Here is a 72,089-nt window from a genome sequence, read left to right on the forward strand (position 1 = left end):
TTGATAAAAGAAGCCCAATTTTTTCCGTTATAATTTCGACCAACATCTGTGTCTGACTTAAGAAGTAAATACGTCTGCTTAACAAGTGATGCATCATTAAGTTTAAGTATTTTTGACCAATATCTTATCATGTTAAGTTTTCTGGTAATATGTAACGGGTAACGACCAAGCTCACCATAAAGTGCTGACAAGTTAGTAGATTTTTTAACCCCTAAGACTCTACGCAAAAATTTAGTATGAATAACTTCTATATCTTTAGCATCGTGCATTCCCCATATCTCCGAATTATAATTTAAAAATGGAACCGACTAGAGAATCAAACAATTTACATTTCTGATATGTTGGCAGTTCTATATTTTTTAAATACTTTAAACAGGTTATGTAGAGCAAATGAGGCATGTTGAGCTATTCTATTTGAGTTCTAAACCAATTGCCATTTTTAAAGAGGGTAATTCCAAGGTATTTAAATGATTCTACAAGTTCAATTGGTGTGTTTGTAAATATAAAAAATGTGCTGTGTATGTCTGCCTTTTTCAAAAATCATTGCTTTTGTTTTAGATGTATTTATTTTCAAACGCCCATGTATTACAATAAGTTTCAATATCCGTTAGCATTGCCTGTAGAGATTCAGGGGATTTAGCAAAAAGTACTTGGTCGTCTGCAAATAAAATGAGAAAAAGCTTAAGTTCGTTAATTGTAAAAATACCTTCTAAATCAGTGTTAATATTGTCTATAAGGTCATTTACGAAGAACATGAAGATCAGAGGTGAGCTCGGATCTCCCTGTTTCAAGCCTATATGAGAATTGAAAAAATCTGAATATGTAGAATTATACCTTACACATGATTTTACAGTAGTGTACATTGATTTCATTGCTTTAACAAATCGCGTGCTAATATTTTCTGCAATAAGCTTTTGCCACAAAAACGATCTATCTATTTTATCAAAACATTTTTCGTAATCAACAAAAAATACAATATAACTTATTACCCGAATTTAGAACATTTGATATAACTGCATGAAAAATAAAAAATACAATCAGACACTGATTTTCCTTTTTGGAAACCAAATTGTTCACTACAAATTGAATCATGTTTTATTGACCACTTACTAAGTCTATTTAACAATATCTGGGAATAAATTTTCGCAAGAATATTAATAAGTGTAATCCCCTCTGTAATTTTTTGCATCATTAACATCTCCTTTTTTTTGAAAACAGGCGTAATGATACCCTCTCCCCAAACTTTTAGGATATTCACTATTAATAAACAATCTATTGTAGAGTTTAAGCAACAATGGAGACATGATATCGTAGGCTGCTTTAAAAATTTCACATATTAATTTATCATAGCCTGGTGATTTATTATTTTTTTTGAGAAAATATAGCTTCCCGTAACTCGCACTCATTAATTTCTGCGTCTAGATCTTCATCAATTAAGTTATCATTAAATAAAAAGTTTTGATTTTCATTTTGGCTTTCCTCGCCGAATAGTGCCTTAAAATGGTCATATATAGTTGTTCAACATTTAATGTATCAGTCTTTTCTTTATCATCTTTATAAGTATTTTTTATGTTTTGCCAAAATTTCCGGGGTTGAGATTTAGCTAAGTTATTTATTCTTAAGCCTTCTTTTATTTTGAACTTATGTCTTGCAGATCGTTTAATTTTATTATAACGCGTTCGCGTATGTATAAAATGGAGGCGATTATCAACTGTATTGTGCCTATTAAAAACATTACGTGATTTCTTAAATTCCTTTTTTTGCCTCGAAGCAATCCTTATCAAACCATTTTTTTGCTTACTTTTCCATGTTTATGATTTAAAATTCGCTTTGTTCCGAACACATCGAATGCATTGTCAGATATGAATTGTGAAATATTTTGTACCACGTGGTCTATTGGTTGATCTATGACCTCTTGAGTAAGTTTTAAAATATCGTCATTTCTATCTAAAAGTTGTGATCTAAACAGGGGTATTTTTTCTTCGTCCCACGAAATCTTATCCTCGCTGGGATGAATACCGATTCTGCTATTCGAGATGTACATTCTTTCTTTTTTACAAAAGTAAATGAGAGAGGAGAATGGTCAGAGAATTCATTAAATCTTCAATTTTAAAATGTTGTAATAATTGAAAAATCAGTAAAAATTCAATAGCAAGTAATCAACGGTACTTAATCCTCTACCTGAACAAAATGTAAAGTTACCCCTGTTACTGTCGCTTAGCAGACGTCCGTTTGCTATTAATAGACCAGTTGTTTGACAGGTATCGAGTAAACGCCTACCATAACTATCAATCACGTGATCTTTATTTACGCGCGTTGTGATATCACGTGTGTTTACAAATGTCAAATTATGATCCAAATATTTATCAAATTCTATGAAATCAGGTTTGTCTGATGTTCTACTATTTAGATCACCACAGACAAAGACTTTACCTAGATCGCTATATTTCAAGATGTCTATTTCTAATTGTTCGAAAAAATCAAAGTTTACATACATTGATACTTTTGAGTCAACAGGCGGTATATAAACATGACATATATAAACATCGTCTTCAAAGTTAAACAAACCAGCGCTTATCTTAACCCAAATAATTCCATGATTATTTTTTTCTATTACTTTAATAAATTTCTTGATATTTGATTTATAATAAAATGAAATACCTCCGCTAAATCTCCCTTTTTTAGTGTTTGAGGACTTATTACCAAAGATATGTTCTACACAATAATCATTTATATTTAAATTTGAAGTGTCATTCATTGATATCCATGTTTCATTAAGAAAAATAATGTCATATCCAGATATATATTCCAAAAAGTCACAATCTATTAATTTACGCTTTAATCCGTTAATGTTCCATGATATGATGGTTAAATGTTTCTTCTTCTTGACCTTTCTAATGTTGAGAACTCACTTCCGGAATATATTCTTCTCCATCTATGAACAACTTCTCACCAACAAATCTTACGTGTTTTCCAGCACCTTTCGCTTTCTTCATTGCAGGATAAAGTGGTTTTCTGGCTTCTCGCAGCTGTTTTGGTAGTTGTGCGCCAATCCCCAATTTTACCGAATTAAGATCTCCAGCATATTCAAACGATCTTGCTCTTATCTTATCCTTTTCTTTAGGGTAGTGAAATTTGGCAACAATTGGTCTGGTGGATTTTGATGACGTCATTCTGCCCATCCGATACGCTCTATCGATTGTAATTCCTTCTACTTCTTCCGGGTCCATTTTCAATTTGTCTGTCATTATTGATTTTACAAGATTTATACAATTTTCATCACTTCCTCCTTCTTTAATGCCATAGAACATATGGAAACCTGTATTATCGACATACTTAATATTTACTATGTGTCTGTTTTAAATTTCAATGCGGAATTAAATAGATGTATTTTTTTGTGAGTAGCAGACGAATTTCACATAAACATTGCATATTTTGTTGGACTGGAACAAAAAATTGTAATCTCAATGTTTTCATCATTACAAGATATTTACAGTACGTCGATAATAGAGTTGTGTCGAAAATATAGAGATAGAGTATACAAGGTGTTTTATCAATTTTTATTCAAAAAATCTCATAAACAAAAATGATAAAAGTCTGTTCCATTTTAGTGATATACTGTGTGTGCAGTGACTCCCTTAAAAGTTGTAAACAAATTGGCATGAAATATCTGCCCAGTATACAGTATCTTTTTGGGGTAGTAGTTATGTAAAGAAAAAAAAAACACTGTTACATGTAACTGTTCAGCTGACAGCGTGTTAATATTATGTCAAGAAAGACATTTGTACATCTTCAAAATGATATACTAACATATTAAACGTAACTGTTAAAATAATAAAATGATAACTTTTATTACAATACGAGGAGCAGTTTTTTAAAGATTACTTATTATATTAAAAGAAATTGGAAGGAACATTTGGTAATATTTTCACTTCCACTGAAAAGGATTCAGTCTGAAATGCGTTTTAATAACAAAACCAATAATATGGACTAAAATTGCTTGACTTTGTGTTGTTTGATTCCATTGATTAAACCAGGTGTCACTGTTTAAGACTAGTAGTGTGTGTGTGTTTAGGTTTGTTTATACTCAGCATGGGTATAACCATATATCCAAGATTACACACCTCCTCTATTGTTTGTCACAGGTCTATATTTTTCGGATAGATCTGTTAAACAAAAGAAAGTCCGTTATGAGGTCTATTTTTTGCACGTGCACAGGTCTGCTCTAGTCAAACAGACCCGGTCATGAAAAACACGTGAAAAAATAGACCTGCCTATGCGCATACAAAGGCAACATGATATGCAATAGAAAAAGAAAATAAAATGTATATGATTGTCATAACATTCCTGTCTATGACTTACAAAATCTGGATGTTTAATGAATGCACTTAGCAATTATTCCAACATCCCTATATCAAATATTTGAATAAAATTATGGACAGGGTATCAAAGTTTTTCAAAGTAATATTAATGTAAGCGGATCTTCTGTCATTAAGTTCACAATGTAACAAAAATAGACGCTTCAAATTCATTTAAAACATCTTAAACGTTCTAGAAAATCCAAAGTACATAAAAATTGTACCGAAAATTCATATCGAAAAAATATAACGAGAATATGTCCGTTTCACACGAATTTGTGATTAAAATAACGCCCATTTGAATATACTTTGCATTGGAAACCGCAGCAACCCACTGTTAATAGCGAAGTCCCAACCGCGGGATCACTCAGATTGTTAAATCCCCGTTTATCCCCTCCCCCTCTATTTGCTCTATTTGAGTTGGCAGCATTGCCGTTCTATTCAACCGGCGAAAAATCAAAACAGATATGTCCTGAAAACCTTCGAAGCAAGGACTTAGTCTAAAAGAATGCTACACAACAACGTTAAAAGAATTTTGTATAAATATACTCCAAAACTTGCTATATAGTATCATGCATATACAAGTACTTAAAGTGGATTGGTCTATAATGGGCACATCTCCCATTATAATTTCAAATACCGATAGAAACGGTAAAACTGTATTATTAAAAAAATTCTTGATTAAAAGAAATGTTAATAAAGTTATAGGTGATTTAGTATACAAATTTATATGCTGACCGATCATGTTTTATTCGATAACAATTTATAATCTGCTATATAAAATATAATATCGGATCATGTATCTCAGACAACAATATTCATATGCAAGTCTTTCGTAGTCTCCTGGGTATCCGGACATTTGCCCCCTCGGAAGTTTGCTGTGGTGGACATTTGCCCCCTTCATATCCTTGGAAGGGGCGTACATTTGCCCCCCCCCCCCCGTTTTAAAAAAGTTGAAATATTCCATTGTTAAATTGTTACCAAACTTCATCTCCTATTGTCGAAATTCCGTTGTGCTTCAATACACAAACTTTCGCGCAAATTTGTGAAAACAAAATAACATCCATAAATAAATGAAATAGAACGTTTCCATTGTTAAATTACATACTTAAAATTTATACAAGAGATGCCCTCTGACATATGACAAGTCGCCATAGCAAAAAAAAACAGGAAGCAAACGTCCGAGGGGGCAACTGTCCGGCAGCAAATGTCCTAGAAACAACAATGTCTGATACGAAATACTATCAACATAATTATTCATTCTTTTACATACCTTCCATTACAGACCCATTGACTTTATTATTGACAAATTACACACTTAGCTTTTTTATTATTATTTTAAAGGGATAGCAGAGTTAAATGCAAATTATATATTTAAACAGAACGTTAATAAAAGCTTACTTGTATATGCGCTGTGTTAAAAGTAATCTTTGTGCATTTCATCAAATGCAGCTCAAGCCAATAGTTTAACGGTGTGTAAGTTGGATATCGGCCTCGTACATCGATCTTTCTGTTTAGGAAAGACCTCGTACTCGGTCGATATCCTATACTTAAAGCATCCTTGCCGGTCTACTGTATAAGTCTCATCGGGGACGTCTTTTTCATCCCGAATCTTCCTGGAGCTTGTTTTTTGTTGTGGTGAAGGAGTCGACAATACTGCCAAGGCATCAGCTTTCCAAATACGACCAAATGAGCTATATACCTTGATTGGGAATATTCCTAAGCCTTTTCATGTAAACCTGATGACCATATATGTTTCGCTTTCTTTATAATTCGGATTTCCTGAGAAAGCTATATTTAGCCATGATCAAACCGGTTTATACAGATATGTTGATTCATGTTAGAAAAAAAATTGAAATAAAATTAGCTACTCAGTATTGGTTTTCCCAGGGTTGAAATTAAAAACCGCATCACTTTCAAAATTATGAAAGCTTGCTGATGATTAGCTGTGTGAAAAGTCACCAGAAATAATTTCGTAATTTTTTGAGTTATTGTCTTTTGTTAATTTTCATATATCCTTCTTGTCCGGGCCATTTCTCCTATACTATAAAGCTATGGACTTGAAACTTCATAGGATGATAGCTCTCATTGAGAAGAAGTGCAGTGCCCAAGAACCGGTCCTCTGTTCTAAATGATTTTAGAGTTATTGCCCTTTGTTAATTATTATACTTTATTTTTGTCCGGACCAGTTTTCCTACACAGTAAAAGCTATTCAAGCTACATCAATCCTGATGTAACAGTGTTACAGTCAGTTCAAATGCCACTAAAGCCACATGTACATTGTAAGAGTGGTGTTTATAAATAACCTATATTTAAGAAGAAAATGCCTAAGTGACAGCTATACTGTTCACAAGGCAACACATCCAACTCGCAGAGTTCTAGTGAATTTATTTAGCGCAAATAAATATGGTATTCAGCAAATAAACAGGGTTGTGTCATTTTGCATTCCAGAGACTCACGAGTGTCTAAAAGAAAATCACAGTTGTGTAGAGAGTGAGACACAAGTGATGATAAGACTGGCTACTCATTACTTCTCAAAATTGTCAGTGTCAAAGAGTTTTATCATGGATAAAAATGCTTCCAAAAAAGATAGAGGATGCTCTTGTTTGAAGTCAGAGAAAGAGATCTTGGATTATTTTGGTGACACGTCATTTGGTAAGTCAGACTAAATACTAATTGCCGATTTATTCGCGGAATATAAAAGGATCATCTATCCCCAGATTGATTTTCATTATGAACATGTTAAATGTAAATGTTCTTGTTTTAAGGTACAAGGCTTAGAGTTATGATATTTAGTGTATGATATCATTTATATGTGCTTTAACAAATTTAGATATTTGGAATGAAACATTGCATATTATAAATGGACATCTGCCAAGATTGTTCAAATGATAGCCCTGGGATCAAAATTGGCCCGGCCCCAGGGGGTCATTGATTTTCATGTCACCTCTACATCTCCGTTGTCTGTCCATCTGTCCGTCCCAGCCAACATTTGGATACTTTTTGGCTAGAGGTACAATAAGTACCTGTAGTTTCTCTTTTTTGAAGTCAATCATGCCATAATTAAGGTTTATATTTTCCTTTATTTGGCTAAAAAGAACAATACTAGAGAGAACAATAAGAGGAGCCACATTATTACTGTCTTACTAGAACGTCTGTCAGACCGTCCATCACAAAACATGTCAAAAAAAAACTACTAGTGCAATTTTATCCAAACTTTACAAGAATGATCAGTACTAAGTCTAGTTGTGCATAGTGTCAGCATTTTCCGGTTCAATGATTTTTGTCAGAGTTATGGCCCTTTAATATTAATTTTTTATTTTTGAAGTTTGTTCGGATTACTCCTCTTAAACCACTGAAGCAATTTCAATTAAACTTTACAGGATTGGTTTGTAGGTCAAGTCCTTGCGCATATTGCATGGATTTTCTGGTTGAATGATTTTTGGCCGAGTTATGGCCCTTGAATGAAAAGTTTTTTTTTTGCTACACAAAACTTGTCCAGACTACTCCTCTTAATCTACTTGTGCAATTTCATTCAAACTTCACAAGAATCATCAGTTCCTCTACAAAGATTGTTTAAATTATGCCCCTTGGGTCAAAAGGGGCTTTGCCATGTAAATAGCAGCAACATATAGGGATCACTTCTTTGTTGTGTGTGTGTTTCTTTGTCTGTATGTCTCACTAATTTGTCAACCCCTTGAATAAATAACATGTTTTGCCCTGTTTATCTTCTTTATGTCTTTCAGCTACACAGTAGCTTCACCATGCAATTGGCCATCCATCACGAGGCGACATGTGATCACTGATCGCTCTTGTCCTTATGTACATACAGTGAAAAACTTTGAAAATCTTATCTAAAGGTACAAGGCTTAGAGCTCTGATATTTAGTGTATGACATCATCTATAGGTCCTCTACCTAAGATATTCAAATGTTGCCTCCAGTGTCAAAATTGGCCCTGTGACTCTGGGGGGGGATCATAGGTTTATATCTATGTTTATTGTTGTTTATTTCGGTGGCAAAGCTTTTGTTCACAAATGCAGTCTTGTTCTTTTGCCTTTGATTTCAGGTAAGAAGGATGTTTGGCATGGTACATTAGATATCATGTTAGGTAGCTGTGACATTGGAGTGAATATTACCTTTGAATCTGAAGATATAAATCCTGGAGAGCGCGCATCGGATGAAATAAAATGTAGTGACTTGGGGTCAGTTTCCACAAGAGACAAAGTATTAGCTCAGACAATAACTTTCTCATGTTTGCAAAAGGAGAGGCACTCATTGATTATGGACAATTGTTTAGTCCCTTGCATTTTGGCATCCAGCACAGAAGTTCAGTATTTTTTTATGATTGTGATAATGATATCTTATTGCAAAGTAGGAAATATCCTCTTTTTATTTATATTGCTGGCAAACTTGAGCTTAGCTACCAAACAATTTTAACTACTTGGCTTGTTTTGAATTACAAGTACTTATGCTCAGGACCAACAAAATATATTATTGATGCTCCTAAGGCAGGATTTTCAAAGTTTGCTGGTCCTGCTCTTAAAATCTACAAATCAAATTTAAAACTTCAGAATGTTTGTGTCAGTTTAAATGATGAATCTGACCAAGGTCTTTACGACCCAACACCTGCAATACTTACAGGATGTTTTGACTCCTGTCCATTTAAATGGCCAGATGAACCATTTCCAAGTTGCCCGATTGACATAGTGTAAAGATTATTATTATGATTCAGAAATGATGGCATTCCAGTCCTTGACATTGTCCCGTCGGGTAAAAACTTACTTGTCCTGACCCAAAGTAACTTCCCTAACGTAAACCGGCAAAGTAATGAGAACAACCATACATTAGTTTCAAGAAATAGGGTGTGCAATCTTTCAAAGGGCGTTAATTTATCCTCAAATCATGCAAGGGTTTCAAATAAGCGACCAGGCCTGTTCAAGAAATTTTGATATTTTTTTAACAAAAACATACTCCACTCATTACTTCACTAAAATTGGTTTTAAACAGAGGGAAAGAGAAAAGGGGCTTATTTTGATTTTAAAAATCAGCTAATTAAGTTTTTTGTGGGGGGAGGAAATGACAAAAAATTTCTTTCCAAGTTTTGTGCATTTGATATTCTAAATTCACATTTAGTGCTTTCTTCATAAATTTATGTAAATATAAATAAAGTTTCAAGTGAACAGAAACTTTGTGTTTTGTTTCATCCCTGTCTGTACCATGTCTTAAATATTCCTTGAACTTCTACAAAACATCTCTTGATGCATTAAAGGTAGGTGGCGAAAATATGTGACAATTTCATTTACGGCTGTTAGTTTTAGGTTTTTATGTTCTTTTTATTCTCCCGAATGGTTGGATATTAAAATCAAAACGTCGGTCTGTCTGTCTGTCAGTCCGTCCGTCCCGCTTTATACATATAGACAGTGATGGTCGTGTCCGCTCTGAAACTTCAAATTATAGTATATAGTAAAAACTTTAAAAAATCATCTTTTTTAAATTGACAAATGCTAGAGGTTAGATATTTTGCATGAAACATTGTGAAACGAACCTCTAGCAAGGTTGTTCAAATTATAGCCCAGGGGTCAAAATTGGCCCGCCCCATGGGTCATTGATTTTCAAGCACTATGTACATATAGTAAAAAATTAAAAATCTTATTGTCTGAAGGTACAAGGCTTAGAGCTTTGATGTTTGCTTTATAATAACAAACATAGGTCCTCTACCAAAGTTGTTAAAATTTTGCCCCTGGTGTTAAAATTGGCACTGCCCCGGGGCATTGATTTTATTATGTTCACATAGTAAAAACAGAAACTAAAACAAATGTTTTCTGAATTGGAGAACGCTACAGCTTAGATATTTGACATAAAATGTTGTTTGGGGACCTGTATCAAGATTGTTTGAATTCAACCCATGGGTCAAAATTTTGCATTGCCCAAGGGGACAGTGACCTACTTTCTTGACCTTTGATGTACAGCCATGAAATTTGGACTATGTGCACAGTTTTAGTTGTAAAATCAGGTGACCTAGATTTTGATGATGTGACCTACATGTACTTTCTTGTCCTTTGATGTGCAGCTATGAAATTTGAACCATATGCACAGATTAAGATGTAAAGTTAACTTTGATATCAGCTGGCCTAGATTTTGATAAAGTGTCTTACTGTGTTGTCCTTTGATGTACAGACATGGAATTTTGGCCATGTAAAATATGACCTTCACCACTAAATTCACTAGACTCAACCGCATTGATAGATTCCTACTCTGATCTTTTATTTGAATAGCAATATATTTAACCACTAATCTGATAAGAAGAATTAGAAAGGTCAGTGATCTATGCATTATGGCAATCTTCAAAAGAAACAAAAAAATTCTGTTCCTACATTACTATTAATTATACCCCCACACAACAAAGTTGTAAGGGGGTATACTGGAATCAGCTTGTCCGTCCGGGCGTCCGTCCGTCGGTTTTTCCTTGTCCGCCAAATAACTTGAGATTCCTTTGGCCCACAGTCTTCATATTTGGCATGGAGGTTATTCATGATTGGGAGATGACCCCTATTGATTTTGGGGTCAAAGGTCAAGGTCACAGGGGCCTTGACTTTAAAAGCTTGTCCACCCAATAACTTGAGATTCCCTTGGCCCACAGTCTTCATGTTTGGCATGGAGGTTAGTCATAATTAGTAGATGACCCCTATTGATTTTGAGGTCACTGGGTCAAAGGTCAAGGTTACAGGGACCTTGACTTAAAAAAACTTGTCCGCCAAATAACTTGAGATTCCTTTGAACCACAGTCTTCATATTTGGCATTGAGGTTAGTCATAATTAGTAGATGACCCCTATTGATTTTGAGGTCACTGGGTCAAAGGTCAAGGTCACAGGGACCTTGACTAAAAAAAAGCTTGTCCGCCCAATAATTTGAGATTCTTTTGACCCACAGTCTTCGTATTTGGCATGGAGGTTAGTCATGATTAGTAGATTACCCCTATTGATTTTGAGGTCACTGGGTCAAAGGTCAAGGTCACAGGGACCTTGACTAAAAAAGCTTGTCCGCCCAATAACTTGAGATTCCTTTGAAGTCTTCATATTTGAAGTCTTCATATTTGGCATGGAGGTTAGTCATGATTAGTAGATGACCCCTTTTGATTTTCAGATCACCGGTCAAAGGTCACAGGGATTTTACTATTAATAATAAGCGTGTCTGCTCAAATGCTTAAGAATACCTGTCCGCAGTGTATTGATTTTGACATTTTCACATTTGAAGCATGAAGAATACATAACTTAGCAATGCACTGGCTTAGTAAAGGGAGGTTGTCCTTGATCTCTAAATGGCCACTGTTGATTCTGACAAAGTGGTATGCGGGGGGTATTCACGCCATGACAGTGGCAGTTCTACTTTTCATAGCCAGATTCAACACGGTAATCATTCAATTTTAGTATTTTGATAACTGAAAACCCTGTAAATATTGATAGACACAACATACAATGTCCATCATTTATAAGCTAAAAATAAAGAAAACAACGCAAATTACGTTTGATTATAATATTTTAATCATAATGTAAAAAGATTTAAATTCCAAAAATTCTTCTATCTCTGTTCATCTATTTGCCTTCATCTGTGGAATCATCTGAAACAAAAAATAAATTAATTAATCCTAAGAAGTCTGTGATTGTTGTTCACACATAAATAAAATAAGTCATAAGGTTTCCAGTAAGAAATAGTTCATCAAATAGCAAATAATTATATACATTATCTCTCATAAAGAATAAAGTTTTGTTTTAAGGTAATATTTAGTAGTTACCTTGAATGAATGAATTCCACTTCTGCAATAAACAGACAGTATTCCAAATGACGATTCATCGTCATCGTCGTCAATGATTTCTTCAAGTTCATCAGGTTTAACCTCATCTTGTTTACTTTCGTTCTTCTCCATTGTCTCAAAATTATCAAAGAAGACTTTTTCGGATGTATCATCATGTTTGGCTGGCTTCATTTTGTGACTGTCCAAATCTTTTACGGCAGGATACTCGGTGTTCAAATGCGATGATGTGATCGCCACATTATCAAAGAAGACGTTTTCGACTGAATCAATGTGTTTGACTGGCTTTAATTTATAACTGTCCAAATCTGTTACGGCAGGATGTTTTGTATTCAAATACGATGATGTTGTAATTTTGTCCATTTCCATTGTTAAAAATTCATAGTTCAATGAAGTCGTAGCTGTCAGGGTTAGCAACGTGCTTATATGGTAATAACTTTTAGATTTGCGTTCATCTGTAAAGTTTGCTAGAGAGTGAGGTAAACGTGGCATTTCAGCTTCTCTGCCAAGATAAGAGTATAGGTGTAAAATATAAACCAAATATAGACAGTGTTCTTGGGCATGGAACTCTATTGTAACGCAAGGCAAGACTGAATATTCTTTTAAAGTCAGAAGCCTTGGATTTTCCGATGTCTGGTGTTACCGATTTATTTTTATTTTCTGTTTGAAGCTGCTGATTATTTATGAAGCCATCAGGTATATCGGACTTTTGTGTAGTTGGTTTAAACATATTTATTTAAGCTCGATTGCGAAACAAGTTCTTGCAACTTATATTAATCACTTTCGAGTCCGCTTCCTGGAACCAACCAGTACTGGTGTCATATGGAGAAACAAGGTCGTGACCCGAGTAGGGCTCGAACCCATGATCTCTGGGTTGAGAGGCAGACACCTTAACCACTAGGCCACCGCTCCCCTTCAGGAAATATAAAAAATAAAGTACTAGTGATAAGCCCTAGTAATAACAAAGATGACTGCAGCTTTATCTGTTATTTCTACCTGCATAAATTGTCATCTAACTTATCAAAAGATGAATATGAAATGAAACACCATCATTTAAGACTGGTATTAAATAATGTTTACCTTTATGCATTAATAAAGATGATATATCTCTCTTTTCTCACTGTATGATTAAGCTTGCTTGTCTCTCTTTAATGTCGCTTCTTGTGTCTATAGCGATAACGTTAATTTTTGACGTCATAATCTGTGACGTCGCTAACGTTAGGCAGCTTAGTAGATTGAGAAAAATAAAATAAATCAACCATGTTTTATAAAGAATCCCTTATTTAACGTCTTCATTGCTTTCAATTGAAGTATGCATTTCTGAAGTTGATTATCATTTTGAGCTACATTACCGAATAGTAATAGATGCTGTCAATGTCAGTTGAGGTTAAATATTTCTATAAGTTTCCGTCTTTGAAGGACAATGAAACCGGGGAAATTTGAGACATGCTATATTATGTGCAGTATTTTATGGAATGGTTATTGAAAGTTGGATACCATGATGTCCCTGGATCCTTCACCCGGCGAAATATTGTTAAAGCGATCACAAATCTTCAATACAGTAGTAATTGTCTTTTTTGGCTCATGCTACATAATTTATTGAAATATTTTGAAAATGTTCGCTAAAAATGCTACTTGCGAATATGTAAGTTTGAAAAACAAGAAAACTTAATGGTATTTTACACAAGAAGACTAAAAATAGTTGACATAAACTGGACCCATTTTGATGCATTTGTATAATTTATACCACTTTTGTAGAGGACAATAAGGTAATTCTACATTCGATAACATCGAAGCCCTGGGATTTCAGGATTTTAGAAGAATTTTAAGACATGTTTTTATATACAAGATAATTTTAATGTCTACTGTATTTGGCCCACTAATGCATCAGACTGGAGCAATTCATAATAAAAAAAAATGTTGCAGATGGCCACCAAGACTATTCCTGTAAAGTTTGGTCAAAATCAACCTTACAGTTCAGTTTAAAGAAATTGCGGCGATGACAAATAACAGACACAATGCCATCACAAAAGCTCATCTCCCAGTGCAGTGTTCTTCAGCAAGGCAAAAGTGAAATATAGCACAACTGGAAATAACAACTCAAAACTATTCTACTTTTTGTGTCACTCGGATATTTTCATAGAACATTAAAAAGTTTAAATTGATCAGTAAATTGCACCAGTACTTACTCATTATAGAAATTAAACATTTACCTTTGTCAAGTTGTTTCTATTTTAAATGGGATGGTTTCAGCCACATGGCCATTTCTCAGTGCTCAACAGTAAGAAAAGGAGCACAACTCTGTTAAAAGGTACCTCAAGAGCTATGGGACCTGTGCCCATGATCTTTCATGTCATATAATTACAGAGAACAAAGATGTGAAACTTCAACCAATTCCTTCCTCTAGATTTGTAGAGCATGTGCCCCCAAAATTTTGGAGGAAGTGTGATGCGGAAACCAAGTTTGGTCCAGTGAATAAATAAATATGATACAAGCAAAAAGAACTGGTAACAAACAAATATAACTATTTATTTCGATAGAAATTTATTTTCTTTTTACGTAGTTTTTTTTGACAATATAGATCTTTCCATTTTCAGCAACTAGTCATTTACATAAATTACTTTCATAGATTATGTTACGAGAACATACTATAGAATGGTATTTCATAACTTAATAAAAATACTTTATTAACTTTAAGTCAACTTTTCAATTTGAAAAACCTATATCTATTTCAATAATGGTATAAAAATGGCAAAATTTTCTGAAAAACCATCAAATATTCTTTAAAGCTTTTGAGCAAAACCTGGCTTAACAGTGATTAGACTATAGTGTGATAAACAGGATTTTTATATGATAAACAGGATTTTTATATGATAAACATGAGATTTTGTATGATATAAAAGACTTTAGCATGATGAACAAGAATATAATACAAGTGTCTAACAAAAGATGTTCAAAAACATTTTAATCTAGTAAAGGTAAGAATATTTCAGGCACAAAACGATTTTGACATTAACAGGAACCCTCGGGGGAATTTTTTAAGGTGGTACTTTTCTCTCTAAAACTAAGTAAAATCAAGATAACAGAAAAGATCCAAAATCAATGGAAACTTTTTTTATTTCTCACTATGAACTATCAATTTGAAGTTTAAAACTTTAAAATAAGATCCTCTACATGTACCACTATCAACAGCATTATGAAAACGATTTTAACATCAAACGCTTTAAAGAATATTTGACTGAAACAACACATACGGACTGTCATAGTTCTGGAGCAAAACTTAAAAAGAGGGTGTGAGCACAGTTCACAAGACAAAAACCACTACATCTAGGAATGTGAAATGAGAGTAGCTTTAACACAGGCTGTAAATTAATTAATACCTCTCCTAATTGAGAGCACAGAAAATAAGTTTTAAACAAGACGGCCTGGTGGTAGTGAATTTTAAAATCAGCAGCTGGACTAAAAACTTTCTTAGAATATTTTCCCTACCACTTATTTATAAGAATTTGCAAAATTTGTTAAAATGCGGAGGGAAAAATGCTACAGAAATTGTTAGGTCAAATAGAAATTCGATTACTGATCATGAACTTAACACTTACCCTGCTGTAAACTAGTGATTAGTCTTCGCCACAAGTATAGAGTCAGGTCCAGTCTGCATATCCGTGCAGTCTGATCAAGATCTGTACTGGCTGACTAACTTAAAAGTTTTTTGTATCTTGATATCCCCCAAAAGGGACAGGAACCTGGGCAAGTCCATTCAAGATATTTGCCAGGGTTTAAGTTCATAATCTTTTATTCACCTCTAAAGGGAAAGAACTATCTATACTTTTTTGGTAGCATTTCTAGAATTGTCCGTTTGAAGTATTTTATTTCTTTTCTTTTTTTTTTGTTTAAAAAAAATATGAGGGTATGGTGAACGGACGAAAAAATAAAAAGATCAACAAAAAAAGTTCAACATTTCATGATATAAAAAGCAGAGATGTCTAGCAATCCTTTCAAACAAACGTTTTCACAAAATAGAAAATGATTTGTTACATAAATAATTATTTACATGATATTTGTGATGGAGCAATGAGACCTTTCATCACCAAAAAGCACATACCAAACACAAACGATACACCGTGACAAAGAGAACGAAACAAACAAACAAAATAAACACATGTATAAAATTCAAAATTAAAAAAAAATATTAATATATATTGACAATGCCATTGAAAAAACAGCAAAGAAAAATACGACAAGATGTTTCAAGTACATATAGTCTTTGATCTATGACCCTCAAGCAAGCTGTAAACTGTTTATGGTAACTATGGTAACATAAAATGAGCACAAAAATGGAGCAACTACATTCCGTCCTGAGAATCAAGGAATTTCACTTATGTGTAAAATGAAACAATGTGATACACACTAGGCCGTATATATTACTGATTATCTGTTCATTCAAGCATAGTTTACCATTCAACCTCTCCATGGTGAAAGAGTCCTTCTTTTTTAAATAAACTTCCGAAACATGTATATAAAAGCTTCTTTGGCAATATGATTCTAGGCTCTTGGAATGAAAAACAGACATCCAAAAATTTGTATTATGAATGGACTTACATGCAAGAAGCTTTGAACCTATTACTAAGGAACAAATAAATACATGGCAGCAATTTTCTTACAACAATTCATAACTGTCAATCGGAATCAATTTTCAAAAATTTATTATCAGAATGGTTCATTATTATCATACAACTATCTAAATTCAATAAAGAAAAGAATATATTTGTTGAAGTGAAATGATAATCCTGCAGAACTGAAAAGAGCCTTTAAAAAGCACCGAAAGGGACAAATTAAATACAACTTGCTATGAAGTAACAGATAATCAATAAATCTTTACAACCGATAAGAAAAATACTAAGGAAATGCCATTTTTATAAACATGTCTCTTTCATCGGACGATATATATATTCCAAATAAATCTTTATTAGTATCTCAAAAACGCTCAGAACACCTTTTAGTTTTTACAATTATCAATTGCACCTGGTTCATTCTTATACTTAAAACATATTTTTTAATATTCACAATTTTTTTTCCTATATTTTCATTCATTTCAATGTTGCAATAAACTTGTAAAATTTGAAAGAAAGCGACCATTCTGTACACTTTTAAGACAACAAACAAGAAAAAAAACTGTTCAATATGTAATATTAAGTATAACAAAATATTCATTTTATCACATCTCTTCAAACAAATAATCCATCACATAAGCTCCAAGTTTGCTCGGAAATTCAAATGTTCAACTTTTCCCAAAGTACAACACTGAAATACCCTTTTTCTCCACAAATCGTATTCTATACATGGGCTAAAAACGAGACTTTCGAAGTCTCCAAAGATGAAGAATTATAATTATGGTGGAAATCGTCATTTACTCATTCAGCCGATTATTTTTTTCTTCCTTGCACCATTATATTCACTTTAGCTAGTTATACAACAACATACAAGTCAATCTGTGTTTTAAACACATATCCATTTCAAACAGAATTATATAAACTGACATGGCATTAGTGACATCAACAAATCGGGGTAGAGATTTGTGAATGTAATAACAAGATCGTCTTTCGGAAAACTATTGATCAACATGATAACTGACACAAAAAAAATAGATAAAATGTCACCCTAACCCTTTACCTGCTGAATTTGTGCGATGGATTTGTCCTGCTTTGAATTTGGAACAGTCCATTCAAAGTTTTAGGGATTTCAATTATCAAAATACAATAATTGAGCTACCAATGCTATAGAGCTTGGTCAGACGACACAGAAGGGCAGGCGGACCGGACTCTATACTGGTAGCAAAGGCTTAAGTTCCAGCAAGTTAAAGAGTTAAGGTGATGCATCACAAAACATTAATCATTTTAATCACATATTTTCTGTGCAAAAATTGGCACATCTTTCATTTGAAAATGACAGTAAGTTTCACACAAATAATAACAAAACAGAGAAAGAAAACAGTTTGTTGTTGTTTCTTTTAAGTTCAAAACTGAAACTGTCTGAATTAAGATAGAAGGCCCTGCGCTTGCACTTTTACCTAAATTATGTCACTCAAAATATACATTTGCTACAAAAGTTGGCAGTTACGGAATTAAATCAAGATAGTCCCAAATAACGGTTAAAATAAAGACCTTGGTTCTGCTGATCACATATGCATTGAAGATATCACCTTGACAAGGCAAGATTGACTGCTTTTTTTATTAGTTTCAAATTTTTACAAGAAATAATAGCCAACTGGCTCGCAACTAGCAATGACTCTGCATATCACATTTTAATATGCAACGTACTTTGAACAACAATATTCATCTTCACATTTGATAAAGGACCTTTTAATAAGAGAACAACTAACAATGGACACATAAATATTTTTGAAATCAATAAAGACATAGCAGTTGGCAGCGAACACTTTAATGAAAATAAGAATTTGGTATGTTTTTTTTCTTTTCAGAGTTTCACATTAAAATTACAGCACGACCATATGCAACTGAAAATATTCACACAAGTGATCGAGACAGTATTTGCATATTCCAGATAATACTATTGCCACATTTTAATAATACAAACGGGGGGAGAGAAAAAAAATAGGATCTAAATGCAAAATGTATAAAAACACGAGTATTAAGCATGTTTCAAAAAAATAATCTTTAATAATGAAGAATGAATTACAAAACATTGGTCACAATCTTTTCATAAAAAAAAAATAAACAAACCTATTATTATAACATTTTGATTCAAACGCTTCCAGCTTACGATCGAAAAAAAATAACGGGACACTTCATTTAAGTCATGATAACTATATTATATAACGTTTTTTTTTTCGCAACAAAATAAATTAAAACTGTTTAATATGATCACATTCTACATACAGAGTTAGCAGTAATCCCCTGATTCATATTAAAACATTCCTTTATGTAAACAAATCACTTAAAAACCTTCATTCTCATGTTCTGAACAAAATAATAAATTAAAAACTTTGGCAGAGTAGTGTCATTTCTTTCTCACTCTTTTTCTTGTTGTTGTTGTTTTTTGTATATATAACATGTATATGAACTGAAAATATGCAATTCTGCTTTCAAAAAGCATCTCATTCAAAATTAGAAATACTTATAAAATCTCACTCACAACTATGTTTATCGAACGACGCGAGTGTTATGAATAAATACCACTCGAGCAGGTACGCAAGTTTTTTTCTCAATACAAGGATGACGACAGAACGAGGAAAATGAGACAAGGTATAACCAGAATGCTTGTGTAATGATCAAGTTATATGTACAATGTTCATGATAAACTGTAAAGTATAAATTATTACTCCAACATTTCGTATATATAAAATAGCACATTAAATTATTAAGCTCCCTTTTGTGAATCGAGAATTCACTGATCATGGTAACTCCTAGTCCTGATTTCACAACATGGTATACCCAGTTGTCAACTTTTATATAAAATAAATAAGGGTCTACATAAATATTGTTTGAATCCTCACAGAACCACCAGCTTTAACAAACATTTCTATCACACAAAATGCAGCAAGACATTGCGGCTAGGTTGTTACTTTTTTTTTTATATATTTCTATTTGTACGTTTAGCAGTCATGTTGGACACTAGATGACAATAATGAAATGTCCTCACATTTCTCAGAATTGCATACTTTCTACACTGAACTAAGCACCATCACTAAACTTCCTTTCAACGACGAGGGCCCGACATCCCTCCTCTTTGACCCATTCCTCCGCCCCCGCCTCTACCGCCATCCCTCATTCCTGGTGGGCCGCCTCCACCTCGTGGACCCATTCCTCGTCCTGCACTGCCTCCTCGGTTACCATATCCCCCACCACCACCGCCGGCACTTCCAGATCGTGGTGGGGGACCCCTTCCCATAGGACGACCCTCGCTTCCTCGTGGCTTCTTCTCCTCAACATTCAAACGATGATCATGGAACTTAATGGGCTAAAAAAAGAGAATCAGAAATGTATTTTTCATTAAAACACTGCAAAATTTTCTCACCTACCTAAAATAGTCATTCTCGAAATTTCCACATCATGAAGGAGAACAAAGAAAATTCTTAATGCCCTATATGATTTTACATATTTATTTTGGTAATTAATGATAAATTGTATTATATTACTCATACCTTGCTCTGTAGAATATTCTGTACAGGGTCTGGATTGTCAAATACCACAAAACCGAAGTTCTGAAAAAGAAGATAAACTGTAAAAATTCTAAGATGGCAACTTCAAGTGTCATATATATATATTACCAGAATACCAGTACATGCATTTTTATCTTCTTGTTAACCTTTCTGAATGTTAAACAGTTCAAAGCACAGATACACACTTAAAAAGAACTTTATATCTAAAGGAAAGAACCTGTTTATTTGCCTTCTGTAGAAAAAGTTGTTTTTGTTTTTCTTAACAGAATTGTTGTTTATGCCTCCAGTATTATACAAGATCCTGTAGACTTGAATATGCAGTCTAACCAAGCCCTATACCCTTGGTGACTCAATTTCTATACATTGAAATCCCTTATTCAAACAGACTGTTCAAAATTCAATGCAGGGCAATTCCATTACATAAATTGTACCTTAATACTTGCTTAAAAAGCGTTAAACAATTCATTAAAAAATATTTCTCAGATTAAAATTAGCTACAGAGACCATAGCTGTTGTAACTATCTTGAACCAAGAGGTTTCTTAGGCAATTAAGAAAATGTTCTAGCCCAACTGTACTTTTTACACAGACTTCTAGCCCAACAGTACTTACAGGTATTTTACTACCACTGCCTCCTTTTGTGTTTATACGAAGTTCCATTACATTACCATAGCCTGAAATACAATCAACATTTTCTTACATGATTCATACAGAAATCTATCTATAAATCAAAATGATATTTCCATGAAATGCAAAATTATATTTTTATTCAAATGAATTCTAGAGAATTTTCTCTATTTTGCCCTCAAAGTAAAAATAATCTCTTAAAATAATTGGCATCGAACAAATTGATATCCATTCAATTAAGCATGACAGAGATTTTTAAATTCAATGGAAAATTTGGAAATTCAACCATATTTCAATTACAATCTTGATTTTTTTATTAATTCTGTCATATTTCCAGGTCTGTGTGACACTGTTCTTTAAAGGGATTTTTATCGTACTTTCAAAGAATTTGCGCAACTCCTGTTCTGCAACATTGTGTGGTAAATTTCCAACAAACAGCTGATGGCTATCTGGATATCTGGCCCCTCTTCTGTCCGACATATTCTCGCCATCTTCACGTGTAACACTCACACGGTCCCTATCACGACCTCTGTCTGGACGGTCACGTCCACCTCTGATAAATACATAAAAACATTCTGCACATGAAATATTCTTATAAATGTATTATTACAAAATGATAAATTATAATATGATAACCATTTGCAAAGCTATGCAACAGATGTAATGCTTTACAAGAAATGATATGCTCAGTAAAAGTTGTCTTCAGTAGTGGTGAGTAGGTGTCTGACAGCAGGCTACTGTCACCTACGCACCCGTCCGACGCAAATTACAGAATCACTGCATATTTCCCGCAACAAAGTGTTGTCATTGCCAAAAAAGAGACTTTATTCAAACCCAAAGTTAAACTTATGTGTGTCTAGATCAAGTACAAAGTACAGCTGCATGAGTATTGATTAAATTTTTAGAAAGAAAACTAAATATCAAAAAGACAACAGAGATGTATAGTATCCAGTGTTTTTATCACTTAACTGGTATGCTGCGAAAAATAATCACTAACATTGCTAATTTTGGAAGTAAAAAACTAGTGTTAAGTTCATGTTTTCGGAAAATCGGCACGATTTAAAGAAAATTTAAATTGGGAAGAAGCCTTTGTTGTATAAGAAGAAAATCACTTGTATGAATAATATAATTTACTCAGTTAACAATGTCTTCAGTTTTAGTTAATGGGCGTAAAACAGTAGGCAACTGTCACCTATTAACCAATCTGACGCAAATTACACACATTGTTGCAAAACTTTGTAAAATTTTTATGTGAACTTCAACATGAAATATACTTTGTGCTTAATTAATTTCCTAGTATGCTCAGTAAATATTATCATCAAGTCTAGTAATTATGGCTTCTGACAGTAGGCAACTGTCGCCTAATTACCAATCTGACGCAAATTACACACATTGTTGCAAAACTTCGTACAATTTGTGAAGTATAGAAAAAACAGAAGTTGATAAAATCTTAGCATAAATATTTAGTATGCTCAGTAAATATTATCATCAAGTCTAGTAATTATGGCTTCTGACAGTAGGCAACTGTCGCCCAATTACCAATCTGACGCAAATTACACGCATCATTGCAAAACTCCATACAATTTGTGAAGTACAGAAAAAACAGAAGTTTATAAAATCTTAACATAAATATTTAGTATGCTCAGTAAATATTATCATCAAGTCTAGTAATTACAGCTTTTGACAGTAGGCAACTGTCGCCCAATTACCAATCTGACGCAAATAACGCGCATCATTGCAAAACTCCGTACAATTTGTGAAGTACAGAAAAAACAGAAGTTTATAAAATCTTAACATAAATATTTAGTATGCTCAGTAAATATTATCATCAAGTCTAGTAATTATGGCTTCTGACAGTAGGCAACTGTCGCCCAATTACCAATCTGACGCAAATTACACGCATCATTGCAAAACTCCATACAATTTGTGAAGTACAGAAAAAACAAAAGTTGATAAAATCTTAACATAAATATTTAGTATGCTCAGTAAATATTATCATCAAGTCTAGTAATTACGGCTTCTGACAGTAGGCAACTGTCGCCCAATTACCAATCTGACGCAAATTACACGCATCATTGCAAAACTTCGTACAATTCGTAAAGTACAGAAAAAACAGAAGTTGATAAAATCTTTACATAAATATTCAGTATGCTCAGTAAATATTATCATCAAGTCTAGTAATTACGGCTTCTGACAGTAGGCAACTGTCGCCCAATTACCAATCTGACGCAAATTACACGCATCATTGCAATTACTACGGACAGTTAAGCATTTCAGGTCTATCAGCAAGTAAAAAGTATCTTCAGGATTACTCAGCCTCTAAAATCAAAATTCAACATTAAAGTAATGGTATCTATTTCAAGACATGCTCAGCAGGTATTGTCATCATATAAAGCTAGCAGGTATATAACAGCAGGCTACTGTCAACCTGCTAACTATCTGACGCAAATTACAACCATCATTGCATTCATAGTATGATAAAACATACCAATGTTCATACTTTCTAACTTTTCTTTAGAATGTAGACTTAAATGGCCATATTCTTTTGGAAGCAGCCTTACTGGCCATAACCTTTGAGAATTAGTTAAAATATTACAGTAACCTTCAGATGTAAAAAATTAAATTGCACGTTCTAATTATGACAATGCTAACCTTGGGGCTCTTTGTTCTTTAGGTGCTGTCGGGCTAGTGTCTTGTTTCACCTCTTGTCTTGTGCCAAATCCCGATGATTTCATACTCTGTTGCTGGGGCTGTGATGGAATCTGTTGAGAGACAGGTCTGCTTGTGCCCTTGCTTGCCAAATCAGCCCATGAAAATGGTTTTCTTGGCTCGTCAACTGAATCAAAACCAAAGAAGTCATATAATTTCTTTAAAAGCAGTGTACTTTAACTTACAACCTAAACATGTATCTATTCACATGACACTATTCAAATATAATTCTTTTCATAAGTTAATATCCATTCCTGCTTAAGCTTTGTTTTATTTGAATGAGATAATCTTCAATTCCTACAACGTACAAGTATTTAAACCATTTTATCTTAAAACTTTTACATTCTTTATAAAGGCTTGGCAACAAAATTTTAAAATTTTTGGGAATGGGAAGATATATCTGTGGATAAATGACCCATAAATGGGGATATTTAAGTACACTTAAATCATCTTAAACAACAAGAAACTTACATATATAGATAGAAGAACACATGCTTCTATAATATACATTCTGTTTTCTTGAAATGAACTAAATAAGGGTTATAAACTTTGATAAGATTATTTTTTTTATAAAAATTTTAACAATACCTTGAGGAGGTTCCTCTGGCTGTGCAGGCTCTACCTTGGGTTCTTCCTTCACTGGTTCATATGTCTCAATCTGTGCTGGAATCTGTTCCTCAGGTTCGAGGGGCTCTTCAGGCTCAGACTTTGGAGAGGTTGGAGTTTCAATTTGCTCTTCCTCCAACATCCCAGTACCATTGCTGTTAAATGCACATTATCAAACATTATTATGTATGACTCATATTCAGAAATAGTAACTACCAAGAAAAACTTCAGTTTGATAGAAGAGGAAGTCCACTACCTATAGGAAATCCTAAAGATTAGAATTTTTTCCCTAATACGAATTACAGTTCTAATACTGCTAAATTGAATTGAAATTGAAAGTTTATAAAACCTGTGGGTAAATTCCATTCAAGTTGTTGGAATTTTACTTCAGATTTCCCCCTTTTCTGATTTACCGCACTATATTTTGCCTTCAGAAAGCACAAATTGTTTTGAAAATTGAAAATAAAATCATTAACATTCTGGAAAAACTGTTGACCTCAGTCTTTTTTTTAATGCAGTCTTTTTTTAGTTTGCATTCTTACAATCATTGCTTGCTCAGTCTATCAAAAATCGTATCATGGAAAGATAAAATTAATATAACTTTAATTAAGTTTAAAATCTAAAGAAAGACAAAAAAACCTGAATCAAAGTCTGAGACATAAGCACATAAACATTCATTTAGTTTAGTTGGACTGCATATGTTCTAAAAGTGGATTATTCAGTATTAAGACCAGTTCACTATTAAGACCACTTTGGGTCAGTCACGCTAGTGGTCTTAATAGAGGAGATTTACTGTATCTAAATCTCAACAGCCTTTTTCTAAAGTATGCATCAAGTATTTACCTGAGTGATGGGGCATGAGCATCAAAAAACTGTTGTGTATCTGCCAACAGATCCTGTTGTACACCAACAGGCTCAACGATCTCACCTTCGGAGTCTAAAATAAAACAAATCCGTTTTATTCACATCTAAATGATGACACTTTTAAATCAGTCATCTTCAATGTTTCCAACTACAATATAAGTATATATTAGTATAAAATACAACATTTTCCCCACCCATAGATCAATTTTGTTTCCCTAAGTTACATTCACAATTTTACTTTTTTTCCTATCCACTTTACCCACAAAAGATTTTACAGTTAAAATACTTCCTTACTGGACAGACCAGAACACATTCTATTTGTCAAGAGGTAGAGAAATATCAAGATAAATTACCTTGTGCATCTTCTTGGTTTTCAGTGTCCGTATCATTATCATGGAAAACCTCGTCCTGGTATCGGAAAATATCATTGTGCACATAGTACTTCTTTGGAGACTGTGGTGCCAACACAAAAGTCTGCATAAATCTACGCATTTGCATACCATTGTTTGACAACTCTCCTGTAACCTATAAAATTAATACCATTTGTTTTATCCATATATATTGTTAAAAATTTAAACGAACAAGCAAACAACCCTTTCAACAAGCAGGGAAGCATTTTAATGCTGCACACAAAAAAATTTGATAAAAACATGGAAAACCTAGGAAGGAAAGTAGAAATATCTTTTTATCTCATGTAACCTTGATCCATCACGTTCAAGGACTTCATGGTGACCCTGACCTTTGACCTCTCAATGTCTGCGTGCACATGTTAAGTATGGAGGCTGCAGGCGAAAGGATTTCCGTGTTACGGTCTAGGATAAAGCTTTGACACAAACAGGAAGACCAAAACAATATGCCCTCTATCCAAGGACATCTTAAATATTTGTCACTGAAATAATTAAGCGCTTTTTTTGTGATGATATGAATTTTGTATCAAATAGATAGGAGTACATACCTGCACAACAACTGCATTTCCAACTGTGGCTTGACTGTCAACCTGACGGATCTTAGCATGGCAATCACAAAAGTTTAGGGACATAATTTTCTTGTGAATGTCCTAAAAATAGAATACATATAGGTACGTAAGTTTTCTGCCAACATAATGATTACTTTTTTATAAAGTCACACAACACTGTTATGGTCAAAGTATTTTTCCAACTTTTCTGCTTGTTGCTCCTCCATGTGTTATTTACAGCACAATCTTACACAAAATAAAAGCACCAACATATCTCATGGCAACTGGGTGCAAAAATCCAAATTACCATAAGGTTTCTAACTTGGTTAACAAGCAATTATCATAGTATTGCAAGCAATCCATAAGTCCCCTACCGGTAAGAGCCCAAGCAACATTCTGAAGGGCCATTGGCCATTCACTTATGTTCCTATTTAAATAAATTTGTTAAAAAAGTTCTTTAAAAGTTATCACAGGAAACAGTTTTTATGTACAGACAGACAGACGGACTGAAGGACACTCTAAAGTTATTTTTTAAACATCCCTGTTATCAAAATATAACATTTTTAAAATCCTATCATGATTGAAGAAGTTGGAGTAAAAATTACCAATTTCTCAAAAAAAAGTCTAAGTTCAAAAGGGGCATACTTCTGGATATAATCTTGCTAGAGTATTGAACACTCACAAATGTTGAGTGATAATAAGAAACATTTATATGAAGTTTGAAGTAGATACATTCAGAAAAAGAAGTTATTAAAAAAAACAATGTTTTTTTCATAAAAAATTTATGTTCAAGGGAGGTAATTCTGATAAATTTTGTGCTAGAGTTGTAAACCTTGTCACATATGATGTGGTTGATGACAAGCAACTTATATTTAAAGTTTGAAGAAAATACCTTAAGAAATAAAGTATTTATTTCCATACTGCCATCTACCCATATGTCAAGTTTCATAAAAATATTTTCAGTACTTTTTGCGTTATCACGGGATCCAGGTTATGTGTAAAATTTGCCATATTTTCAGTCTATTTGTTGCCATAGCAACCAGAATTTTCAACATAGGAAGAAAAGAAAAAGACGTGCATAATCTCCATACTGCAATCTATCCATATATCAAGTTTCATAAAAATATTTTCAGTACTTTTTGCATTATCACGGGATCCAGGTTATGTGTAAAATTTGCCATATTTTCAGTCTATTTGTTGCCATAGCAACCAGAATTTTCAACATAGGAAGAAAAGAAAAAGACGTGCATAATCTCCATACTGCCATCTATCCATATATCAAGTTTCACTAAAATATTTTCAGTACTTTTTGCGTTATCGCGGGATCCAGTTTTGTGGACGGACTGATGGACATACCAAAATTAGATGTTTATGAGGCAAATGAGCTCATAAACACCACCTGGACCAACGTCCATAAGCAAAATAAGCTCATAAAAACAAAAAAATAGCTCTTAATTTGAATTTTATGAGTTTATGTTCTTTATTTAACTACGGAATGAAGCTCATAATAATTAAATGTTGGCTCGGACGGACAGACGGACGGACGGAGGGTAAACCTAAAGTCCCCTCCAGTAAACCGGTAGGGGACTAACAAGAGGCAAGCTATCCTAAGTAAGCAACCATAATCCCTGACCGCCAATTTTTTTATTTCCTGTTCTCATTCTTGTGTCTTAGGAATTTCAATATAACACAAGAGATAGAACCATGACTTTACAACTAGTAACAAATAATAATCAGGCCCTCTCCTTTCAAAACCATTAACACAATAAATGTCCATGTGTATATATAAAATAAAATGCATTTTTTGAATTGAGTGCAAATCAAACATGAAATTTTTGAATAAGTAGCATAATCTTTTGTTAAAAAAATTGACAAGTAACAAACTTTATTGAAAATTTTTGTAAACATTATTTATATTGTTTTTTTTATTTAACAGCAAAAATATAAATTCCACTTACTGCTTGGCCCATCACAGGGGGTTGTTCTTCACCAGGTTTCTCTACACCTCCATGAACAAAACTTGAATTATGACTGTAAAATCTGAAATGGTATATACATCTCAATATTAAAAATATATCACTTCATATTCTTAAACAAAACATATCATCACAATTTTGCACTTGACTGCTTACTGACAATAACTTCCAGTTTAAGAAAAATTACTTCCTGGTCATTTTCATGGTCATTTTTAATTACTGAGCACAAAAAACAATTATTCAGTGTGCATTATTCAGATTATTATGTATATTATATTCATTAAGAGTTGAGGAATAAAATTCACGTTAAAAATAGCTATCTCAAAACTTCACCTGATCATCATCAAAATAACATATTTACCTGTGAAGATGCAGTGGGGCCTCATGAAGCAAGGTGTAGTACTGCCTCACAAATTCACGGCCAACACACTGAGGACTAGGAGTTTCCATGACCATGACTTAGAGTTTAAAGGGAGCAAATAATCTGAAACAATAATGTCATAATATTACAGTAACACATATGTATTTTTATATTATATATCGTTTTATAATATTGCTCAAAATCTCCAGTCTATATCACTTTATAATCATCAGAATTTTGTAGACAATAAGACATTAGAACCGCTGGAGTTGCAACTTCAAACATAACAATACAACACTGAACCTTCCTGATTTCAAAATTAAAAAACATGAATTGAGAAGAATGACAATGACCTTTTAACTAAATGCCCTAAGGCAACATGTCGAGCCCGCTGTCACATCTGACCTTGAGCTTTGACACAGCAAAATGGTTATTAAGTGACACGCCGTCTTATGATGTTAAACATTTGTGCCAGGTTATATGAAATTTCACCAGCTAGTGATAGAATTGTAGTGTGGCCAAGCTTTTGAGACCATTTTTGGCATTTGACCTTGAAGTAAAACCTTGACCTTTGACCTAGCCACACGGTTCTTGCACTTTTGTACAATGTTATTTCAAATTCTGCCTACCAATGACAGTTACATCCTGGACAAGCATAATCCAGACAGACGCACGCACATACACTGAACTGCTATTGTGACAACTATATCGAGCTCTTCACAGGAGGCCTCATAAAAAATGGATTTTAAATGAGTGACTCAACAAAAATTCTTGTTTTGTACCTTAAAAAAATTGAACGATTTTTACCTGTTTCTTATGATCATACACATGATAAAAACTTAAACTGATAAATTTTTGTTAATGAAGTAATTGAAAACTAATGAACTTGTTAGATACTGCATTTATTTAACAAATGAACTTGTTAGATACTGCATTTATTTAACAAATGCACAAATTAAGTTTGTATGTTTGTTATTTGTTTGCTCATGTGCTATATTTCAAAATATTATCACAAATCAACAAGATGAAAAGCATTCTGCTACACTCCTGTATGTATTTTGTGCAACTGCATGTAGGTACAAGAAACACAAACCTTAAAATAGAAACTTGACTCATATGAGGATATGCATGATAACTATCATTCAAATCTACTTCAAACATTAACATCAGAGACTTATATAATTACCGAAGGAGAAGCAGCTCCAAAAATAAGAAAGATTTCCCATCGAGACGCACAATCCCTAGCAGGAGATTTAATCGTGATTGGCGATGATTGATTTCTAACATCTTTGTTTTAATATTGGAAAGTTATCAGATATTTAAGGTTACAAAACGTATTACCGATAATTTATAATTGTTCATATTCTTTATTTTACATTTATTTAAGTTATATTTTGTCCCTTTTTATATTCTCTTTAGACTTAATGAGTTTAAAATAACCTGGTGGCATGAATATCTGTAATTTTTCTTAGCCAATAAAATGTGGGATTATGAGATAAAAAAAAGACAAACACGTAACATATACTGGGCAGGAACCAGTTTCCTGACAATACCAGTTTCCGGACAAGTATTATAACGGCTTAATTTTGGCTTTATCAATGACGATCGGTATTATATGTCATGAAGATGCTTGTTTTGTTTCAGAAAATAAACTTCCTTCCAAGTTGATACATCATTAAAATTTCGTGAGGATATCTTACCTCTGTTTTAAAAACAGCCTTATATCCCTTTGGGGCATGTAATTTGTTCTGCGCATGCGCAATATTTTGTTTATTTCGGGATATAATTTGGGGTAGCAATTAATGCTCAATTTACTTCATTCGAAGTTTATTGTGTGTAAGCCCAGAGCTTAATCTGTAACGTATCGGAAAACGGTGTTTAGCTAGGTTTACTCCACTTTCGCACTTCGTTGCTGCCATACACACAAAAATATCCGTTTCAGTTTTCAGTCATTCCGAGACCCAGCACGTGATCGTTATTTTTCCTATCATAAACATTTTTCAGTAAATCAGCTTAATTATATAAGAAAGCTAATATGTAAAATGAAATTTTTTGTTATATTAGAATATTTATCAGTTAAAAACAGATATGAATAGCAGCTTAATATATGTTCGGAAACTGGTTCTGCAAGAGTGAACAATTTACAATTTTGAAGACCTAACTTAACCCTTCAGTTTGTACATTGCTTTCCTCACCAGGCAGTATTAATTGTGTTATCGGACGTAGTTAGAGCTCAGGTTTTTGGTATGTTAGTTTTATTAAATTAATGCATGTTTATTATTAAAAAATAGACAATTAAAAAAACTCGAATTCTGTCCGGAAACTGGTTCCTGCCCAGTATATTTACAGTTACCATTTCATTTGTAAATCATTAAATTTTGGCGTATTTGCAAATACAGTATCACGAGTCATATATCTTATAAATTTGCAAATTCAAGTTGGCAGAACACGATGACTCTCACGAAAACTTATACATGTGCAACTGTGTTATCACTGATTCTGGTCTTTCAGTGCATGACATCATAATAACCTCTCTATCAACATACAGATCCATGACGACATCAGATTATTTTCACTTTGAATTGTTAGTTTTTACAACAAAATATATTCCCCTTTTATTATTTTATTCACAACAATATTTAACATATCAAGTTAGTAACCAAAACTTTTTTAAAAAATACTCAAAGCCAATTACTATTTCTGTAGAAAGAAGACTTTAGTTGAAATTAGTACTGACTACACTACTGTACAATAAAAGGAAAAATATTAAAATTTTATTTAGATCGAGGTCATTTCGTGATAAATTCTTTTTCGATTTTGAATCAAGGACGGACGTCCAAAAGAAACATTTGAGTTTACTTTTTAATATCATAATTAATAACCCATTAATAAAGCGAATAATAACGATCAACAATACACAAAACGAAACAGACTTTTTTTCTTCGCGGTCTATCCAATTTTGGCGAGGGGAAACCGGCAATTTTACAAACAAAAAATTTACAGCTGAATTTCCTCGTTTACTTACCTTAGATGATCGAATCAATACACAACGAATTATTTTTTAAAAATACATGAGAAAATGGTTCAAAGTAAGTCTATATTTTACATAAATAAGTTATTATTTCAGTTTCTTTTCTTTCCAGCACATGCACGTTTTGTAGAAAATTTTTCTTACCCTAGTGCGCAGGCCCGAAATCTTTTGCTACAAGTTTTGGCCCTTCAAGAGTATAACGCTTAACTGAAATATTCACAATTTGATATATATATTATGTTTTAAAATAAAGGCTAGCATTATAATTATCTTAGGGATCAATACAACAAGCGGTGAATTGAACGTTAAAGGGCATGAAAGTGACAAAAAAGCAGTAATACCGGTTAAATTTGCCGTTAGTTTTACTTATGCATACACAATAAATCTGGCCCTTTATGCATTTTAGTTTCGAAATCTTGGAAATAGGTTACATCCCAATTCCGTTTCATATGATAAATCAATTAACATATTAACTTTAGAATGATGAAAAATTACTTTTATTCCACACTTAACCAGTTATATATTTTTGAAAAATACGAAAATAATAATAAAGTATTTTACCCCTTGTGAGCATGCGCGTTGCTATCGGAGACGGCTTACACAATTGCAGACTTTTACTTTGTTGTTCACTGTCATCAACACAAATCAAGTTGTTATCGAGATTATAACAAGGTGACAACATTTGACCATCGGCATGGCTGGCACATACTATCACCAGGAAGCTCTTCGTAAGGCGAGATTGATTGAAAGAAAAACTGAAGCAATGAGACGATTACAAGACAGTCTTGGAGATGTAAGTTAACCATGTCTGATGTCTTTGAATTCCTTATTTTTGCTATCAAATATGTATATGTTTTCAAATCCAACACTCCTATGAGGGTTGACCATCACTATCTGATACCCACCAGAAACTTGAACTCCCTGATACCATACTCAAGGACACATGCAGTATCTGACTCCTAGTCCTATACATTTTCCCCAGAAGTATATATTCATCCCAGGTGTAGTGATTACAGGTGTAGGCAATTTCCAACAGCCTTGCTGTTGGATTAACCCTTTAGCGACGTGGTTAAGTGTCCGCCTTGTAATTGAGAGGTCAGGAGTTCAAATCCCGGTCCCAACCTGAGGTTTTATCAGGTTTACCATAATGAAATGTTCTACCGGTGTCCTGAAGTTACAAGCTTGTTCCAGCTTAGACCTTTTTACTGGGCAGCTGCATCCTGTCTGCCAGTTTTAAGTCAGTATTGTATTTATATTTGTATCTCGGTCTTGTAGTTATTTTGTTTTCATTTACCTTGCTTTTATCTATTACATAAAGTACATATATATATATATAATTGTTTTAACAGCTTTTTCCAGACAACCTACCTGCTTCAGTGTGATCGTTTAATGATTTTATAAGCAATAAAATGCAGATCATAGTCCATTTACTTACATTGATGCTCATTTTTGGGCATGCACAGATTTTGCAAAATTATTTCCAATTTTGTACATAGATTTATTTTCACATTCCTGCATTATACATCATCAGTGTGGTGACAGCAGAAATGATACAAAGTTCCATCAAAACTGATACCTAATTCAATATAATACTTTGACATGTAACTATATTGACAGCTGATTTAACTAATACTATTTTTTATAGCGATATGACACTAATATGAGGAAGACTTATAGGTTTGAATTAAAATTATATAACTGTATTGGTTCACTGTCACTTTTTAATATATTTTTTATATTTTATAGAGTCAGGAAGGACCTGGTATTGTTGAAAGTAAGCCATCCAACTTGGTTTTTTCAGAAGCTGGTCATTATGCACAAAACAGGTACATTGTTCTGTTTATTTTTGTTGTTGTTTTTGTTGTTGTCTGTTACTTTAACTCTCTGTGTGAATAAAATGTTCCAATTGATCAAATTATTTGTCAGATAAAGGTAATTTTAAATGTCACTAAAATTAATCTCTTTGATTTGTAACATTAAAATCAGCAATCCAAACACATGTCTTAGTTTTTTCTTTCAAAATTTATTATAATCAATTAAAACAATATTATTTTCTACACAATACAATGTTGGCAAGGGAAAGCTGAGTGTGTCCAAAGAAAACATGAGCAGTAGGCATTTAGTACATATATAATATTCTAAGGATGTTTCGACAGTTTTTTTAGATGTATGTGGTTTGATAATATTTAAATAAATGTATTTCTCATTTTGTAGAATTTTTAAACTTTTAGTATCTACTTGAAAAACTGTGATATTTACATGTATTTTGTGGATCAAATATGACACAAAAACTATTTCAATAAATCTATATTTATAAAAGATAAAGAAATCATAGTCAATGATTAACCTGTAAGTAAAGGGACTCTATTGGATCCCATTAGGTTTCTTGACAATTGACAGGACTGGAAATATTTTTTTCCAATTTATTTTGATTACACTGGTCTAATACCAATAGTTATTTTAGATCATCCATTCTCTCATATTTTTTTCCAGAATTTCATAATGAAAAGATATAAAGGCTTTTAATCCATATTGGACACTTAAAATAATAAATATATTTATACCCCCGAAACAAAGTTTTGGGGGTATGTAGGAGTCACCCGGTGGTCGGTCAGTTCAGCGGTCCGTTGCATTTTCCTTGTCCGGAGCATAACTTTAAGACTAATGGTTGGAATTCAAAACAACTTCATACAATGGTCAAGCACAATAAGAGGAAGTGCTGTGCTCAAGAACCATAACTCCATCTTGACTAATTACAGAGTTATTGCCCTTTGATACTTTTCCTTGTCCAGAGCATAACTTGAAAATTCAAAACAACTTCATACAATGGTCAAGCACAATAAGAGGAAGTGCAGTGCACAAGACCCATAACTTATCTAAAGTAATAACAGAGTTATTTCCCTTTGTTACTTTTCCATTGTTTTTTTCTTGTCCAGAGCATAACTTGAAAACCACTAGATGGAATTCAATACAACTTCATACAATGGTCAAGCACACACAATGAGAGGAATAATAAGGAACTCTTTCTTGACTCATTTTAGAGTTATTGCCCATTGTTACCTTTTATTGTCAAGTGCATAATTTGAAAACTAATGGTTAGAATTTAATGCAACTTCATACAATGGTCTAGCACATGAGAGGAAGTGCAGTGCACAAGAACCATAACTCTATCCAGAGTAATTGTAGAGAGGTTGCCCTTTGTTACTTTTCCTTGTTGCAGACCATAACATGAAATCTACTGGTTGGAATTCAATACAAGTTCATACAATGGTTAAGTATATTGAGAAGAAGCACAGTGCACAGGAACCATAACTCTTTCTTGAGTCATTTAAGAGTTACTGCCCATTGTTACTTTTTATTGTCCAGCGCATAACTTGAAAATTAATGGTTGGAATTCAGTACAACTTCATACAATGGTCAAGCGCAGTGAAGTGAAGTGCTCAAGAACCATAACTCTATTTTGAGGAATTACATAGTTATTGCCCTTTGTTACTTTTTTTGTCAAATGCATTACTTGAAAACTAATTGTTGGAATTCAATGCAACTTTATACAATGGTCAAGCCCAGTAAGATGAAGTGCAATGCACAAGATCCATAACTCTATTTGGACTAATTACATAGTTATTGCCCTTTGTTACTTTTTTGTCCAGTGCATAACTTGAAAACTAGTGGTTTGAATTCAATACAACTTCATACAGTGGTCAAGCGCAGTGAGAGGAAGTGCATTGTGTAGTAACCGTTACTACATCTTCAGTTTTTGCAGAGTTATTGTCCTTTGTTCCTTTTCCTTGTCCGGTGCATAACTTTAAAACTAATGTTTGGAATTCAATACAACTTTATAAAATGGTCAAGCGCAATGAGAGGAAGTGTAGTGCTCAAGAAATGTAACTCTATCTGGACTTACTACAGAGTAATTCAATGAAACTTTATCAATGGTCAACCACAGTGAAAGGAAATGCAAGGTACAAGGACCACAACTATCTTTAATTGCCCTGGAACAACCATAACTCTATTTCAACTCTATACAAAGTATTCTGTGACTAGTTACTTCCTCATTTCCGAAAAAGTCTTGTGGGGGTATTAATCACATTTAGTGATAGTTCTAGTTTCAATTTATTAATTCTGAGTATATTTCTTAATTTGATCTTTTTCATATTTTTTTGTTTTATGTGCCCCATTAATAGTATCTCTGTAAGATTAACCTATTAGTAATTTAGTCAGGAGCTCCTGTAAGACGTAAAATGTAGATTGTCCTTTTAGTTACTGAAATTTCTAGCCTAGACATGTTGTAGATTAAAATTCAAACAAAGAATTTGAATCATATAAAAATGTGTATTTGACATCTCCATTTATCAGTCGTTTTCTTCTTGATAATTTTTCATAACATAATTTATAATTATATTTATAATTTATATAATGTACTTTCAGATTTCTTTACTCACAGTATTCAATTTACATTAATACATTAATAATTATCTTATATCAGAATGGTACTAAAATTAATAAATTAGTTTTAATATTGATTTCATCAAATTCATAATAATATACATGTATTGTATGTACAAGACGCAGTCTTTAGTTAAAGTATATTCTATGCTTTCATAATTAATATTCTGTTCTTGGAGTTAAATTGCATTGATTCAGGGAGATGTTAATCAATGGCAGAAATAATGTTTTATTAATTTCATATCTAAATTTTTTTGTTGAACAAGCAATTTACAAACAGAGTAATTATATAGCAATCAGTTATCCAAAGAATCTTTGTACACACTAATTACTAGTAATTAGAGTGTTTTTTACTGGTTATATACATAATTTCAAACATTTCCATTCATAAAGAATGTTTATTATGTAACTTAAAAATTCAAATGAGTTCCAGCAATAGACAGTTTTTATAATTTTCGTTTTTATATGCAATGTGTTGTACAAATGTGCAGTAATTATATGTTAATATAAATACACACACACATTCAGCATTTATTTGCATTTCAATCTCCTTTCTACGTCTTATACTAACCGAACAACAAATTTCTATTTACATTTCTTTCTAGATCCGATAATGTAAGAGGCTGGGAAAAGAATGAGGTGGTTTTTGAGGAGGTCGTGCATGATCCAAATTTTAAATATAGAATTTCAAAGGATTCCGGAAATAGACCCGTACACGTAGATCCCATTTATAAAATCTTGTATCCTGGCGGAGTTACGAGAAAGTAGACATTTTGTATTAATGTACGTGACAGTGTATTTTTTTTAAGCTTTCATACTTTATATCGGTCACACTTCCAGTCATGTAACAGCACCTTGACTAAAAAAAATATCTGTCCCTTTAACTTCTTGCCTAAAATCTCTCTAAATTACTCTCCAGCAAACATTGGCTTCGCATTTTCTGGACAAGCCATTATTTCTCCCAAAAATCTACAGATATACCGATATGATTACTGAGCAAACATTTATTTGAAATCAAGAAATTTCATTGTCAGAGATAGGTTAAAAATTATTTGATACATTATTGTTTATTTCATGCAACTTTTACAAGACCAGTATTTAATATGATTATAGGTTGACAGAACCCTTGTTGCTTATATAATTATAGCTTTAAGCAGATGTTTTAACAATTATTTCACATAAAATGTAACTTCTGTTTTGTACGAAATTGGCAGCCTCAGCTATGTTGCATGTTTGTTGATTATATATATTAATTAAACCACTGAAGATAACTTTCTTGGTTTTAGGTATAACCATATGAAAGTCTCCAATAAAAATTGTTCTGCTAGCTTAACTTTCTATTTTGGCATATCTAGAAAATATATTAAGATTTGGATATCAGATTAAATTTTGTTACAATACATTATACCATATCATGTGAGCTTACAGTCATGCATTTTTCAATTTATATTGTAAGTTCAAGATAAAAAAAATTCTAAAACTGCTAGCTGTCTCAGCAGTTTCTTTGATGGTCAAATTGCTCAAAAATCAGATCTTTGTGGTTTTGTGTGCTTTGTTGGTCACATTCTAGATTGAATTACCATGGGTGTCAATTTTATTCTCTCATACTTAAAACAAATGCAGTGAGTTTTTAATTAAACTTTTAGTCTTTGAATCAACATACCAAAATGTCTGTAAATTTTTGTCATATTTATTATTTAGCTGATACTTAAGGGCTTGCATGAATAAATTATATTAGAAATACAAATGGATGTAGTTTAAATGCACACCTCCTCAAATAATTAGCTCAGTCTGAAATTTCACCAACTTATTTTTTTGTTTTAATGGCAAATGAGAATTGATTTTCAAACTATATATTCTACAAAAATGTAAGCTCACATGACTCAATTCGTTATTTTAATTTCAATTTTAGAAAATTTGTAAAATTCACTGTCCATGGAAAGAAAGCCTGTCTTTATAGACTTTAAATAATTGTCTTTAAGGAAGAAAAAAGAAGTTTTTGCGCTTTTACTTTGTCAATGTCAGGCTTTGAAAGTGTACAAGTCTTTGTTGCTCATTTAAATAACTCTCCCCCAACCCTTTCTTACATTAAATCCGTATAACATGTCCCTGGCTTTATTGAATGCAAATTTGCAAACTAATACGCAGTTACGCCCCTTTAAAATCTATGCCTTCATTAAATTTTGTAAACCTCAAGTTTCTTGATGAATTCTCACATTTGCCTTCACTTTTAACACTTCCTGTTAAAGGAACTCGTTTAATAGTCTTTGTGTTTTGTTGCTGTTTTAATTGTAGTGCTAGTGTTCTTATTTCATGCCCTCTCTTTCCGATTTTCAGGAGTAAATTGGAAAAATTCCGTGTGAATTCAGCCGGTTTTGACAACAGATATCGTCATAGAGACAACTTAAACCCTCACTGTGATCTTGCCTATGCTGTTGTTTACCCAGGAAAAGATAACTCTGATTATACCAATGATGAAAATAGAAACAATAGAATCATGAATAGAAATATTGAAAGTTATGAGATTTCTAGGAAAATTAACGGGCCTACTCATGAAAGCGATATTGATTCTTTCTTTGAGGTTTCTTCTGAATTGTAAAATATGTTCCTTCGCCCCCACCCATCCCTTTTTCGTATATTGAAGTGCTAATTCTACACAGTCACTGTTTGTCAGCAGGGTTTTCAATCCTGAACCTTTCGCTCATTTTACACATTTTATGTTGTTGTTGTTGATTTTTTATATGATTTGCATTATTTTTGCATAATTATGCAGTATTATTATATATACTATATAAGTGCTATGTACATACAAATGCTTGCTTTTCTTGACCAGTGCTTTGCTTTTGAAGCTAATTGTTGTATGTTTTGGACATTGTTTTGCAGGGAATTTTCGAAATATCCTCCTGAGCAAACCAATCGTAAGAAATTTGTCCGTCGCAAGAAGGAGGACGTCATTAGAAAACCTACTCCAGAATCTGTGAAAAAAATCCCTCGAGATCAGATTTATGGCATTCTCCATCCAAATCGATAAATAACATATCATGGCTAAATAACGTATCATGGACTTTCGGGAATTGTTGCTTTGCATACACCGCATCAGTATTACCTAATTATGATCTTCATAAATGTTGTTTTTGTGAAAAAAAATTGTAGTTTCTCAGTCGATGTGTATTTTTGTATTTTATCCAATTTGCTGGTGCTTCAGCATTTTTTGTGTGCAATGTTTTTTTTTGTTTGTGTATACCCCACCTCCATACTTAATAATTTAATGCTACTAAATGAATATCTCCCCCGAATATACAACACTTGCTCATGTTTTCTTTGGCTGCATTTTTCGCAAGGCTTTTGGGTTCAAACTCTTAAAGGTGTTTGCAATAGGGATTAATTGTATTTTTGTATTCTGTCTTAAATTTCACAAATGAATTTAAATTTGGTATTGGGACACTTTTTGCGCTAACATATATTTTTCGTTCTTTCTCTTTTCATCATGCAGTTATACATTTGTTGACCTTTAATGACCTTATTAGAATCATTTAAATAAAAACAACAATGTTTTCTATTATCAATTTCAGTCTTAATGAAAGAATTCACCATAGACGTTGCCGAGCCCAAAATGAAGGGGATGATCATGTTTTGCCCCTTATGAACCCTCCCGAGTACAATTTTACCGTGCCCGTTCATGAGCTACCTCCTCGAAAACCACACTTCAAAGTTTAACTGAGATTATAGTAGAAAATATGTAGAATTTTATCATTTATGTATATTTCTAAAAATAGACAATGTCATCATTGATCATATCATTTGTATATTAATAAATAACACTAATAATCTTAACTAATTTGGTAATAAAACATCTCATTGTAAATTATAAACAATTTTTCTTTTTGCACTTTCTGGAACACAATGAAAAAATTGTCACAATTTGTTTTCCCTCGTGAGCATTTTGCACGTATGCACAGTAAGTGTAAAATTAGAAAATAAACGTAAGTTAGTTTATAAAATAATATGTACATTTTTCAAATTATTTGATTTTTTCCCGGAATAAATATTGACAATTTTTTAAAGTGTACTAATTTACATCAGGCTAACCTACTACAAAATTGGACCAATGAGGGATCAGCGTCAGTACGACCACAGTAGAGATGGACCAATCGTTGACCGATCGAAATACAACTTAAGGCAGGAGTTTAACTTCCTTGGAAATAGCCTATCCATGTTGAAGAGCGATATTGTACCAGCTCACAAACCAACACCAATGTGTCGAAGATTTTAAATCTTTCAAAGCATGTCCCTCCTAAGACGATCTTTCGAGTAAAGTTTTATTAATAGTTTTTGTAAATCAAGATGAAGTAAATTCAACACGTCTTAAGAGCCTACTTAATGTTTGTTATGTATTAAAACCTTAAAATGGTATAATTATTGTTTACTTTACCATACAAGAAGATATGGTGATTGAGGGACTTTAAAATAAGTGTTTTACATTTTATCTAAATTTTCACTGTGATAATGTTGATAGGTGATATTTTTTTTTATACATTTTAATAATTTTATAGATTATGAAGATTTGACATTTGTTATTTTTATTTAAAGACAGTATAACTGTTGCATTTATTGTTAATTTGTTAGAATTTCTACAAACTTTGTTCCTTGTTCACATTCTATTTTACTACACGCTCTTACATTTGTTTTGTTGTTATCCCCCACTCTTTTACATTAGCCAGATCATTTGGTGACGGTTCAACTTTGTTGTTCATTTAATGTGTTTATGTTAGTCAAATAAACTTATCATTAACTAATTTTGCTTAGTTATATATATTTTTGTTGTTTCAAACAAATAACATAATAATTGAACTGATATTTGCAGTTTCAAAAATTATCAGTACAGAAAAATCGAAAGCTAAAAAAAAATTAAAAAATTATTTAAGAAGTGTGGTTTTCAAAGCAGATTGCGATTTAAACATTTTCAGAACTGATTTTACCCCCTTCACCTACACATGCCGAAAATGCAGCCAAAAATCTCTAAGCATTTGTTGTTTGTTGTAATTTCTTTTCTTGCACCACATTCAAGTCTTGTTGAATTTTACTTCGTTACTTTAGTTAAATATTTTAAAATAGTCATTGTTTTTATTTTTATAGAGATGATATAGTTTTGTATATTCATGGGATTTTGTTAGATGTTTCTGTTAAAGAGAAAGTACAAGAAATTTTGAAAATTTTCCATGTTGTTTTATACCTAGAAATGCACGTAGCTGTTGTCTAGTTGTTAAGATTAAGTTGATATGAAAATAACTGCCATTATTTATTAAATCAGTGAAGGCTTTTTATTTTGCGCAGCTTATTAATTTATTTTTTCTTCTCTTTTTTTCTTTATTAGCTAGGCTAAGAATAAAATGTAATAAAATCTGTGATAATAAAAATTTCTGCTGATTTACTGATTTGTTAAATAGTTAAATTATACATATTGTTTTACTTTTGGCAGAATTGTAATTTTTTATTTGAAATTAATTTTCAACTTAAGTTTTCTAAAGAGTAAAATTAATGCTTTGATAAGGTTACTAAAAGAATTGTTGAAGTAAAGAGGTTTCCTTTTAAACATCATGATGTAACCACTTAAAATATTACTTTTACGGTTTTACCAAATCCTAAATGCAAAATTATTGTACATTCATTATTCTAAATGAATTACAATCATTTTGCACCAATCTCTTAATAATTTTTCTGTTTTTTCTTCTTAATTTATAACAAAATAACTGTTCATAACATAAACTAATGATTAATTTTAGAATAACAAGTTTTGTTTTTGTAATATTTTGTATGTTTATGTTTCATGTAAAGAGATGTTACCGATTATGTATTGTTTGACTTTTTATCAGTATTATTCAAATTTGTGATTTTAAAAAAATAATTGTTTTACTTAAGAAAAATAAACAAAGAGCACAAGAATTGCTTAGTTAATCTCTTGTTTTAACTCCCTTTACCATATATGCAAGTACTTCAGATACTGATAAATCCTCTAAACTTTCATCGAAATATCATTTAATTAGTGCTATAAACCAATTAGTCCAGACACTTAAAAAAAAAAATTAAACTCAATGAAGGGCCATAACTCCGACAAAAATCATTGAATTGGAAAATGCAGACAATTTGTACAACTACACTTGCCACTGATCATTCCTGTAAAGTATAAATGAAGATGCACCAGAAGTTTTTGAGAATTCAAAAAGTTTTGTGCCACATGAATGGAACAGATGACAGAGAAGTGATCCCTATATTTCGCCACTACTCAGTAGCAGGCAACGCAAAAAAAAACAGCTTGTTAATTTATATTCCCACTGCTGCACGTATATAAATAGGTTAAAAATGCACAAATATTTAAAATTCATGTAGCACTGTATATGCTACATTGTATTTGCAAAATCAGGCCAGAATTTGTTATCTGATGCCTACTGGAAAATTTATTATTTTGACATAAGATACATTTGTAAATTTATGTGAATTGAACATTCCTTTTTCTGACTCGTCCACCTGACAGAACTTGTACAAGTTACTTACTTTTAAAAAAAAAGAAATATGATAAAACTGGATTCATGCTCTTTTGTTGGGACAATAGCAACATCTGTATGGAATATTCCAAGGAAAATTGTTGTGGCCCAAAAGGAATATCAATATACCTTAATGATCAACAATATACCTAAATGACCAATGCTGACTTAATTCATTTTATACCAGGTTTTTGTAAATTTGCACATTTTCCACATTTCACTGGTAAATTAAGTTGGTACCTGGTAATTAAGTACCACATGATAAATGTCCCTAAAGAAATTTAAGTGGTGTCGGTAATATGAAATGAAGTTTGGAAAAAGTTGTCAATAAAATCAACTTGTATCTAATATTAGCAGAAAACAGTTGCTTTTATTATGTTGGGATTTCATTCACACATACACTGTAAAGGTCATAATTATTGCAACTTTCAAGCTTTATTGGAGAAGAAAGACCTATGATGCCCCTTTGAGTCTTATTTCATGCATGAGCTGGCAACTGAATAGGCTAGTTGCATCTGACTCTCATTGGATATGCTAATAGCTATGATTCGCAATTTCAATTATTAACCCTTTCAGTGATACAGACAACAATATCAGCAAGTTTTTACAAGTATACAGCCAGGTCATCAGCTTTACACCACAGTAAATCCACAAATTCAAAGCAGGGCAAGTCAATATAACAAATTCCGAGGAGGGCAAGTCCATTTAAATAATTCAAAGCAGGGCAAGTCAGTTTAACAAACTCAGTGCAGGGCAAGTCTATTAAACAAATTCAAGGCAGTGCAAGATCATTAAACAAATTCAAAGCAGGGCATGACCCATTAAATAAATTCAAGGCAGGGCAAGTCCATTTAACAAATTCAGCCTGATGAGTTAACATAAGATGGAGAAAAACTTTATACTTTACTTGTATTACATAAAAGGCCATATAGTTTGGATGAGTAACACTGACTTTTATTGCCTACAAAACAAGTATTTATCAAATAAATTATTAATGTTTATCTGAGAAAATTTATAAATAATTCAAAAAGACAAATTAGATTGTTTAGCTGATAGACAACCTAACAGCATTTCTCAATATTGACTAAATCCACGGTTATTATTTATGTGACCTTGACATTTACGTAATAAAGATCACGCAGAAGATAACCTTTCAGTTAACATCGTCTGCTGAAACCATTCTTACAGTACATACATGTACATGTATCTATATGTAAACAAACAACTCTGTATTATTTCAAATAGTCTTTTATTAACAAAAAATTAACAATAATAAATAATACATGGCAAAATTAGTTATCATAATTATCTTGTAAAAATTTACTTCATAGTTTAATAAATAAACATTATCTACATTATACATAGCACTGAACACATTTTCCCACCATAAATTCATTAATCTTTTTATTGTCAACATGTTCGTAATGAAAAGAATTTTTGTGTAGTGAATTTCTATAATTATTCTCCTTTTTGATGCTGATTTTTTATTCACTCGCCTTCTCACCGAACGGAATTCCAAAGATCATCTGATAAAGATGGGCAAATCTTTGTCTTACCTAAAATACAAAATAAAACCAATTCATCATCTATATTAATACATAAATATCATTCTGATAAAATATTTGAAAGCATTTTGACTTTAAGATTTAAGAAAAAAAAAACATATGCTGAATAAGCTTCCTTCTATAGCCACCATTTATATCTTTAGATATGTTTCAATACTCACTCATGCATGGTAAAGTTTAACTACATGCGTATTGAAATTTTATACTTGAATATGAAAAATAAGAGGATATTCAAGTTTTTTCTATAAATACAGGATTTATTTTCATCGAGATGTATGAAAATAAATATTTCATGAGTGTCGGTAGACACAAGTGAAATATGACAATTTTCAAATCACCCGATAAAAATAAATCCTGTATTAATACAAAAAACTTGAATTTTCTGTTTATTACTTACTTTTTCTCTCTTTTTTTTTTTTAACGTTATGATTAGAAAGAATTCCCCTTTAATTATGTGTATTGGCTGAATTAAGAAAAAAGTAGTCCAGCAAGAAACCAGTGAAAATATGGAAAATATGCTTCACTGCAGTGAAAAATAAATTTTTACAGTGAAAATACGAAATATGAAAATATGCATTTTATTTCATCAATATTTCTCAATATTACATTTATAAGTATATAATAATAAAAGAACTTATAAACAGACTGATGAAAGAGGACATCCTCCTACATACATGGTTACAAATATTCACATTTACCGTATTTACTTACATGATACCCCAAACCACTGGGGAATACGTAATCGTGAATCTGACTTTTGTATTATTGTATTCACAGTAAAGGCCATGCCCTGTAGCGACAGTTAGATGGTAAATTCCTCCTTAATGCTCCCATAATGGAAATACCTTTTACTATTAAGGGCCAAAAACAAAGCCCAGCAGTGCAGTGGGTTTGATGGAAGGTGAAATCTTGCCTCATTCCCATCTTTGGGATTAAGGGGCAGGAGGATATAAATTACTGGAGAATTAAAATGATATATTGTGTCACTGAATGATAACTACCTGTTTTGCCGAGACATTTCCAATTTCTTTTGCGATCCTAATAAAAGTTTTCTCCTTTATTCCATGTACTTTGCAATTTTCTAAAATAGTTTTGTCTGTCTCTCTGAAATATAAAAATATCTAGGTATATCTATTTGATATAAACTTGTCAAACAAATTATAATAGCTTTCAATGCAGGAAATTTTAACCCAAGCTTAAAACTTGAAGTGTGTGCACACTTCAAGTAGCGATTGACTAAGTACTTGTCTGTCAATATAATTGCTACAATAAACCTGTACCTACACTGTTAATATTATGAGTTTATTCAATGAAATAAAATTTCATTTTTTTGGAAGACCGTATGTGCCCCTTTGAGTACTATGTATTTCATAAGGCACCCAACTAGATATATCAAAATGTTTACTGGAACAGCTTCCTTTCATGAATAAATTAAAAACCTTTGCATGGATTTGCACCAAAGCTGCGAAGATCAGGCTATTTGAAGTATGCAATATTAACCAATTTTCCCCAGTATTTTTTCAACAGCCTGTCCGGCCAGGTAATGTCATTTTCTTGGATGAATGTGGTTAATGCAAGCTAACATACCCAACCCCTAGCAGTCATGAGCAGATTTATAAATGGTGAATTTCAAAATAATGTTTTTTTACATAGAATCAAAAGTGTGACACTTGTTTCTTGCCATTTCAATCAGAAAACAATAGGCGGAACAAAAACTACTAAACCAAACCCATCAGCTTACTTTGACCACTCAGGCTCCTCCTCTCTGTTGTCTTCTGGTCTGTTGGTAGGAACTTCCTCATTGGTACCCTGCACTCCTATAATAAAAAGAAAAATAGTCTAGAATGTAAATATATCTTAAATGATTTAATATTCTCAAATTAAATAACCAAAAATTAACTTAAACAGTTTGAGTACACCATAACATTTTCTTCTGAACTTGACCTTGTAGAGTATAAGCTCTAACTGGTGATTAGATTAAAACTTAGATTATGCATTTATTACCCTTAGAGCAAATTGGAATCTAAAGTGATATGCCTTAAGTTAGCCACCAGTAAAAAGCCAGGACAGCCTGAACACATCCATGCAGTCTGACCATGCTGTAGTTGGCAGCTCAATTTTTATACTGAAATCCTTTTATCTTTAAATGAACTCTTCCAAATTCAAAGCAAGGTAATTCCATTACACAAATTCAGGAGGTTTAAGTATAAGCTCCTAGTGTATGAAAACAAAGCTGCCATTAAGACAATAAAAATATATCATTCATAGCCCCACTATAAACAGTCCAGCTAAAAATGCCTTACTATCAGTTTAGAACTAAGCTCCCTTCATCACAAAATGTCACTAAAATCACTTTGGTGAGTGGAAATAATATAAATTATCAAATTTGCAAAATTTGTTAATTGATAATAGCAATAATAATAGCCGGGAAGAAATGGCTGACAGCTTACATGTGACTTAATTAAAGGAAATGAATTTCATTTAAACAGAACCATTTAATTACACTCAGAAGATCATTTATCATATAGGATATTTTCATTTTTCCCCATAATAAAAATGTTTGAAAACAATTTTGAATTTTCCCTTTGAAAATAACACTGCTAAACTTGAAAATTTGCAAATAATAAATTATATGAGTCAAACTCCAACTTTTATGTTATTAAGTTAGTTGTTATTAAGTTAAGTAAGAACAAGATTATATACCAGTAACATGATTGCTTTACCTTTTGAAACTGCTACACTATTATCTTCCTTTGATTTCTGCTCCTAAATTACAGATAAAAAACAAATATGTATGCATGCAAACGTATGTACTTGTACATAATAATACACAAAGTACATTACACAGATTAACAATGTTTAAAAGTCTGATACTGAAAATGACTGTCAGGGAGCTACTTTAACCAGAATTGTTCAACAAATACATTTGTACTTGAATTGTAGAAATAAATTCTTTGCATAGGTGTGGTTTCTGCATTGATATTAATTCATACTTTCTAAAGTTGGTGTCAAAAATTACAAAATGGCTGTGTGACTTGCTTTTGCCCACAAATCTACCAAATTTCATAACTTATGCACCCATTCCTTTTCCCAAAAGGGTGGAAAAATACACTATTAAATGAGCTGAAGAGATGAAATGAGGACACAAAACTTTAAAACAAGAGCACTGCATGCAGTGTTAGCCCTCTTTTGTTAAGGGCATAAATCAATTTGACAAACATTTTTAGTTAAAAAGAGGCATAACCACAATGACCATGCAGCTATCATAAAGTAATAGCTTGAGTTTTTTTCTCAAAACAGACAAGCTAATAAATCTCTTTCTATAAAAAAAAAAAAGGTTCATTAAATGGCAGCTGCAACAAACAACTTGCTTTTGCCACTTTCATCAATTAAAGTAACAGCAGACAGTGCCATATTCAAAATGTTCCGATATTCCATTGATTATTAAACTAAGACAACATAATTTTTTTTATACATTACCTTCTCAACTGTACAAGAAGTTTCCTTTTCCACAGCTGGCTTTGATACTTCAATCTTTCCTCCCTCTTCCTTCCTTTTTGATTTCTTCTTTTTCTTTTTATCTGTCTTTGGGGTAGAATCAGAGTCATGATGTTCTTTTCGTCTTTTCTTTTTTCTATGTTTATCTTTGTCTTTATCAGATTTGTGTTTATTTTTCTTACGTTTTGCTTTTTTATTTCCCCTACTTGAAGCCTCACTGACTGTATCACTTATACTCTGCACATCAGACATACCTGCACTATCAGTTATATAAGGCTCTTCAGTCTTAATCACTTCCAATCTATTAACTATACCACTCTCATTTGACACTTCTTTCACAGACTCAGATCTATCACAACCTAAATCCAGCTCATTATTCAAATCTACTTCAATGTGTACATTGTCAGCATTTACATTAACAGTAACGATTTCTTCTTTGCAATTAACTTCACCCTCTTGGTCTTTTCTATTTACTATAATGGTTTGCTCATTGGTAGCATTTGCATCATTTTCAAATTTCTCCTCTTCTTCATCAACAGCAATCATTTCCATTGTATTTTCATGTTTATCCATCCCCTTAACTTGCAATGATCTTCTCATTTCTCTCCTAGACATTTTACGCTTCTTCTTTTTATCCTGGACCTCTGTCTCATTTACACTATCATTTCCACTGTCATTTACCTTTCCTTTGTCTTTCTCCTTAACTATTATTGCAGGTTCAGCAGCAAGTTCTTGCATTGACGATCCAACCTTATTGGAATTTTCTTCTTTCCTCACAATACTTTCTCTCAAATCAGAATTATCACCACTGGTTTGATTGCATTCCTGTGATACTTTCCTTGGAACAGACTGTTTAACATGAGTATTAGTAACACTAGGAGAAGACATAACGCTTGTGTCACTGTCAGACAATGTGCTTACCTTAAATAGCCCAGTTTTAAGTCTAGCCATATTTTCAATACTTATAGAAGATTGAGGATACAAATTCTGCTCCTCCCCGGAGTCACCAGAACCACTCTCAGAGAGCGAGTCATTCCCCTTACCAACATCTTCTTTCACCTTTTCTCCACCAGTTGATTTAATATTAGCAAAATTAGAGTCACTGGCAATATTTTCTTTTTGATTTTCATTTCCAAGATTAACATCTATGTTTTCAGTATTATTTCTGGCACAATCTGAATGTGTTTTTCCATCATCCACACTACCATGTCCATTTAACAAATAACCTTGTGAATGTCCATCTAACGCATGGAGAATATTTGTAAGATTCGAGACGGTCGGAATAGTTTCCGAGAACTGTGGTTTTGACAAACAGTGAAATAAACTTTCTTCTGAAAGAATTCCAGAATGACTTAATACTGAATTAGTAGAAGATTGTGATACTTTTGGAAAACCAACATTTGCATTTTCAGAAAATATATCTGGTTGATTTATAACAATGCTGGTGAATCCAGGTTCAGAATTAGAAGTTTGTGATGATGATGTACCTGCTGAATTACTGTTAGATTTTTGTGAGGAACTTTCATGTTTTTGAGAATCTGAACCGGATTCTTCATTTAATGTATTTTTCACCTTGCTTAAGAAACCTTGACTATTATCTTGAGAGTTTGAAGAGTTATTTGTCAGATTATCAATGGATTTGCCACCTTTAGATTCAATATTTTCGTATGGACTAGAAACAACTGGAACATCACGAATGACTGGTGAATTTTCCACTGCCGTCTGAAACGATGACTGTGAGTTTGTTTTCTCTTCTGATCCTTTGATAGGAATGGGTGTTATTCTCCTAACTTTGCCTGATGAGGATAATGACCTTGTTACTCCTGGACTTTGCACAGCGAGGACTTTGGGCAGAAGTAATACTCTGTATCTCCTGAGCAAATGGTGAAAAAGGAGAGAATGGAGAAAAGGGTGGTGATTTGCTTGCTTCCAAGACATAGTCTACCTTACTTAGCTCACTTGGCACTGACTTTCCTATTCCTTCCTCTTTACCATCATTAACACTGTTCTTAACCTTTTCTGGTATGTTAACAGAATCTTTCGCTTCTATCTCTTTGGATTTAGGGTTTATATTTTCAGAAGATGGTACCTTTTGGAATGAGGAATCATTTGAAACATGGAGATTATTCTGACCAGCAGGGGCAAATACTGGCACAGAATTTGACACCTCACAGGTTAACACTGTTGGCCTGATAGTATTTTCAACATTCACAGTCATATCACTTTTGTTCTGCAAATCATGCAATGATTTCTTTAGTTTGATATTAGCAACATCTGTAGACTCAGTTTTGTTATCTGCAGACATATGAAAAGGAAAACATAGAGAATCCATTGATACTTCTGTATTGAGAGCATTAGTAAATGCTGCTGCTAAAATATCACTAGTTCCTTTAACATTTTCATCAGTTTGCCCTAACTCTTCAGATACAAGTTTTTTCTCAGATTTATTACTGACCATCTCTTCTTTATCTCCAATATATCTTTCACTAGATGTTTGTTCATTATCTATAATTATTCCATTTGATGAAAAATCATTTAGGTTTTTCTTTGACAATGGATGTGCAGTCTCTATTTGCGAAGACATTACTTCCATTGTTTCACTATTATTCTCTTCAATACTGGTAGATCCTTGTGCATCCTTTTCAGATTCATTCACTTCATCTACATCCATTGGTTCCATGCTTTGCTGCTGCTTTGAATTATCTCCCTGTGAAATCTCACAGGGTTGTTCCCCTTTCAATTTGGGGGACAGAGACTTCCCTTTGATCACAGATGATAATCTCGTCTGCTTTTCCTGTGGCTGATTTCTGGACAACTTGCTGATTCTTTGTAGAAATGATTCTTTACTTGGAGAGGATTTTCCCTGAAAACAAAAATTGTAAAACTTTATTATTATAACCTGTAGTATAACATAATGAATATAATGAATATAATAATAATTTGTTATTAAATTAATGGAGGAATATCTGTAAATAAGCCTCTGTTTATTATTTCAGGAAAAAACTTGCACATAAATGGAATCACATGCCCAAAAAAAGGCTGTAAAGCCTACTCACATTTAACATCCTCAACAGATTAAAATCCACTGTGGTGAGAGGCTAGTTTGAATGAAAAATAAAATATGCAAGCATTCTACCAAAAAATATAGAATCAAAGAAAGTGTACAGCAATGATGTTCATTTATTAGAATAATTTGAACTGTTCATTTACTTTACCTTTGCTTTTCTTTGAGGGCCATCTTTCTCAGTACTGGTTTCCTCATTGAAATGTTCAATATTTTCTTTCTCTGCAGTCTCTGGATCCAAAAACCAGTCCATATTTACTGGTTCCCTGACATCAGTCTCTAGAGCATTACTTTCTGTACTGTTTGGCTCCTGGCTTGTTGTTTTATTACAGACCACTTCCTGTCTAGTGGTTTCAGACTGGTCCTTATCTATAAGAGTGCTCAATTTGACTGGGGGACCATAAGTTACATTTATCTTCTTTATGGTGGACTTGTTCACTTTAAAAACTAATTCGCCATCAATAACCTGTCAAAACAAATGGGCAATTATAATCAACATATGTTGTTTCTTTTTTTTTAAAGATTTAATGCTACAGTTAAAGTAAATTTGCATTGTAACCATTCAAAACATGTTTATTCAAGTTTTATTGATTCCTATCCTTTAATAATACTAGTAATTTATATATACATGTATAATGAATGTATTTATAACCAGGTTACACATCATCCAAACTGGAACATAATAATTTCAATATAAGGTTAAGTAATATCATGAGTCATGCCAAACACCAATTAAATTGATCATTACAGTATACGAAATACCTTACAATTGTGGATGAACTAATCAACCCTTTGAAACTTTAAAAGATAACTTCCTCTAACAAACAACTTTACAAGATTCTTTTCCTTTAAGTGGACTGGTCTACAATGGGCACATTTTCCATAAATATTTCAAAAATTTATAAAACCAAAAAATATTGAGGTATACCAGTCCAGAAACAAACTATTTCTGGTATACTTTCAATAATGTCCAAAAATAATTCTAATGTGGATTGTTGTCATGCATGCTACTTAATGCTATCAACATAATTATTCATGGTATTACAAAATCTAATCTTCCAATATGGACAGATTCACTTTAAGACAGCTCTGTGTCTACAAGCTTTACCAACTCTGTAAGTTCATTTGCATGAAAGAATATTCAACAAGATAAAGGTGGTATAACAAACTGTAACAATTGTTGTATTAACTTGCTTAAAGCATTTTATTCTCCTTAATTAAGAGGGTTATACATGGTTAAAAAAAAGAAAATGAATAAGTCTTACTGTTAGACAACATCTGTAACAATGTTTTTTCCTCTTCCTGTAGGTATCGTCCCCAGCATCATGGCACTCACAGGGGCATCTCTTCGTACCATAAACTTCCTCCATATCTAACAGATTGATCTCCTCAAAACTCGTATCTTTATCTTCATTCTCCCCGCTATCATCCAGATCTACCTCCTCAAAGTCATCCATCATACTACATAATAGAACAAAATCTTTGTTAACATCAGTAAAATAAAATGATTTAGCGAACTTACACATTTAAAAGGCGTAAAGCTTTGCTTGATGAAATCATTTCAAAGCCTCTTCAATTACTTTGTTTACATATTCCTATGGTTATATCTGTACAGAGTTTTATTTGGAAGTATCTTTGGGGTTTTTTTTACCGACATGAATTATATACAAAGTAATTTAACATGATAAAACATAAGAATAAAATAAAGCATAGAAGAGAAATTTATCGAATATCGAGAATTTTTTTCCAGAAAACTTCAAATTTAATGTTAAAACAGTCAACAAACTGCCTGATTTCACAGCAATGACCTAAAAAGTTGATACCTTTCACTGGGCCGTTCACTTGGAAAGAACATAGAGAACTCTTCCAGTAGGAGCTTTTGACCTTTCAACATAGGTTCAATTTGTTCACGTAGATCCGATTCCTTCCTCCCCGGTTTCTTATACCAGCGTGAAAATGTTCTCATAACTTTCTGAAGCTGGTTTGGATTTTTTGTGAAATATATCTGTAATAAAGAGATTTTATATGCATCCACTTTAATGGCATGTTCTTATAAACAAGTTATACAATGCAGCGCTATTTATTTTTGTAACAACATATGCTTGTATAATAGTTTGGAGACTATTCTATAGAAAATGTGTCAGAGTTAAATTGTAAACCAATTTATGTACTGCCACAGTGTGTTGACTGGATTGCAGATATTAGTTACCATCTTGGCTTTACTTACTGTGACGACAGGGAAGGAAACATTTTTTATTTTTGCCCATTATACAAAAGAGAAAAAACATCAAAACACAGTGAAATCTGATTTATTTTGTACAAATCAGATAGCCGCGTGTTTTGATGCTCTTTCTTTTACATAATCATCATCTGCAAACAAATTTTAATACTAATGCATGATCAATAGTACCCTGAATTTATAAAGCCCTTGTATAATTCAAAGCTATCAAAAGAAAATTATCCACTTAAATTTAAATTACCACAATTTTTTTCCCCTTAAAGTTTCTAACTAACTGAAATCACCTCTTGTTTGTTTATTACAAAATGATTAAGCAAATTCAAGTTACCTCCAGTTTTCTTAAAAATATTCTAGCATTATTAAATTCTTGGTAGGCCTTGTAACAACCACACTCTAGGGCTTGGTCAGCTTGTAGGAAACTAGCAAAGTCACTGATCAACTCCAGCTGATTTGAGAACAGTTCTTGTAGATCATTGTATAACTGAAATAACAATTTTAATGCATGATGTGACAAAGAGGATATTGAATGAGTGTAGGTTTAATACTGAATTTATTAAACAAGTTGAATAAAAACATACTATACAAGCCTCTGGTGAGCATGATATTGTTTTATTCAACATGATCAATAAATTAAGAATTGAATCTTCACGAATATAATATTTTATTATCCTTCCAGATTTTTTCCGCCTTTTTGATTGGATATTGATCACCCGAAAGAAATTGATATTACCGAGCCAGACGGGTAATATACACACTAAATTTCCCCGTTTGGAACCCCACATTCTAAACAACATGCGCTGTGGCGATGGGCGTACGGTTTGATTTTACGCGATGTAAATTCCGATTAACAAGCACTTTTTAACTGTCAAATGATAAAAATTTACCAAAATAGAGTATTCATACATATTCTCATCAGTATTGAAAACAAATATGACCTTGTGAAAGCTTGATATTAATTCTTAAAAAGAACGTTCAACAGACTACTCCTTTTCTCTTGTTTACATTCGTTAGGTTCGAAAGAAAAAACGTCATGTATTTATGTGACGTCATGTAGTGATGAAGGGGTACCCTAAGAGGAATCTTATTTCGTCGTTTCATTTGCAGTAGCAATGATTTATTTTAAAATCGTCTTAACTCAGCAGGGGATGGGCAATAAAATTATTATTTTGGTTTTGGAATGATATATGTGGATATATTACCTGCCAAGATAAAATATCATCCTCGCCTAACGGCTCGGGTGATATAAAATCTTGACAGGTAATATATCCACATATATCACTCCAAAACCAAAATAACATATTCTATTTATCACATATCCAAAATAAGAACGGTAAACAGGGGGAAAAAGTCATTTTTCTACAACATGCCTATAGTGTAAAGCTAACATAAGCATGCTTTTACGCTATGTTTGTATATAACACAAATGACATCACGTGTTATTACATTAGTGTAATATGGTTTTTATTAAATGGCATTATCCCACTTCTGCACCACAATTTATTTTTGTTTATTGAATCATTGTGTGATATTGTACATCTTTATTTGAAGTGTCTTTCATATGACATGATATTTGCAAGTCAATCCTTGACTTGAAGTTCCTTTTACTCTAATTTCTTAATAGCTAATGGTAAAAGATTTGGGCTGCAATACCTGTGTATTGTCAGTGATGAAACATAAGGCTTATCATGGGTTAAGACATCTTTTAATTTTTACTCATCTTTAAAGCTATGACAACATATTGTTGGTGCTGGAGTTTTTGATAAATATATACCTGTACTTAATCCACTATTTTATCCACGATCAAACTAGATATTTAGAAGACATAAAACATCTTTTATTCAAATTATTTCAAATCAACTTTACCCATATTTCAATATCTCACATATTTATTATTTCCGACATTTTTTTTGTTTTTTGTTTTGTAATGGGTTTTACATCACATTGACACAGTATAGGTCATAACGCAACGTTCCAGCTTTACTGGCGGAGGAAGACCTCAGGTGTCCTTCCGTGCATTATATTTCTGACATCAAAAAAGCATTACCTTGACGGGGGAGGTTCCCTCTTGGCTAAAATGATACATTAATCTGAGAAATTTTTCTAGTTTATCCACATCATCTTTCAATACTTTCTTCACTTTATGTATGTATGCTTGGGCAAATAACGTATCTCTAAGGTCACGCTGAAATGAAACACTGCACAGTGAAAATCACTTATCTTTGCTACCAGAATAAAGTTTTTTGTTTCATATTTCATAGTATTTTTTTTTTGTTTAAATTAAATTCAACACAAAGATAACCACCATTCTCTTTAAGACAATATACACATACAACACTTTTTTTATATCTTTATTTAAACACAAAGATTGATTATCCCTTTATTTCTAAGTTACTGTTGTTAAAAAGATATCTATTTACTTGCTTTTATAATAAAAGCGTATTTCCCCATTAAAATTCACAACAAATCAACCCTAAAGGTACAATTTATGTATTTTAAGATATGCACAGCAAATAGCAAGTTTTTTGTTAAATCATTTGTTAAACAACAACAGCTTTTTTCTGTTGAAAATATCAAGGTATATGGAATCTTATCAAGTATTATTTATTACAATTACCTGGGGATCAGCCTCTACAATATCTGGCTCCAACAGTGCCAGAGTCAGGGCTCTGTTCCTATCTTTCCTTCTTAATCTTGATCCACTGTGAAGACTTTCTCTGGTCGGCACAAACCTTAATTTATAAACATAACAAGTATAGTCACTGGTATCAAGAATTTTCAAGTTCAAGAAAAATAAAATAATCAAAAGCATTAATATCAATAAATATTATTAAAAGTATTACAAAAAGCACTAAAAAATGCTATTTCAGCAATAAATTTTGCATAAGTGGTATAAAAATGTTAAGCATACACACCCTATAGTAGTACTAGCTGTCATGAGATCAGCTATATGATTGTCCTCTTCTTGACTGTCCTGACTGTCCCCATCTGTACCTAGTGTTCCCTCTCCGTCATCTGTACCCTGGGTGTCAACATCTTCACCATCTGTACCCTGTATATAGCATTATATGATGCTTAATTTGCAAATTATGAGGTTTTTTATTTAAGCACACCATAAACACCAAATTGGCAATTCCACTTTTACCCAGAATTCCCACCCACGCATTATTTCAGGACCCTGGATATAATTGCCAACCTAACGCATAAACTGAGAAAAAAAATGTGTCATCTGTACAAAAATATGACTAAGTTTAAGACAGTTATATAATGGAACAGAAATAACATTTTTACTAAATGCAGATGAAGGAAATTCAAATTCGCAACACAAGTCATTTATATTAACCCTTTCGCTGCCAGAGGGTTATTGTTTTATTGGTCACCTATTTGCCAGAGGATTTTCTAAGAAATTACTATATTATTAATTAATATAATTATTATTATTTATTATTAGTATTATAATAATTACATATGTTTACAAATCTGTTAGTATAATAATAATTATTGTCGATGGTATAATTTTCTTTATATTTATTATTATTATTATTTTTATAAATTTATTATTATTACTATTATTATAATAGAAACGGCTAAAGCCGTCCATATGGCAAATACGCCGAAAAAAACAGGGACGGCTTAAGACGTCCCTATGGCAGTGAAAGGATTAAAGACACGGATATGAAAGGTTTGTTGTCCTTGATGCATCAGCTTATTCCATTAAGCAATCAAATAATTACACATTAAGTTTTATCTAGGCCTATTCCATCATACAGAATCAAACTAGCCTGCAGATACAAGCCTGCAGATTGGCGATGTCTGATCGGCTTCAGAACTTTTTAAACATAATTTTTGTATATTTGGTACTGAAATCCCTTCTAATCGTAATGGACTTTTCCAAATTTAAAGCAGGGCAAGTCAATGATAAATATTCAGGAAAAAAACAGTTAAGACTGTAGTGGATTTATAATGAATCATGGTATACCTGTGTTTCATTGCCATCCTCACTCTGTGTATAATCACTCTCTGTGTCACCATATCGATCGTCCTCGTCACCTGTCTGGTTGTTGTTCTCGTTAACCTCTTCATTCACATTATCAGACATGTCTTCACTCTGAGTATCAATCCCAGACTCTTTTGTATTGTCTTGTTTATTCATATTCACAACTCTCTTTGCACTTCGTCTTTTCTTCCATCTGCTTAACACGGTGCCACTTTTGGAAACAGTCTGATTTGGAGGACGAGGAAGTATTTTACAAAAACCTTTTGGTGAACTGTTCACGAGATGTTTAGCTTTATCAACCAAGCTCGATGCAGCTTTTTTAGCAGGTGAAGTGTCAAACGAACTCATAACAAAACCTTTAGGCAAGATAGTTTTCACTTGTTGCTGGAGATGCTTTTTCCGTGGACTTGGACTTATCTTCTGACGTGGTGGACTTCTAAGATCACTGAATGAAATTGGCACACTTCTTTGACTAGGGGACACTGACTTTGGAGCCAGAGTAGGAAGTTTCCTTTTTGACGGAGTCTTTTCTAAACTATATTGTAGCGATCCATCACTATGAATCGGAGAAATGAAATAAGGCGCTAGAGACGCTACAACCTCTAACGAAGATTTTGGGGTCTTTTCACTACTTGACATATCAGAACTGGAGCGTGACTGTTTCGGTGTCATTTCAGTATAACCACTCGTTTGAGAACTTAATTCTTGTGTTGGGGTACACCTGCACTCCATCAGGGAATCATTTGTCCCTTCACTTTCGTCCCTTTTCTGACCTTCAACAGGTGTCGCATTAGTCTCAACTTGGACAGCAACTTCTTGTTTCAGATCATCAATAGGTAAAGAAGTTGCAACATTTTCTAATGCTGGTTCCACGTCATTATTTGACATTTCACTTTGATCTTCTAACACAGTGGTTGGAATTTCATTAGAATATACTTCACACATACTGTTATTCAGAACATCTGAACTTAAAGCCCGATTTGGTACATCAGTTGATTGGCTAGAAGTTGATCTGTGATCAGGTCCATTGTTACTATTTATAGTAACAGTTTCAACATTAGGTATGGCTTTAGTATTTATAGTAACAGTTTCAACATTAGGTATGCCTGTACTATTTATAGTCACACTTTCAACATTTGGTAAGACTGTGCTATTTTCAGTAACACTTTCAACAACATTAACAATAACATCACTTTTAACACCGTCCACATGAAAGACCGAACCATTTTCACTATACAATCTACAAAGTTCCTTTTCTGTCAAGTCATCCTGCTCCACACCTCCTTCTGCCAGTTCCGCTTCCATGATTGGTCTACAAATATCCTCAAATGTCAGCTCTTTTGTATCAACGTCACTCTCGTTCCTTGAACTTTCTGCACTTAACAATGGCATTGAAAGCGGTACATGAGAGGACATCTGCGTATATGGTGTCGATGGTTGGGAATATATCATTGAAGATGAAAAAGTCACTGCCTGGCTAAAACTTTGTGTTTGTAGCGCAGCATTTTTATTAATCACGAGTATTGTTGGCTGAGTGCAAGAAGCAGACGTATTTCCTGACAAGGTGCCAAGACATGGACTTATGGTGTTTGGTACCTGGCTTAAACCCTGTATATTGTCAAGAACACAGATTGTTAATGGACTTGGCTGAGGTTTTGGAACAGTAGAGCTGGGCAGCGGTATCGGTACAAAGGAACCTACAACTCCCATTTCACTTTTCTTCTGTTTGTTCATATTTAATTTTTTTCTGCTTGGTCGTCTTGGCCTATAATGGATTATATATAATTTTACTAAGCATAAAAGCTTCTTTATGTAACAAAAATCTAAAATGGTTTTGAATGTAAAAAAATTGGCTTAAAAAATGGAGTGAAAGATATTTTACTTAAACAAACTTAAAATTAAATATCTCCAACTTCGACAAGAGTAAACTAACTTCATTTTAAAACCCAGAATTTCACAAAGTATTATTTACATTATTCCGAAAATATATCTATTTTCATCTTCAAAATGAATGAACTAAGTGAAAATTTGAAAATGTGAATCTAAAATGACATATATTTTTATGGTGATACCTTTTTCTCTTCACAGGGCGTAAGATGATACCAGTTTCACTACCGGATGATCCTGAAATGCTGCTGTCTGTATTCTGATGAGGCGTGACTGGTGCTGAAGCTGACGAGCAAGGTGGTGTTAGCTGAAAATATCAATAAATTACTATAAAATAGAACAATAACTGTCGGAGGACAGAAAGCTCGACTACTTGAAAAGTTGTCACAAGTGTGTTTCATTGAGTATAAGAATGCTTACCTATCTGAATACATAAAATTGTTCGAAAAGGTACAAAAGCTTGCTATTAAGATGTTTTATCAAGTTAATCACTGCTTTATTAATATAAAATGCATAAAATTGTTCAAAAAAAAGGCACAGACCCTTCAGTAGTTATGGAGATATTTGCTTAACCAAGAATTTCTAAGTAGAAAAAGGGGCATAATTTTTCCTTAATGAGCCTTTTTCCTTATCAAGTCGAACATTAACTGTTCAAGATGTTTAAGATTTTAATAATTCATTAAATACACAATACATGTAAATACGAGGTTAATAACAAAAGTTGCAAAATGTTGACAAGGTTTATAGCATATAACTCACATATTGCATCTTACAATTTTCTTCCTCTAAATGGCAATACTGACTTGCAATTACCACAAATATAAAGTCATGCTAGCCTGGATAACTATGCAACCTCTATGTAAATCAAGAATCATACATTTTAAACAATTTCTTACAGAAGTGGTTCTTTTCTTTAACCCTTTTTTTGTTTCAGTGTTAAAACTGAAATATAATTATTTCAATGAGCGAACATTTTTTACTTCTGACATCGCAAGATATGAGCCGCGTCACGCCAAAACCAACATAGTGCATCTGCGCAGTCTGATCAGGATCCATGCTGTTCGCTTACCAACTCTATTACAAGTGGAGAAACTGACAGCGAACAGCATGGGTCTTGATCAGACTGCGGTGTGAGTAAAAAGGTCATTTGACAAAGACCTCATAAGAAGCATATTTTAACCAATCAAATTCATGTATTTATCATGGGTTATATTTTTATATTAAATACATACCATAGCTGCGATGTCCGACTCTGACACAGAAAAACTGGCCGACAGTCTCTCCCTTCTTCGTCTTTTTATCTCCTTCTGTCTATCCAACTGATCCCTCATTGAATCATTAGAAAAACACGAGTCATCTATACAGAAAAACTGAAATATACATGTAATTACTGTAAACAAGCCGAAATCTGTAAAAAAATACTATGCAAAAGAAAGAGACTTTATAGTAAACAAGCTGAAATTCATAAAACACTTTGACAGAGAAAGAGATGTGTAAAATAAATCAAGTACTCATGCAAAAGAGCATTCCCCTTTATGTATCTGCTCGAAAATTGATAATCATATTTTATGTCAAATTTTATTTCCCGTATTTTATGTCAAATTTCTAATTCCATCACTTCTAAAAAATCAATGATTAATATATAATATTCAATAGAGCATGGAGAATTTCCCACTATATCACTACATTTAGTGCAAAATTGGGGTAAAAGGTCCAATCAAGCCTAAAAAAAGCATACTTTCATTTTTCCAAAGCTTTTAAATTTTGCTGTTCTCTAACAGTTACAAATATTTACTCAAATAGCTGAATCAGCTTTTGCTTCTTTCGCATTTTGCCAATTAGGCCTGTTACAGTGATTTAGTATTTGGTATGGGAGTCAAATTACGACTTTTCTTACATTTTGATATCTTTATCACAAATCATTTCACTTTCAGTGTTATTTTCTTCAGGAGATAAGCATCTTTCATGTTCTAAATCCATTATTATGACATTATAATGAATATGTTTGGCTTTTTTACAGTAAAAAAATACCCCATTTCTATGACTTAATGTGCCTTTACATAAGTTGATGCATGCACATGAAAGTTACATAGTTATAGAAGTATAATAAACTCACCCGACACCACCATGGCAGCTCATTCCAATCATAATGGCTATCTTTAAATGACTTCATCATACTTATGTCAAAATCTGGACAATGCTGAGGAAACCTAGGTAGTATTTTATACCTTTTGAAAAACTGAAAAGCAAACATACAAATTATATAACAAAATTCAATATTTAGTCACATTAATTCAACATTTAAATTATTCACACAATAAGATTTGATAGTTCAAAAGTTTCATCATCTTTGCAAAGAAAGCAGCTAGTACAAATTTCTGAGACCATATTTACATGGTAAAATAGGCCAAGAAAGTAACTTGTACAATTTCTATGAAGATATTTCCATGATAAAAATTTGCCAAGAAAGCAACAAGTACAAATTTATAAGATCATATTTGCATTGTAAGATTGGCCAAAAAGCAACTTGAACAATTTCTAAGACCATATTTACACAATAAGATTGACTAAGAAAGCAACCAGCATAATTTCTATAATTGTATTTGCATGACAAGACTGCCTAAGAACGCACCTACTACAATTTCTAAGACCATTTTTGCATAAGATTGTATAAGAACACAACTAGTACAATTGCTAAGACCATATTTGCATAAGATTGTATAAGAACACAACTAGTACAATTGCTAAGACCATATTTGCACAATAAGAATGCCCAAGAAAGCATCCTATATAGTTTTTATCACAATATTTGCATGACATGGTTTGCGAAGAAAGCAACTTACAAAATTTTTATGATTTATATTTGCATGATACAGTTTGCCAAGAATAAAACTAGTACAATTTATATGATCATATTTGTATAATATAATTTGCAAAGAAAGCAACCAGTACAGTTTTTTAAAATTGTCTTTGGAATGTCCTCCTAGAGTTTAAATAAGATCTAATCTTTCAATTACCTTAACAGCATTGTCTTTGGCAACTTTGGCATTGAGATTCTTTATACGTATCTCAATCTGTTTCCTTGATTTACATGGTAACATAAATCTCTGTATATAATCCTTGGCATCCTTCTTTAGATGACTAAACTGGGCCACACCCATTGCTAGTAAACTGAAATTATGTGTAACATGTAACATGTTAAATATCAATAGTGTAACTGCATTACTTCAAATCTGTCATAAGTTGGCTTCTTCCTAAATAAAGGTATAAATGGGTCTATTTTATTTTTTTCCCAAATAAAGGTATAAAAGGGCCTATTTTATTTTTTCCTAAATAAAGATATAAATGGACTTATTTTAAAGTGTAGACCTAATTATTAAGTGGGTGCGTGGGAAGAGAGAAGAGCCTAACAATATTCTACTCACTTACAGTTCCATAATACTTGAATCAAATTAGAACATGTTAGCAAAATATATCAGCAGCTTATCTAGTCAATACACTAAATCATAATTGGTAACAATGTGTAAATCTTGGCCTACGAGGTCTATTGATTTACATAATTTTAGTTTGTGTACGAAGCTATAAGCTTTTGTAGATACTTTCGAATCCGTTCCTGGAACCAACCAGTACTGAGCAATGAGTGTAAAGTTTTATGCTCAAGGAAACAACTATTTTCCCCTGACACAGTTTGAATCCATGCAGTAAGCGCTCATTAGATTACTAGTACAAGGCCTATTTGAGTTATACAGTCGAGACTGCCTTAGCGACCCCCTGATTTAAACGACTCCCTGTCTTATCCGACCTTGTTTCAGTCCTCCCAACGTATTTTCCTATATAAATGGTCTGAATTAAACGACTCCCTGTCATATGTGACAAGCGACCCTAATTGTCTGGTCCCAATGCAATGTTTGGTCTGATTTAAACGACTTTCACACCTTTTAATTGTCCGTTAATAAGATAATTTATACCTATTATAACACCCAGAGGGCCAAAATAATTAAGTCCAATTATAATCCAGTAGCAAATAAAGTCTACACACCTCTATCTCAATTACACAGTATACATGCAGGTATACACAGTATACATGCAGGTATCAAGTGACGTAGCGTCTGTTGATGGGAAGCATGATGTAATCGATGTGTGTGTAATGTACATAAAGTGAACTGGGTGAAGACTTGTGTTAGATTTTTTTTTATTATAGAGTGCCCACGGAAGATTTTTTAAGCAGCATTTTTTTAATTTACATTTCTATGGCTGCATAATTAATACGGAAAACATATTGATATCAAACCAGAAAAAGTTTTGGATATGGATATGTAACACAATTTGTTCATGGTTTTATTTCATAAATATGATGCTCAAATTAAGATTTGTCACTATTGTAAGTTCAAATAAGCATGCTTTATAAAGATATCACCCAATTTAACATTTCATGTAAATAAAGGCCATTAAAGGGAGGTAATTAGAACTTTATTTTCTATAAATTCTTAGTCAAATTTTCCAATAAGAAATCAATGCATGTAATTTATTGATTAAATATAATGTGCACAAATATTTGCAGTACACATTTTACATATTCTTTGATGTTGGAAAATTGTTTTATTTGCATAATTATATCCATATATATATTTTTTTGCAAGTGTAGTGAACAAACAATATCACTCACAAAACATACAGGATCTTTATGTCACAATGGTATATAGACAGATAGATGATATTTAAATTTAATTTTCTTTGAGACTGTATTAAGAGACTCCCTGTCATATGTGACCTTTTTCTGAAGATCCCTTGGAAAGTCACATATGACAGTCTCGACTGTACTAGGGTTGGTAACAATTAACCATGATAAAATGTACTACACATTCCTATGTATATTATTAACAAAAAAGATCATTATGATCTTTTTTGTTAATAATATACATATTATGCATTATTCATAATATTTAAACTTGATATTTAAGTTGATAAGGTGAAAGTGGTATTATGATAGCCCACTAATACTTACTTATCTTCTGATTCCAGGAATTTTACTCTAGCCCTGTCTCTCTTGATATCAACTTGTTTAAAAAATCCACCATGTGGTAGTAACTCGGGAAATATAAAAACTGGACTGGTCCACATGACTAACATCTGTTTATAAGTTAATGCCGGTAAAGTCTGAGAATCTGAAACAAAAATACACATTCTGTCACAACTTTACTACAACAGTTAAACATAAATATACAATATAACTTGCCCATGCAACCATATGTTTTACTTCAAATAACAAAATCGAACTATTCTAAATCTTAATTCAACAACAGCTGTCTGTAAAACGTGTTCAACTATTCTCAGTGCTTGATAGTAAGAAAATGGGCATAACTCAATAAAGTAAAAATGTAACTCAAGACTTGTGCATATCATGTTAGATAATCACAGAGAACAAGTGTCTGAAGTTTCAACCCATTCCCATTAGTAATTTTGGAGATAACAATTTGCACGCAAAAACTTAACCAAAGTGTGAAGCCAACATCAAGCCAAGTACAAAAGCTCTGCCTATTCTTTAAAATAATCAAGTTCAAAATGATAGCAAATTGAATTAAAATACAGCTAGACCAAGAATCCAATTGCCAGCATTGAATCACAGTTTAGCATAATCGAGTGTACTTGTTTCACTCCAAAGAAAAACACCAGCTAGACCATATTATACCACGCTATTATGTAAGCAACATACCATGTTTAAATGTCAGAGATTCTATTCTTTCCTTGACATCAGGAGGTATGTCATCTGCTTGTTGTTGCCACAAGTCATCATCCACGAGACGGAGAGCTTCTCCCAGATTACAAACTCTGTATGCTGATGTACCATAAATTATTTCCGATTTATCCGCAAAGTTTTTTAGTTCGTTCTACAAGAAAGAAAATCACTCAGTAAATCTTATCATTTTATACAAGGTGAAAAGTTCTGTTAATAAATAAATATCTTTAGCATTTCATGGTTTATGTTCCCCTATAATAGTTTTTGAAAAGATTTGGTTCGATTTGCTTAAAAAGTTTTGGCAATTTGATTAAGCATAATCAGTCTTGTATTGATTTGGTTGAAATTCATTATAAACGTAAAATATATGAAAATTCTATAAGGCAGCAAGACTATCTATTAAAATTGAAAAAAAAACTAGAACTCCGCGAGTCGGATGTGTCGCCTTGTGAACAATGTAGTTTAGGAGAAATGGCCAGGACAAAAATGAAATATGAAAAACAACAAAGGTCAATAACTAAAAAAATAATAAGTGCAGAGCAGCATATCTGTGCACTGAATTTCTTATCAATAAGATCTATCATTCTATGATGTTTCAAGTCCATAGCTTTCATACTTGAGGAGAAATGACCAGGACAAAAATAAAGTAAGAAAATCAACAAAGGGCAATAACTCAAAAAATAAGAAATGCAGAGTATCAGTTCTTATGCACTGCACTTTTTCTTAATGAGATCTATCATCCTATGAAGTTTCAAGTCCATAACTTTTATACTTTCGGAGAAATGGCCTGGACAAAAATTAAGTATAAAAATCAACAAAAGGCCATAACTCAAAAATTAAGAAATGCAGAGTACCGATTCTTGTGCACTGCACTTCTTCTTAATGAGATCTATCATCCTATGAAGTTTCAAGTCCATAGCTTTTATACTTAAGGAGAAATGGCCCGGACAAAATTAAAGTATGAAAATAAACAAAGGGCAATAACTCAAAAAACAAGTAATGCAGAGTACCTGTTCTTGTGCACTGCACTTCTTCTTAATGAGACCTATCATCATATGAAGTTTCAAGTCCATGGCTTTTATACATAAGGAGAAATGGCCCGGACAAAAATAAAGTATGAAAATTAACAAAGGGCAATAACTAAAAAATTAGGAAGTGCAGAGTACCGGTTCTTATGCACTGCACTTCTTCTTAATGAGATCTATCATCCTATGAAGTTTCAAGTCCATAGCTTTTTTAGTTGAAGAGATATGGCCCGGACAAAATTAAAGTATAAAATTTAACAAAGGGCAATAACTCAAAAAATAAGAACTGCAGAGTACCGGTCCTTGTGCCCTGCACTTCGGGTTATTGAAAGAAGCATGCATACCAAGTTTGAAGTCAATCAGACTTATAGTGACTGAGTTATGCTCCGGACAAGCTTTAGGGGACGCCTACGACGACGCCGACAACGACGCCGACACAGACACTGACACCGCCGACGAAAGTAACCCCTATATGTCGCCTTTTCAAGGCGACACAAAAACCAAGCTTAATCACCATGTGATTTTTTATTTTTAAATGGTTTCCTGTATTTCCTTCACATAGCACTGATGGTGTAATAAACATGTGAATTAGAAAGGAATTATCATGTACTTCCATGAAAGCAAGAAGCATCATTAAAGAAGATTACTGAAGATGATGGGTGTCTGTGGCCAAGGTTATACATTATCACTGCTGTGGGTTGGGGTCCTGGCAGGCAGTTGAACTCTTTTGTGAAGAAGCTATCCAGCTAGCTTAAAGAACATTGGTGGTTCTATTCAGATGCCTGTTTGTGCCTTAAATAATAGTGCCCAAAGAGGAAACTGAGGTCTTTCTCTGCCAGTAAACATGGGAAGTCGCCATATGACCTGTACAGTGTTGGTGCGACATAAAACCCAACAAAAAAGATAACAAGTGGGCCATGATGGCCCTGAGTCGCTCACCAGAAACACTGCTTTTCAGTGTTGGAATGTCAATATATTCTAATATTAAATTTGAGCATAGAATATGTTTAAACAATAATTTGAAGAAATGCCATGACCTGGGACATTTAAGCTTTAGCTTAAACTGGGCCAATCAAATTAATATGAGCAAACTTGATTAAAGACTACCTAAGAAAGCTACAAAGTTTGGTGATCATCTATCAATTATTTCAGTAGGAAATGATGTTCAAAGGTTTTTCTATTTTTGGCTTTAGTAACCCCTAAAAGGGGCTAATCAAATTAATATGAGCAAACTTGATAAAAGAGTACCTAAGAATGCTACAGACAGAGTTTGGTGATCATCCATAAATTAGTTCTGTAGAAATAGAAGTTCGAAGGTATTTCTATTTTTAGCTTTAGCTAAAAGGGGCCAATCAAATTAAAATGAGCAAACTTGATATAAGACTACCAAAGAATTCTACAAAGTTTGGTGATCATCCATCAATTAGTTCTGTAGAAGAAAATGTAAGGCTTTTCTATTTTTAGCTCTGTTGACCCCTAAAAGGGGCCAATTGAAATCACATGAGCAAATTCAAGTGTGACTGTCACAAGGATGCCACAAACCAAATTTGAAGTAAAACTGCCCTGCAGTTTCAGAGAAGAATATGATTGTTGACGCATGACGCTGGAGCATCCCCCTTTGATACTAATAGGTCACCCTGAACCTTTGGTTCTGGCGAGCTAATATTACAAATTAACAATAGTATATACCAGATAAAATCGAGCTGTATGTCCCATAGGTTTATGTTCTGCTATACCATTCTGAGACAACACATACGTCTGAGCCAACTGCTGTACATGCTGTAAACATAACACATGTATTTATATGGTAAGCTAAGATTAAAATAAAGTATGTATGCTTTTTCTTCCACTTAATATACAAACTATACTGTTTTACAGAAGGTCATAAACAAAGTTGAGATAAATATATGAAAATAAAATCTACAAAATTCAATAAATCATATAACTTTTTCATTACATCAAAACAGGTACAGTAAACTCCGCTTATAACGAACTCATTGGGACTTTCAAAATCTGTTCCTTATATCCGGAGTTCCTTGTAAGCATATAGCGAATTAGTTCCTTGTATCAGGAGTTTTTATAGCGAACAGATTGACATATAACGAACTGATTTTTTACATTGTCCGCCATTTTGAAGAGCATTTATTTAAGAAATATTAGTCATTTATTTCTATTTTAGACACAATACCCGAGAGCGTACTTTTTGGAATTTGAAAATCATTGCTATTTTAGTTTTAGTTTTACCCCCTATCTCAATTTCTCATAAAATATAATATTTTGTTTCTAAACTCTTTTCGTTTTCTTTCCATGATTGAGAATAAACAAGATTTTCGATTTTTCCTTCCTTTTATAATGAATATCTTCTATTATAATCTAAGGGTGTAAGATATAGATATCTTTTCATTTAAATCAAGCGTACTTTGGAGTTTGCAATGGATCATGCTTGCAAGCATGCGTGATTATGTTGAAAACCGATTATAAATTATTATAATTATTTTACTCGAGCAAAACTATTGAAGAAAAAAATAAATAACCGTTTTATCTTGGTGAAAAGAGCTCATGCTAAAAATATCCTAAATAGAAAACTATACAAATTCATTTTAATAGATGTATTGAAGTACATACAACAATAAACGGTACATTCGGCCGAGTTTGAATCCGTGCCAATGAAAACGAAAGATGAAAATGCGGCATCTTCTTACGGATAGCCAATATTTTGGAGTTCGTTATAAAAGTGTAATTTTCTGTACTTTTAACTAAATTGGGACTAAGAAATGAGTTCCTTATAAGCGATAATTCCTTATAACCGTGTTCGCTATAACCATATATTTTTATATTAAATAAAGAAGGGCAAAATTCGGGCCAAAATAAATTGTTCCCTATAACCGGAAGTTCGCTATAACCGTGTTCGCTATAAGTGAAGTTTACTGTATATCCCTTTTACAAGCAAACAGGGAGTACTATGAATTAAGTCTTATAGGCAGTAAAACAGCTGAACTATTTTTTAAAACTAAACCCTTAACCTGCTAGAATGAACATGACACCACATCATGTATCTGCCTCTCAACCCAAGGATGATGGATTTAAGCCCTCATCAGGTCACAACCATGATTCTACATATGACACAAGTACTGGTTGGTTCCAGGAAGCAGACTCGAAAGTGATTTAGAGCCAGAGCTTACAAATCAATGTAGTCTGACCAGGCTTTATACTATTGATAACTCAAGTTTTGTAATCTGATACAAAAATCCCTTAACCATCAAATGGACTGTTCGAAAATACAAAGCCTGGCAAAATGTGGTAAAATTTTTTTACCTTCCTTAGCTGATCATCTATCTGTTTGCGTTCATGTTCGCCTATAGCTGAGATCAGAGACTGCTGGTACTGCGTCTGTTTCTTCTTGTTACTATTAAACCTGAAATAATCCGTAGCAATAATATGAGGATTACACACTTCACATGTTTGATTGTTTACAAAGTCTATGACTATTTTGCTTGTCTACACAGACGAAATTTACATATTCTATTAACACATGCTTACTTACATAGGTTTTCTTGTTAACACCTTCTATGAAATTTTTTATTGTTTCTTCAATGAATATTCTGCTTATAAATAATTTTGTTCTTTACAAATATAATTACAACATATTGCCTGTTGACACAGTCTTTGTACATTTTGCTTGTTTACAATATCAATAAACATTTGCATGACTCGTTTACACATTCATTAAAATCTTTGTTTGTTTATGGTCTTGGACAATGACCTCATGCTCTCAAATAAGTATGTTAAGTTTTCAACTATTCCATTCAGTAATTTTTGAGATACAAACTTGCACACAAAAACTAAAGTGTGATGCTGCTGCCAACAAATGGGTGAGTACAAAAGCTCTCCCTATTCTTTGAAAAGGAGAGCTAAAAATAAACCATGATTCATTGATTTAAATAGCTTCCTGGTTAATCAATGATCAAAATGGGCAAAATATGTGTTTATTAAAAACAATCTTATTTCATTGATCATAATTATGGTTTTATTTGTTGTTTCCATTAAGGCATCAATGTGTTTCAGTTTGATACTAAAAAGTTTACAATCTAAAAATACATTTAAAACCAAAAAGTTATCATATTCTAAGACAGGATATTTTCAAAGGATCAAAATAAGGCTGTGAAAACTCTGGATGAGTGAGTTGTAAGTTAACACTCAGACTTCAAGTACACATTTTAGCAATTCTAATATAATTACACACTGCAAAATTATACCTTAAAGATACAAATTTTTCATGTTTTATGAAATAAAAACTTATCCAGACTAATCTAGTTATATTAATGTGTTGTTGTTGTTGTTGTTTTTTAGGATTTAATGCAAGATGAAAATTAGAACAAAATATTTTCCTATGATTATGTACAACATTTCAAAAACAAGTATTTTTCAATGGCCAAGAAATATTTGAATACATTAAATGATATTGCAAAAAATTTAATCCATTAGACCACATTAAAGGCAAATAAATAAAAATTATGCAATACTCCATCCTTTTAACAAAAAACATTAGAAAGGTTGTCTCTAAATTCACAAATCTCCCCATTGAGCTATTTTCCACAAAAAAAGCATTACAAAGTTCCTCCTAGAGTTCACCAATCTCACACATTTATACATTTTCAACAATTAGTATTTAAAATTGTCCTAATTTTCACAAATCTCCACTATTGAAATATGTTCAGCCATAAAGCATTTAATAGTTTATCAAAGATTTCATATATAACTAAGCAAAGCACAAAAACTCTGACACACATTAAATACAGTTAAACCTTTTTTTAAACCCTAATCCCGCACAACTAAACAGAAGAACTTTTTTAGCATATCGTCACCTTAGTGCAATAAAAGGTTATCTTCTTATATAATTCAATAGGAGTAAACCTGTTACTGCACTAAGGTGATGTTATATTCTTAAAACAGTACATAATCACATTTATCACCATAACAAGAGTGATCAGTAATCACATGTGTCGCCTCATGATGGCCAATTTCATGTTGGGACAAATTTTGTGACAGACAGACGGACAGTGCACAACTAGACTTTGTACTGATCATTCCTGTAGAGTTTGGATAAAATTGCACCAGTAGTTTATGAGGAGTAGTCCGGACAAGCTTTTGTGTATCTGGCAACACACAGAAAAAAACACCTTTTTATCAAAGGGCCATAACTCGGCCAAAAATCATTCAACCAGAAAACCCTGGCAATATGCGCAAGGACTTGAGCTACAAATCAATCCTGTAAAGTTTCATTGAAATTGCATTAGTGGTATAGGAGAAGTAGTCCAGACAAACTTTAAAAATAAAAATTATTAAAGGGCCATAACTCTGACAAAAATCATTGAACTGGAAAATGCTGACAATATGCACAACTAGACTTGGTACTGATCATTCCTGTAAAGTTTGGATGAAATTGCACCAGTAGTTTATGAGGAGTGGTCCGGACAAGTTTTGTGATGGACAGACGGACAGACGGACGTTCTAACAGGAGAGTAATAATGTGGCTACTCTATTGTTCTCTCTATTGTTCTTCTTAGCCACACAAAAGAAAATAGCCACATAAAAGCATTACGGAATGAATGACATCAAAGAGAAAGAACAGTTACCTATTGTCCCTCTAGCCACATAATAATTGTCCTGTGAGTGCGGACAGACAAACAGAGAGGCGACACAAAAAACAGTATTGAGTCGTAGCACAGATGTACAGACTGGCCAGGCTATATACTCTTGACATTATCTGTTCATTTCAAATCCAGCATTCTAAATCTTATTTCATTTTATCTTCTATTTTCTTTTGTTGGATTAGTTATCAAATCAACACAGTTAAGGTCATATACTTTCCAGCTTTACTGGTGGAGGACAACTTCAACAGCCCCGTCTTTGCATGATTTCATGGATATAAATAGAGCAGGCAATGTTATGTAAGCTAACTGGGTAGCATATCTTCACATGACAGAATCCAAAGTGCCTGACAGGATTCAAACACAGCGGTGAGGGGCAAGTGATTTAAAGTGAACAACCTTAACTACTTAGCCATGGATGTCTACATAACTGACTGGTAAAACATAAATAAAATTTATTTCTACATCTATAATTTCTAACAAAAGGCTGCGAATGTTTGCATACATATGACGAAGTAAAAAAACTTCTGCTTAGATATTGCAGTTTATATTTTGATCAACACCAGATCATGCGATCCATGGACCTAACTCTCTACATATATTGACCTATTAACCTAAAATGACAGCCAGATGAGAAAAAAAAAAGAGTTAAAGCACTGCAAGGCAAATTATTTCACAAAAATAGTGTGAATACAAATCATAACATGTGTGTATCATGCTGCACCTTTGCAAGCTTGCTGTCCATGTCCATTTATCAGCAAAAATAACTGATGACTTTGCACAAAAAATATTGATGATTCTGTACAAATATTTGATGACTTTGCACACAAAAAATTTGATGATTTTGCACAAAAATTGATGACTCTGCACTTAACTTGATGATTCTGCACAGATATTTGATGACTGCACAAAAAATTGATGATTTTACACAAATCTGTGATGACTACACAAATATTTGATGACTC

The 72,089-nt window shown here is 32.7% G+C and overlaps 3 protein-coding genes, 8 non-coding genes and 1 pseudogene across 19 annotated transcripts in view; 2 read left to right on the plus strand and 10 right to left on the minus strand.

The window, feature by feature from the left end:
* The first annotated feature begins 4,092 nt into the window (after positions 1–4,092).
* LOC132752761 (uncharacterized) lies at positions 4,093–9,113 on the plus strand (annotated as a pseudogene).
* A 5,581-nt stretch (positions 9,114–14,694) lies between these two features.
* Positions 14,695–31,671, minus strand: LOC132752755 (ras GTPase-activating protein-binding protein 2-like). 2 transcript variants are annotated; one of them, XM_060743130.1, is made up of 12 exons: positions 31,621–31,671; positions 28,446–28,568; positions 28,067–28,148; positions 26,109–26,210; positions 25,507–25,678; positions 25,133–25,226; positions 24,272–24,444; positions 23,627–23,810; positions 21,352–21,527; positions 20,960–21,021; positions 20,332–20,391; positions 14,695–20,147 (listed from the first exon to the last, which is right to left on the minus strand). In XM_060743130.1, the coding sequence occupies exons 2-12, from the start codon at positions 28,538–28,540 to the stop codon at positions 19,887–19,889; spliced, it is 1,461 nt and encodes a 486-aa protein (XP_060599113.1). In that variant the 5' UTR covers positions 28,541–28,568; positions 31,621–31,671; the 3' UTR covers positions 14,695–19,886. The 2 variants fall into 2 exon arrangements, with proteins under 2 accessions (XP_060599113.1, XP_060599112.1); XM_060743129.1 differs by lacking the exon at positions 31,621–31,671 and adding an exon at positions 31,471–31,614.
* LOC132752769 (small nucleolar RNA SNORD16) lies at positions 21,658–21,756 on the minus strand. The gene has a single exon (XR_009628852.1). It is a non-coding gene; the product is annotated as a small nucleolar RNA SNORD16 (small nucleolar RNA).
* On the minus strand, positions 22,274–22,374 carry LOC132752768 (small nucleolar RNA SNORD16). Its single transcript, XR_009628851.1, has one exon. It is a non-coding gene; the product is annotated as a small nucleolar RNA SNORD16 (small nucleolar RNA).
* On the minus strand, positions 22,444–22,544 carry LOC132752772 (small nucleolar RNA SNORD16). Its single transcript, XR_009628855.1, has one exon. It is a non-coding gene; the product is annotated as a small nucleolar RNA SNORD16 (small nucleolar RNA).
* LOC132752774 (small nucleolar RNA SNORD16) lies at positions 22,614–22,714 on the minus strand. Its single transcript, XR_009628857.1, has one exon. It is a non-coding gene; the product is annotated as a small nucleolar RNA SNORD16 (small nucleolar RNA).
* On the minus strand, positions 22,784–22,884 carry LOC132752773 (small nucleolar RNA SNORD16). The gene has a single exon (XR_009628856.1). It is a non-coding gene; the product is annotated as a small nucleolar RNA SNORD16 (small nucleolar RNA).
* Positions 22,954–23,054, minus strand: LOC132752767 (small nucleolar RNA SNORD16). The gene has a single exon (XR_009628850.1). It is a non-coding gene; the product is annotated as a small nucleolar RNA SNORD16 (small nucleolar RNA).
* On the minus strand, positions 23,124–23,224 carry LOC132752771 (small nucleolar RNA SNORD16). The gene has a single exon (XR_009628854.1). It is a non-coding gene; the product is annotated as a small nucleolar RNA SNORD16 (small nucleolar RNA).
* On the minus strand, positions 23,341–23,440 carry LOC132752770 (small nucleolar RNA SNORD16). The gene has a single exon (XR_009628853.1). It is a non-coding gene; the product is annotated as a small nucleolar RNA SNORD16 (small nucleolar RNA).
* A 367-nt stretch (positions 31,672–32,038) lies between the features above and the next one.
* On the plus strand, positions 32,039–40,250 carry LOC132752756 (uncharacterized). 8 transcript variants are annotated; one of them, XM_060743139.1, is made up of 4 exons: positions 32,040–32,269; positions 33,223–33,302; positions 39,495–39,661; positions 40,006–40,118. In XM_060743139.1, exons 1-3 carry the CDS (start codon positions 32,171–32,173, stop codon positions 39,637–39,639), a joined length of 324 nt encoding a protein of 107 aa, XP_060599122.1. In that variant the 5' UTR covers positions 32,040–32,170; the 3' UTR covers positions 39,640–39,661; positions 40,006–40,118. The 8 variants fall into 8 exon arrangements, with proteins under 8 accessions (XP_060599121.1, XP_060599114.1, XP_060599122.1 ...); XM_060743135.1 differs by lacking the exon at positions 40,006–40,118 and adding an exon at positions 36,528–36,705 and having other exon boundaries at positions 39,495–39,625; XM_060743134.1 differs by lacking the exons at positions 39,495–39,661; positions 40,006–40,118 and adding exons at positions 36,528–36,705; positions 38,806–38,945.
* Positions 40,251–49,162: 8,912 nt separating this feature from the next.
* Positions 49,163–72,089, minus strand: part of LOC132752757 (uncharacterized) — a 27,691-nt gene continuing 4,764 nt past the window's right edge. Inside the window, exons 6-22 of the mRNA XM_060743140.1 lie at positions 68,789–68,888; positions 67,163–67,252; positions 64,425–64,599; positions 63,717–63,876; positions 61,729–61,882; positions 60,828–60,950; positions 59,944–60,081; positions 58,897–59,018; positions 56,807–58,589; positions 55,743–55,879; positions 55,445–55,559; positions 54,875–55,012; positions 53,159–53,311; positions 52,415–52,596; positions 51,857–52,052; positions 50,743–51,057; positions 49,163–50,390 (exon numbers count right to left, since the gene is read on the minus strand). Of these exons, the coding sequence (XP_060599123.1) occupies positions 49,314–50,390; positions 50,743–51,057; positions 51,857–52,052; positions 52,415–52,596; positions 53,159–53,311; positions 54,875–55,012; positions 55,445–55,559; positions 55,743–55,879; positions 56,807–58,589; positions 58,897–59,018; positions 59,944–60,081; positions 60,828–60,950; positions 61,729–61,882; positions 63,717–63,876; positions 64,425–64,599; positions 67,163–67,252; positions 68,789–68,888 (5,158 nt within the window). The 3' untranslated portion in view covers positions 49,163–49,313. The remainder of the gene's footprint in view (positions 50,391–50,742; positions 51,058–51,856; positions 52,053–52,414; positions 52,597–53,158; positions 53,312–54,874; positions 55,013–55,444; positions 55,560–55,742; positions 55,880–56,806; positions 58,590–58,896; positions 59,019–59,943; positions 60,082–60,827; positions 60,951–61,728; positions 61,883–63,716; positions 63,877–64,424; positions 64,600–67,162; positions 67,253–68,788; positions 68,889–72,089) is intronic.

Source organism: Ruditapes philippinarum, unplaced genomic scaffold, assembly GCF_026571515.1.
Source record: "Ruditapes philippinarum isolate M1 unplaced genomic scaffold, ASM2657151v2 ctg426_1_1_1_1, whole genome shotgun sequence".
NCBI lineage: Eukaryota > Metazoa > Mollusca > Bivalvia > Venerida > Veneridae > Ruditapes > Ruditapes philippinarum.

Coding starts and splice junctions, on each gene's coding strand:
- LOC132752755 (XM_060743130.1), bottom strand. CDS start 28,540: ATGGTCATGGAAACTCCTAGTCCTCAGTGTGTTGGCCGTGAATTTGTG. Junction 25,679..26,108: donor GAAATGCAGTTGTTGTGCAG/GTATGTACTCCT, acceptor TTAATTTTATAG/GTTACAGGAGAGTTGTCAAA. Junction 24,445..25,132: donor GCTCATGCCCCATCACTCAG/GTAAATACTTGA, acceptor TGCATTTAACAG/CAATGGTACTGGGATGTTGG.
- LOC132752756 (XM_060743131.1), top strand. CDS start 32,171: ATGGCTGGCACATACTATCACCAGGAAGCTCTTCGTAAGGCGAGATTG. Junction 32,270..33,222: donor TACAAGACAGTCTTGGAGAT/GTAAGTTAACCA, acceptor TATATTTTATAG/AGTCAGGAAGGACCTGGTAT. Junction 33,303..38,259: donor GGTCATTATGCACAAAACAG/GTACATTGTTCT, acceptor TCCGATTTTCAG/GAGTAAATTGGAAAAATTCC.